This window comes from Furipterus horrens, unplaced genomic scaffold (assembly GCF_987537825.1).
Source record: "Furipterus horrens unplaced genomic scaffold, mFurHor1.1.pri manual_scaffold_10, whole genome shotgun sequence".
NCBI classification, from domain to species: Eukaryota; Metazoa; Chordata; class Mammalia; order Chiroptera; family Furipteridae; genus Furipterus; species Furipterus horrens.
The window spans coordinates 84,503,416-84,575,504 of NW_028327180.1; positions in this window are offsets into that span (position 1 = coordinate 84,503,416).

Here is a 72,089-nt window from a genome sequence, read left to right on the forward strand (position 1 = left end):
TGATGCGTGGGCGACCCTTCATCTTGGAGTGGTGCAACCTCTTCGGCATTATGCGCACCTTGCTTACCACGAGGGCATGGTCCGTGTCGCAGTCTGCACTGTGGTAGCTGCGGGTGAGGAGGGTGCTGCCAATATCCGTTCTTCTGGTGATGACGAGGTCAAGCTGGTGCCAATGACGGGAGCGGGGGTGCCTCCATGACACCTGGTGGATCTCTTTGCACTTGAAGAATGTGTTTGTCACACACAGGCCGTGGTGACACAAAAGCTCAAGCAGTCGCTGACCATTCTCATTGATCTTTCCTCTCCCAAAGTTTCCAAGGCAGGTGGGCCAGGCCATGTGGTCGGCTCCTACTCTTGCGTTGAAGTCTCCAAGGAGATAGAGAGCGTTACTTCTGGGAATCTTGGATAACGCTTTGTCCAGTGCATGGTAGAACTGTTCTTTCTCTTCGGTGGTGGCGCAGAGGGTTGGGGCGTACGCGCTAAGAATGCTGACTGGGCCGAAAGTTGTTGACAATCGGAGGGTAAGTAATCTCTCTGTGCCTCCTGTGGGTGGCTCTATGGAGTTAACAAGCGTGTTCTTCACAGCGAACCCAACACCGTGCTGTCTTGGTTGGTCCGGAGACTTCCCTTGCCAGTAGAAGGTGTAGTTGGTTTCTCTGATAGTTCCGTTGTCGGCCAACCGGGTCTCCTGTAGAGCCGCAATGTCGATGTTTAGTCGTGCCAGTTCCCTATCGATGACAGCGGTTTTCCTGGCACCCTTGATCCACGGAAGGTCTGCAGTAAGTCCGGGGCACATGGTCCTGATGTTCCAGCTAGCGAGGCGAAGAGCCGGAGGCTTCTTTCTTGTTGTTTGCTTGGAATTAACTGGTGCGGGTGTTTTGTGGCCCACTTTTCGAGAGGCGCCTCTCTGATCCCCACGCACCCAGTGGGGCAGGCGAGCCATGGCGAGACGGTAGCTGTCCAGTGAGGTGCGATGACCTCTCCCACCGTCAGAGGAGACCCCTGGCGCTCGTTTCCTTCGCCAATCGGATGAGCTTATAACCGGTATCTGTCTCCTCCCGTGTTGAGTCGACATCTTGCGATGACGCTGGAGTGTCCTCTCCAGTGAAACTGAAGCTACAGAGCCTGGGCAGGGTGATATGGAGGGTCTGCTGTTGCCCATGCAGCAGACCCCCCCTCTCTTCGCAGCTGAAGGGTCCAAGGGAAAGACAAAGTCAATACAGCTTGGCTTCAGGTGCGCCGCAGGAGTTGCCGGTGTTGACTACAATGTCAAACCGCCTTAGGGACTCCGGCTCCGGATTTTCTGTCGGGGTTTACTCCCTTAGCCTTTCCCCTGAAGAGGTATGCCGCAAGGCAGCGGAGGTTTTTTGGAGTCAGAGTTTTCCTTCTCTGATTTTAGAGATGTCCTTCCTCTTTCCTCCTTTACAGTCTTGAGGGCAGCATTTACAGGCTAAAATAGAAAACTGGCAGTGTAACCTTCTAAGCAGATACTACCAATACCCTGCTTGGGTATACTCACCCAACAATAAACATCTCTTAAGATGTTTAAGAGATGGAAGGAGAATACTCAATAGAATATTTCTTGTACTGGTTGGTAGATGAAATTTTTCACCTTAAGTTTTTTATTTTCTATATCTTATAATTTTCTGTAAGTTGTATTCTCATGTTAAAATATTTTTTAAATAAACATGGAATGAAAGATAATATTAAAATACTTCCAAGTTGTCCTCTCCTACCCAAAGCTATGGGCTGAAGCTCCCACACATTGTCTTTTTTTCCAGAGTGACACTTGCACAACCAATGTCACAGGCAGTGGAAGGGGGTTGTTTTTATCAACTGTGACCTAGGCTCCAATTTGTTTAGCTTATCTTTTCACTGTAATGGAATACAAGTGCCTGGAGGAACAGCAAATTGTGGGCACCAAAATTAATCCTCCCCAGAGTGCCTCATCACACACACACACACACACACACACACACACACACACACACACACACACACACACACACCATCACCATCATCATTATCATCATCATCATCATTTCCTGACAGTAGATAATGTATAAGTTTGTCTGCAGAGCCCGTTTTACTTTTTGTAGGAGTTGGCACATTAATCTAGGTATAAAGGACATGGAGCAATGCTGTGCTTCGTGCTTTGTGGCCCGAAGTGCCGTCAGGAGCAGCAGCAACATGTCACCCCCAGGGCTTGTTAGGTAGAAACACAGAATTTCGGGCCTCACCGCAGACTTCCTGAATCAGAATCATCACTAACCAGGTCCACAGGGGGAGGTTATGTATATGTATATTCAAGTGTGAGCAGCACTGATGTAGCAGACACAATGTCTTCAGCCCTGGTTCTACAATAGCGTGGGGACAATGGTCAGTCATGGGTCGGAGCTATTTCTTAATGGAGAACACATCAGTGAGGCTGTCTTTCATGGTTCCGATACCACACACCCAGACAGGGTCATTTCATACAGGTAAGTGTTGAAGGAATGGATCTAGAGAGAAAGAGAATTAAGTGAAGGTGGAAGAGACCTTAAATACTTGAAGGAGCCTCTCATATGGAATAGGAAGTCCAAGCAGCCTGTCATAAAGAAGGGCATGCCTAATACTGGTTGCTCGAAATCGAAGTCCAAGAACTAGTTCCCATTTATTGTCAGAGAGCTAAGACCACCGCTGCTCCGCACACCACCATCTCTACCAGTAGAAACTATTCACAGCATCCTTTATTTGTTCAGTTTTTGTTTTAAGGTACTTTACTTTATATCACTAAGTTTTTCAACCTTCTTTCAACTCACATCAAACTCAGAGATATTAGGTAGTATGTCTAGGGTCACCTGGTTAACCAGTGGCAGAGCTAGCCTTTAACTAGAGATCCTGAAGAGGGTCTTCATGCCTCAGAAGAACTAGGGGCCACCTCATACTTCCCTCACCTTCCTGGCTGAGTATCGGAGCCACCCCGAGTGCATTCGTACAACTGGAGATCCTAGAAGCCTCATTTGTGAAGAGTCTGTGATAGTTAGCCTGGGAGACAAGGGGATGCTTGGAAAAATATGCCTATGTGGAAAGGGTTTTTGATAGTAAGGATAGTCTCTTATCCTGTCTGCTTTAACACAGGTGTGGCACTAGGCATGGATGCACTGCACGGTTGGGAGTCCCCTCCCATTACCCATCTTTGGTCCATTCCTCACAGGAGGACGAGTATCCAAGGTTGAGCTGTGGGTTTCCCACAATCCCAAAATAGAGTAGTGGAACTTCAGAAGGGCCCCAGATTCTAGATTTTCTGTGAAACTGGCCATCAACCCAGGACACCTAGTAACCCACTCTGTGCTTCTTTATATGAAAAATGAGAGTAATTATGCCTTGCAATTCCCTAGGGATATGATGAGGAACTTTCAGAACATGAAACAGTTTTATCTTCCCATAGAGAAGCAGGAGGTGTTTTGAATAATGATGGAAACAAAAATAAAAAATAAAAATAAATGCGCAGGGCCAAACAAGTTCTCTAAGGAAACAGGTTCTTAAATGTATCAGCTGTACAAAAAGGAAACCGAGTGGCTTTCATTTTTCTAGTTTTCTTTATTCTCATAAAGCTCATTTACCAGAAATTATGCAACAAATACACACAAAAAATAGCTACAGCCTTTGAATTCTGTCTGACTGCTGAGATGTCTCAACATACTAATGAAGATAAAATGAAAATTCATATGAATTTGAAAATATAGTCAGTTTGAAGCCATAAGAGAACAAATCAGTTCAGTGTACTATGCCAAAACAGTTCCTGAGGGAGAAAGTACATCTAATACATTTTAAAAAATGAATAATGATTTAATATTCCAAATAATCATCACCTCTGACTAGTTTCATTTTCTTCTCAAAGGAAGCTTGTATCTCTCTAGATCAGTGTTATCTTTTTCTTTTTCTTTTTTTTTTTTTTTTTTTGTCTTAATGGTTCAGAATCAACATCATCCCCACACTGAATAACTTTGTACTGAAGATAGGTACAATGGAAAGAGTATAATAGTAAAAAAAAAAAAAACCTCTGTTAAATCTCAGTTCCATCACCTATTAACTATTTAAATTTGGACACATCTCTGGAAAGATAATAGGCCTTCAAATAAATTTTTTAGGCCTCATAGATAAGATAATTTATGTAAAATATTTGGCATAGCATTTGGTACATCATAACCATTCAGCAAATGTTGCTTTTCTAATTCTTCCTTTGATTATATTGGTAGAAGAATGGGAAGAAGTCTCATGTTTGGAAGTCAGACCCTCCGAATAAATGCAACTTTGTAAAGAGGCTTCCTGCCTTGGGTCTTCAGACTGGTCCTGTAGTCTTTGAAATATAAGCAAGATGCTGCCGATGACAGTTTGAATTGAGCTATTAATGCTATTTGAACTACAAGTGTGCTTGGAGAATTGCAGAAGACTTGGACCTATGAGATCTAAAATTCATGCCTTCCCTTGACAGGAGGCATGGGCACACCTTTTAGCTTCATACAAGAAAAGGTTTGGCCCTCCAGCATCCTGACAGAGCATCCGTCTGTGCTAAAGCACCAAATGGAACTTATGGACAGGACTGCCAACTTTGCCATGGCTGGATGAGGGCTCAGTACCCCATGGACCTGAGTTTTGTGAAATGATGCCTTGTCCCTCCACCTCCTGCTCAATGAACATCCTGCTCCCTTGGGAGTGGCAAGGACAAGGCCCGCCCTCATCTGAGCTCAGTGCCCATCCCTCTTCCTCACTGGGTCTGCAACTGGCTGGGAGCATCATTCCACTCTTCCCTCTGTGCTCCCTAACTCTTAGCAATCTTCTATGTTTTCTATCATTGTGTCTCTCCCTGCTGCATGCTGGGTCATTTCTTTTCATGCATCTATCAAGAATTCACTTTGCTGCTGCATTTAACCTGCTGTCAGTCCTACCCATTGGGTTTTTAGTTTCAGATACAGTTTCTCTTTTTAGCTTTTACTTATTTAATTTAAAAAAGTCTACAATGACACTAGTTATAGTTTCTTCCTCTTTTTAGATACTTTAAAGCTTTTTCTTGTTTTCATTAACTATACTAAGTCCAGTATTTTATAATTTGTATCTGGTCATTTTACCACCTTAAGTCATGGAGCATCAGTCTCTACAGTTATTCTTTCTGTTGGTTTCTATGCTTGGTGGCTTGCTGTTTGGGGTGTTTGTTTATTTGGGACTATGGGCTGATTATTGGCTTTGGAGAATTATTTTCAGATATTTCTTAGGACCCAGAATGAAGGAAAATTTCTGCAGAGAACATTTTCATGTCCTTTTGTCTGGAACCTGGAGATGGATAATGTCAAACCACTTAAAAACAAATACTAGGTTTGTGGGGGTGTGTAGTCATATTTATAATATAAAATTGGACTGAAATTTCACTAGAGAATGAGAACATAGTGTCCTACCCACCGGAGATGGGTTGTCTTCCTGCTCAAACCCATGCTGAATTTACTCAGCCAAGGCAATGGTCACCAGGCCCACGCAGGGAGGTGGAGCAGAATAGTTTAGTGCTTTCCCTCACCTAGATTCATGTGCACGCAGTGTTTATCAGGCCAACCATGTCAGGCTGGGCTTTGAGTTTCCCTTGCTTGCCCCTGGAGGTGTCAAATGCAAGGTCCTTTTCCTTAGCTCTGCTATTTCTTCCTGAGGACCATATGCCCTCAATGTAAAACGAGCTCACAGCACTTTAGCATTTTCTTACTATTCTAAGCTCCTGCCATTTCCTGGATCTTGGTCTGGTAATTCCTCACTATATCACAGCTCTAAGGAGAATTTAAAATACATTTTGTCCAGTATTTTTAGTTATCCTCCGGTGAGAGATGTGGTCTGAAGAATTTAGCCTAATTACTACTAGAAGGATACTGGAAGGACAATGGAAACAGAGAAGATTTTTTTCCATCCTCCTCAAAAGGCTCATTATTACAAACAAAGACAGTAAGCAGAATAACCACAGAGAGCATTTGTACTAGCATTAGTTCCATGTTAGGGATGTGGCCCTTGAGGCACAGGGAGCTTATGCCAAGTTCATAGCAGAACAAGAACTGGAGACCCAAGTAGACTGTCTACTGAGTCCATGTTCTGAACCATGACAAGACCATGATATTTTTGGTCCCCCATTCAGGCAGAGATATGGAAATTGCTTTATTGCGCAGAATGTCTTTATTATCTGGTTCTTAAGTTACTTTTTAGTCTTATCTTTAAATATTCCCTTGACAAACCCCCTCTAACATTCTCCTTGCAATGCTGCCATTGTCTGAATTGGTGTCTGCCTTTGTTTCTTCCACTTATAAATCCAAATTTTCTAATTTTCTAAGTATCAGTGGAAACACCACCTCCCTCAGCCATTCAACATATGAAGCATCAGACACTTGGCTAATTTCAGCCATCAGGTTAGTGTTATTATTTTCCACTAAAGGAACTCTGATGAGTTAAACCATTTGGTTATCTCAAAACTGGTATATGGTCCAGACAAGATGGGATTCCTAATCTGTTTGCCTCTAAAGCCTGTGTCCCTAACCACTATACCATATTTGTCTCCCCTCTCTGAATATAAATGAACTTTCTATCAACTTCCTGAGGCTCTTTTCACTTTATATCTTGCAGGAGCATTATTTTGGGACTGGTCTTATCCTTCCCATTTTACCTTAAACACCTCAGGACACAGGATTCTCCCCATATAATTGTTCTGATGTTTACACAAAATAGGTGCACAGTCTGTCTTCTGATGGCTGGACAGACTGCTGGATGAAGACAGGGAGGACGATTTTTCCAAGGACTTAAATTTGGCTTTTTTTTTTTTAAAGAGTCTTTATCAATGTTAAATATTGCCCATGCTTAAGTACTTTATATTCTTTATTGCTATTGGTGAGATGTTCAATATTAGTGTGATGTCAGTTGATTTCTAAAAGGACCTTCAGTGGTGTTTTAATTACTGATTGTGGGATAAGCCCTGATCAGTAAACAATGATCTAAACATTGCAAAGACATTGTAAATGGTGATTGGGCACTTGGAAAGAGCCAATGAAGCTTTTTTTTTTTTTTTTAAATGTTGGTGTTTAATGCATAATGGAAAAACAATTTAAAAAGTCATCCTTTCAGACATCAGTTATAAATTTAAAGTCTTAAAAAATGTTTAATAACTGGCCACATCCCCTGCTTTTGTGATGGGAGAAGTCACATAGCTAACAAGCAGATTGGGAAAGAATGTAGGTAAGAACCTAGACTGGGAGACTTGCAAAAAGATCATTATGATCTGCTGCTCCCTTGTTATACTGTATACATCATTATGTTAAACCTGCTGGTAGTTCTCCTCATAAATAGCTGAAACTAATTTCTCAGTAGGGAAACATAGAGCACTGGCCTCTAAATGTATTTGTAAAACCTTAGGAGGCATCCTTCGAAACAGGAACTTGGTGTCTAATTAACACATGATAGTGATGTCCCTACTAAATTGGAAATACAACCACTTGGAGAGACATTTAGATGAACACACTGCCTCTTACCTTGGATGTAAAGGTAACCACCACCTTTAACTTTTAACCCCCTCAGTGAGACTCTGCAGGAGTGAAAGGTTTATGTGCCCTCTCAGGTTACCCTGCAGAGTAATGGGCCTCCAGCAACGCGCCCTGAGCATCACTACCCATTCTTCTGTGCAGGGGAGTGTGCTCTTCTCTATTCTGGCTTACCTCATTGTAAAAAAAAAAAAAAAAAAAAAAATTCAGACCCAATCATCTCTAAGTTTCACTCCAGTTCTAAAATTTGTAACAGGATTCTTCATGGCACATTTTCATCAGCAGGCTGTTCTTCGGTTGCTCTACTTCTAATAAACTTCAGACCCTTTTTGTGACCAAGCAAATGGCCTTGAGGCAGAGCTGGAAACGTGGAGAGAATAACGTATATGTGAAAAATGTAATATGACAAGGCTAACTGCTGAGGACTGTGGTGCAATTATAAGTGATATGCTTAAGGGAGGAAGGGGAGGAGGGGGAGAAGAAGAGGAGGAGGAGGAGGAGGGAGGTGAGACAGAAGAGGAGGAGGAAGAGAAAGATGACCCGGTTAACATTTGCTGAATGTTGACTATGCTCTAGCTACTGCTGGCAGCATTCTGGAGATATGATTTTAATTAATTTCCTAGACAACCCTAAGGGGCTAGCACTACAACCACCTTCATAATGCAGCTGAGGGAACCAGAGCAGAGACAAACTGGGTCGTCGTCGGCAGCCGTCCGTCTCGAGAGACAATGGTGTAGCTTCTTAAGAGTCTATCTGCACCGCCGAGAATGGCTGTGCAGTCCGACTCGGGAGTGACATAGTATCTGTCTCCTCCCGTGTTGAATCGACATCTTGCGATGACGCTGAAGCTACAGAGCCTGGGCAGGGTAATATGGAGGGTCTGCTGTTGCCCATGCAGCAGACCCCCCCTCTCTTCGCAGCTGAAGGGTCCAAGGGAAAGACGGAGTCGATACAGCTTGGCTTCAGGTGCGCCGCAGGAGTTGCCGGTGTTGACTACAACATCAAACCGCCTTAGGGACTCCGGCTCCGGATTTTCTGTTGGGGTTTACTCCCTTAGCCTTTCCTCTGAAGAGGTATGCCGCAAGGCAGTGGAGGTTTTTTGGAGTCAGAGTTTTCCTTCTCTGATGTGCCCTGACTGGAAGATCGAACCAGCGACACTTAGCTCGCAGGCCGACGCTCAATCCACTGAGCTAAACCAGCCAGGGCAGTTACCCAGAGACAAACTGGGTAACTGTCTAAAAATCATACAGCTGCAGAGTGGCAGAGCCTGGATGAGAATCCAGGAAGTCTAACTTCAAACACAACTCTCTGCACCAGGTCGATTTTCTGCCCCTTCAAAGGTGGGCAGTGTTTAAAATAATGTGAGGGCTTTGTAGGTTAAGGGGATACTATGGAGCACAGTTACCACTTGCACAGAGTCCCTGAGAGAGAGGGATACAGGGACATCAGCAAATGGACTGCACACCCCCCTGTGTTGTAGTGACCTTGGAAACCTACCCACGATGATGTACGGGGCTGGAACACACGCACTGAGGCTGAGGTCGGAGGACCTCCCACGACTCCTAAACTGCACCCTGTGGACCTACCACCTCAGGTTCCCAAGCTCAGCTCACGCAGAGAAAGGCTCAAGACAACAGAGAAAGGGCTCCTGGAAAGCCAGTTGGGGCACTTCCAGGAGAGCAGACCTAATCCCATTCACGCCTCTTCCTGCAAGAATAGAAGACAGTATAGAAAGAGGCGGGCATATCTGGACATGTGCCTTTAGAAGTCAAGTGATTCCTCCCTCAGCAAATTTGCCCAATACATCTCCTAGAATTCGGCCAATCAGATTTATGTATTTTCTTGCAATAGTGTACTGGGTGGAAGAATGAGAGGTGGAGAAAAATGAGTAATTTCCTTTTCTTCCTAGAGACTTGGAGGTGCCAATGCATGGGGAAAATGCAGAAAGGCTTCTGTAGAGACAGAATTGGAAGTGAGCCAGGATTTGAGCAGGCAGAGATGAGAGACAGATATTCCAGAGAGAAAAGACAACAGGCAAAGCCCAAGAAGCTGTAGGGCAAAGGAGAGGAGTCGAGAGTACATACAGGGTAGTATTACAGGGTAATACAGGAAGAAAAAGGACGGGATGAAGAAATGACTACGTAAGATCTAGCTCTACAAAGCCAATGGCACATTTACAAAGAAAGGAGAGCTTGCGATTCGGAGAGCAGAGCCACAGCTCTGTCAGAGCTTCCCTGTTTCACTGTGTTTGACCAGCTACTGGAGGTAGTTAACATGGAATCAACCCGGCTGCTTCCAGGCAGCCCTGTGGCTGGTTCTAAATGTTGTGCTCCCGTCCCCTGCTGTCTTTCTCCTTTTAGGCTGCTCTTTGTCATGGTGAGAGGACATCCCCGAGAGGTCAACCACAGTTGGCATCCTTCCCTCACCTTCCTTGATCATAAACTGCTCTAGTAAAGAGCTGTTCATTGACTGCTTGCCTCCTTTCCTTAGGCTTGAATAATCAATTGCTGCCTCAGGGTGGTTCAGAAAGCAGCCTCCAAAGCACCCAGCATTTATCACCAGCAAGTGAGAGCCAGGGAAAAAAAAACAAAACCCTAAGATTGTTAATAGGCTCAACTCTAACAAGCAGTAGGAGCAGTGTTTGCACGGGAGGGAGCAGTTAAACAGAATGGGTGGTAAGACATTTCAGAAGTCAGATAGATGGAAGGCTTGGAGGGTGTCCATGATCAGTCAGCAGACATAAATTTAGGGAGAGGACGGAATTCCCAATGAAGGCAATACAGTTATTACATGGACAAGGGACAGGGACGAGGAACAGGTTTTACCTTCCATGATTGGCTTTTCCTTACTGCAACCTCCCAATGATCTATAGATACCAGTCTTTGCAATGGCCAGAGTTAGGGGTGAGAGGGACATCTTTTGGTTCTTTCAACCCTAGAGAGTTAGAGAGGTCAATAAGTTCATGATATTAAAGCCAGGTATCACGGAAAGAGCCTGGGAACCAGAGGTAAGTCTCTTGGGCTAGACTTTAGAATCCACTGCTTAGCAGAAATTCAGGAGTCTCAAACTGGCAACTTACAGGCCAAGTGCAGCCTGAAGATATTGCACTGTATATGCTTAAGTCACAAAGAATGTTGTAAAAATTTGCATTAGGTGCCAACAGTTAAATATTGGGAAAAATCACATACTAATCTAGTTTTCCAGCTTCTTTTGGCAGCAATTGTCCGGATAAGAATGCAATCTTTCAAATCCTCTTTCATGGTCCTCATCACTCTTTATTGTTCTCCAACAAGTCAAGTTCACTTACATTCACTGTGCTTACAATGGGCTTTTTTGCCCTTCATAGTTGAAAAACAAGAAAAACTATTTTCTTCTTATTTTTAATACAACGTAGGAAAATGAAAGATAGACCAAAAGAGCTTCATTTTTTAAATACCTGACTCATGTCTATGTTCTGCCTGGACTGGGTAGACACTGGAGTTTATTTTTCCCTATGGCAGTAGCTTGCATTACTGAACACTCTGTGTTCTAGGGATTCTTCTAGTCTCTCTATATTAATTCACTCAACAAATAACCTAGCAACTTTACACCACTACTATTGTACCCATTTTATAGGGAAGAAACCAAGGTGCTAAGACATTGAGTAATGACCAAGATCAGACAGCTATTGCAAGCTGGGGCTCAAGACGAGATACTCTGGCACCAGAATCCAGTCAGAACCTCTCTAATATACTGTTTCTATCACAGCAACCCGATGGGACAGAAAGAGAAGCCACCACCATGAACACTGGGCCTACCCCTGCCATTAGAAAGCAGTGTGGCTCATTCTCATGATGGACACTTGTTTACGGTGAGGTGCTTTTAGCACAAACAGGCATGTGACAGAAGGAAGATGCAGGGGACCAAGTACATTTTTCCTGAGCTCTAAGGTTATAGCTCATTTGTATCCTATTATTTTTGATCAATTTCCCAAATTTTGTGTAATCAATTTTTACTCTTATCATCAGACAAAATAAGAAGTTACACTCAAAAAATATTGTTTATACTGTATCTCAAAAGATTAATTCCTCCATGTCTCCCCATCTGAGTTTGCTGGAGATGAACTGCAAGTGGGATGAAGGTAGCTACCCACGGGCCTCTGAAAAAGTTGCTCAGATCCCTGGATTCTATTGTTTTCTCGTTTCGGTAGCAAATAGTTTGAAGGATAATGAACTGCAGGTAAGACCAGTATCAGTAATACAGAGGGCTAAGATCCAGAATTATGATAATGACTGGTTGAAAAATGCATGTATCCCTGGGTATGCAATGATCCCTGACCTCTTTCTCCAGCACAAATAATTGTGACCACTTAGTCTACAACTGAATAAAGGAAAGGCCTTTCTTTAGGTATTTTAGACCAAGTACTTATTTACAGATCTGCTTGCTGAGAAATGGCTTCTCTATCCAGAAAATTGCCTTGTAGGTCCCATTCTCAGAAACTCCTCCAGCAAGTCAGAAATGACCATACTGATCTTTCCCATCCTTTACCCTTTGCTCCACCTCCCCACACCACCAAATTTTGTCCCATAATAATATAATACACGTTCCAAGTCTGATTCCTTAGTGCTACACCTTGTATCTATTAAATATGTGATAAACAAACATGTGTGAAGGACAACAAATGGAAAATGTTGATTGTGCTTTGCAAGATGAGAAAACACCTTCCCTATATGCCTTTGCCTTTAATGAGAGTAATGTAATTTTGGGGTGGTAACTAGAAAAGCGACTAGAAGATTCTGGGTTCTAATATAGCTACAAATCTTAGACAGTGTTTAATTATTGAAAGTGCTTGGAATTGACATTTTCTAATGCAAATAAAATCATGTGGCCATATGGGAAGTTGTTAGAGGAAATACGAACCAGAATGACCAAATGGGATATATGGGCACACCTGATACTGAATTAGGGCCAGTTAAAACATACCCTCTAATCTTAAAGATGAGTCTAAAGAAAAGACAACAAGAAATGAGTTAAAAGCAATCTGGATATATTTAGATTGATAAAAGTGCATAGTAAAAAATAAAAACAAAGCAGAAGGAAGAATACCACACCTCCCACCTTTGAAGATGAGCAACGTGTGACCTGAGACTTCCTCAGTGAAGCCTTCCCAGACAACACATTTAGATTTTGTCTGTCTCCTGTGTCACCGAGCTTTGGTAACTCTGCCATAGGAACTATGTTGTGCACTTATCTATCCTTACCATTAGCTTGTAAGCTCTTTGATTCTATTATAAAATGTGTATCTTCAGAAGTGACATATGCCACAAACAAGAGATTTAAAGAAAGATTGAAGAGCTGAGCGTGTGCTTTTGAGAACTGCAGGGATGAAGGAAAGAGCAATATTATCTATCCAGTCCATATGTCCAAGCAGCTTTGAAATGCTCGCTTGGTCCGGAAACGTAGATGGAAAGCCATGCACAGGAAGAGGGCTGCTCTGGAGGACGCTGGTCCTCAACTGCGCATCGGCTCTCTGACAGCTGTGTCTTGCTCTGCTAGCAGGATGTTTGTTTGCAGGAGGCTGTTGATTACCATGCCAACCTCACCACGCATTACTTTCCCCTCACGTGTCAGGCTCCATGAACCTGGCCTTCTGTCTGCTTCTCTAACACTCCAAGTTTTTTGCCTTTGTGCACTTCAACTTGCAGTTCTCTTCGCCTGCAGAGCATGTTCCCAGACCTTTGCACCTTAGGCTTCATGTCTTATGTGTTTCAACTTCAGCGTCACGTCCTCCAAGGCACCCCGCTTTACATCATTGTTTTTATCTCTGTAACACTCATCACTACCATGAATTATACTATTTGTATTCTTGTCTATTTTCTGTTTCCCCCACTCCATATAAACTTCAAGAGAGCCTGCTACCTCTGTTCCTGGCCAGTGTCCAAACTAGTGCCTAGAACAAGAAGGCACTCAATAAATGTCTACGTAACAATGAGTGGAAATGGGAAAATGCTTATTGAGTACCACGTGGTCGGCGCTCTGCTGAGTGCTGTCAAGTACATGATTCCATTTGATTCTTACCATGAGGTTTGAAAGAGGCCTGACTGATTCACAATTTGCAAGTGAGGAGAAAGCCTCAGGTGGGTGGAGTAGCTTGTCCAAGATTACAAAGCAAGTGCTCAATAAATATTTATGGAAAGAAGGTAGGCAAGCAGACAAGCAGGCCAGCAGGCAGCTAAGACGTGGCAGCTCCATCAAGTCAATATAGCTTCCAAGCTCATGTTCATTTCATTTCATCATAGTTTTAATGTACATCAGCTTCTGTTTGACAAGGAGAGCAGTCTATTCTGTGACTCTCAAGTCTGACCTTACTGACAGCTGGAATCAATACTTTTGTGTGTCAAGCTGTAATTTTCACCACCGATCTGGCATACTATTGCCATGTAATGCTTCCCCCTTTGATCCAAGCCACTGACTGTCATTTTTTATTTGGGAGAGAATAGAATTCAAAGCAAAGATTGTTTCCATTAATTCCCTACTGCAGTCTGGAGTTTGCTGTCTAGATTTGGAGAGGACTCATACTTTCAGTTAGAATTGTTTTAAAATGCAAAAAGCAGCTTCCTCTCTTTTGGCAATCAGACATTTCCAAAGTCGTCTTCTCATGATCATGTCACAGTTGGATGCTGTTCTCCGTCTTGATTCTGGATGGAAACTCACATTGCTTCGCATGGCCTCCAAGGTCCAGCCCGATCTGGTCCCCACCTACTTCTCCAGCTGTGCTTCCTGCCACTGCTTCTTCTCGTGTCACATCTCAGCAGTTCATTCGTATTCTGTTTTTAGTTAATGCTACATGATCTCTAACATCTTCCTGCTTTTGAAAATACTATCCAACTACTTCTTTATCTGGATTAATTTCACTTTATTTTTTAAGGAGTCTTTCCTAAATGTGGCTTTCTCTGATCATCCATATTATCTTGGCCAACTTTGATATCTCTTCATCTATGGTATGTACTCGTCGGCAGCCGTCCGTCTCGAGAGACGATGGTGTAGCTTCTTAAGAGTCTATCTGCACCGCCGAGAATGGCTGTGCAGTCCGACTCGGGAGTGACATGGTATCTGTCTCCTCCCGTGTTGAATCAACATCTTGCGATGACGCTGGAGTGTCCTCTCCAGTGAAGCTGAAGCTACAGAGCCTGGGCAGGGTGATATGGAGGGTCTGCTGTTGCCCATGCAGCAGACCCCCCCTCTCTTCGCAGCTGAAGGGTCCAAGGGAAAGACAGAGTCAATACAGCTTGGCTTCAGGTGCGCCGCAGGAGTTGCCAGTGTTGACTACAACATCAAACCGCCTTAGGGACTCCGGCTCCGGATTTTCTGTCGGGGTTTACTCCCTTAGCCTTTCCCCTGAAGAGGTATGCCGCAAGGCAGCGGAGGTTTTTTTGGAGTCAGAGTTTTCCTTCTCTGATGTGCCCTGACTGGAAGATCGAACCAGTGACACTTAGCTCGCAGGCCAACGCTCAATCCACTGAGCCAAACCAGCCAGGGTTTATGGTATGTACTATCTCTAAAATAATTATACTGCATTTTGATGAATACTTGTGGATTCTTCTCTCTACTAGATTACCAGAAATTTGAGGCACAAATCAGTCTTATGATAGAATTATGAGCACAAAGAATTGACATTTATGTAGTGCTTGCAAAGTGCTAGGCACTGGATCCAACACTTTACATATATTATCTCATTTAATTCAAACAATGGTACTATTAGTGTATATTGAACATATTTGCTCAATTGAGTATATTATATTGGAGGTATCATTCACAACTTCAAATTCTCATGAAACTATGTAATATGAATCATTCACATTCCACAGATGAAAAACCAAAGTCCACAGATGTTAAATCATTCACTCAAGGCACAGAACTATCAAACAGAGCCACAGTTCAAACCCAAACGTGATGCTCTCTCTATTGGGCAGGCTATATGCACATGGAAACACCTCTGTTTCTTTTGTCATTGTCTACAGAACAGATGAGTTTATTTCTTTTTACTGAGGGTGGTATCTGAGGCCATTCCTAAGCCAGTGTCCTCACCTATTCAATCTCATCTACCTGAAGACCCTCTGAGGAAACCAAACTAATCTTTGCATACTCCAGCTCATGCTGTTTACTCCTGACACATATCTCACATGGCTCACCCGACCTGAAATCTTGGTGCTCTTCATTCTTTGCCTATACAAATGTTCCCCATAATCTCAAATTCATATTTTAGAACCTCAAGTTCAAAAACTATAGCCGACTTTTTCTAACCTGAGATTCACTACCTATATGTCAAATCTTGGCACACGTTTAACATAGACTCAAGCGATAGATTATAAAGGAAGACATTAAATACCAGGCCTACTTTCACTGGCTATGTGACTTTGGACCAGTACTTAACCCTCAGTTTCCTGATCTGTAAAATGAGAAGAGCAGTAGTACCTAAACTCATACAGTAGCTGTGAGAATCAAACCAGGGAATTCGCTCATATCATTAATGTGGTTTCTGCTTCATATTAAGGGATTGCAATATAATACCTCATATCATTATCTAATAAAACAAGAGACTGCCAGTACTAAAAAAGGAACTAAGTTCTGGAGTTTACAAATGAAACAATTTAAGAAAGAGAAAGTTGCTGATTCAAAGTCACACAACACAACTAGGAACCACATCCAAGTCTCTATGTCTTCCACCTTCAAGCAATTGTCTATGTAGCCATTTATATTTGACAAGTATGTGCAAATTCAAGGTATGAACGTTTACTTAATTTTCTTTTACATTCTTCATTATTCCCAACCAAGAGTTTATGAAAATTTTGCCAAGCATTGGATTACAGTTTCTAGAAGAACATTATTTAGCTAAGTCTTAACATTTAGGGGTATTTTTCTCCACCATGGAGTTAGCTTCCTTTGAGATGGAGAATAGGGCTAATAAGTAGCAGCAGTATATTCAGAAAGGAAGAGAAAGAAACAAGTAGGAAATGAGAAAATGTTATGAATAATCCTAGAAATAGAATCACCAGGCTTGCAAATTCCAAGCATCTGGGGAAGGAATCAGACTTGTTACAGGAACTGGCTATTTACTGAGAGATGAAGGGACTTTATTTCCCTAATCCAGGTCCTGATAAGCCTTATGTTTCTAAGTTTCAAAGAAAATGCAAATCGAGGAAAGAACAAAATAAATTTTCTTTTTCAAAGTATCTCTTATTTACCACAAGACAAACTTTCTCCAGACTTACAGGCCATGATAAATGGTTTCCTTTTTAAAGTCCAAAGACACAGGGTATGATGAATCTGTCAGTATTGTGTGGCCCAATTGACAACTCACACTTCTTTTGTGGGACTGTCATTAGCAGAGTTATTCTGTATTTAGACATCATTTCGTCTTTCCGGCATCTCGGTCATTCATTTATCATCCCCATCAGGGCTCTCAAGCCATATCCACTCTGTGGTTGTCCAGAGCCTTCACGACAGGGCAATATCTCTCACCAATCAGTTTCCTAGAGGCCAATGTTCACTATCTTCCCTCAAAATTCTATTCTCTTCATGTGGGAACCATAATCCTACTGGAAGCTTCCTGACACTAGAGCCTTGTCTTATGCATGTATCTCTCCTAGCACAAAGAGGATACACAGTAGAAAGTCAATATACATTTGGTAGATGTGCAGATGAATGGGAAAATAAAGAAGAAATTCACTAAATGTGAGAAAGGAAAATGTACACACAATAACTTGTGTCGTAGCTAATATAGTAGCTCTTCCATCTGTTTTTTCATTTTAGGAAAGTATTGATCCCCCCCACCCCAATGCAGTATTTCTAGGGAAGGTATGTGGACTGTCTTTCTTTAAAACCTCCAGTAACCCTCCGCGGACAGCCAAAGACTGCATATATTAGGGAGGACTGAATGTGTGATCTGTAAGTATCTAACTGTTTCCTTCTTATATATAAATTGGGAGTGGGTATTGGGATCCATTTTGATTTTGATGAGCTCAAGCTATCCTCCTGCCACACCTAATGAATCAGAAGAACAATAACAACAATAATAAAATAAATCTGAATATTAGGGATAGAGGAAAAGTAGATATCTTGATAAGTTTGAAAACTTGAGTTTGAAATATCTGATACAGAACAGGCTTTGTCTGTAACCAACTGATTATGCTCATTCTACAAGAAATTAGAATTAAAAACTTTGTGTGGGGGGGTGGGTGGGGCTAAGATATACCTTAGGATTGTAAAGGGAGGCTGAATACTAATAAAAAGAAACTTTCAGCGTCGGCCTGCGAGCCAAGTGTCGCTGGTTCGATTCCCAGTCAGGGCACATTACTAGGTTGCATGCCAGGTCCCCAGTTGGGAGCACGAGTGAGAGGCAACCACATAGTAATGTTTCTCTCCCTCTCTTTCTCCTTTCCCCTCTCTCTAAAAATAAAATAAATAAATAAACAAATAAATAAATAAATAAATTATTTTTTAAAAAAAGAAAGAAAGAAACTTTGCATCCTAAATGTGAAGACTTGAGTTTGAATTCCATTTCACCAAATAATTTCCTTCTAGGGCCCAGGGTCATTCATTTCAGCCCTCTGAATCATTTATCTTGCCTACAAAATAAGAAAGTCAGCTGAGACTGATTTAGACTTCTGGTCAAGATGGAGGTGTAGACAGACACGCTGCATCTCCCTCCAAAACTAAGAAGGAACACAACTACCTCAAAACTAGAAACAACCAGAAGTTCCAGAAAATCAAACTGCATGGAAGTCCAACAAACAAAGATATAAAGAAGAAATACTCACCCAGACAGGTAGGAGGGGCGGAACAGGGGCAGAGAGAATGCAGTGCGGTGGCAGCAATAGCGGTGGCAGGGGCAGGCTGGCAGGAAGTGCAGTCACACATTTTAAGAAGTCAGGAGGGACACCTGGGGAGCGTTCTCAGCTCCTCACTGGACCTCACAACTCACGATCCCAGCAATGGGGAAAATAAAGTCTCATTGTTTCTGATTGTGCAGACCAGTGGGGGTTGGGGTGGAGGCAGAAACTGCCAGCCTCTCAGCAGAGTCTGTTTGTTTAAAGGGACCCCATGGTCCTAGAACATCCGCAGACCCACCCACTCTGTGAACGACGGCCAGGGCAGCAGCTACAGGGGCGCCAGTCCAGTGCAGAAGTGGAAGAGGTGCCTGGTAAAGGGGCGAGTGCTGGACAGGCAGCATTGTTCCCTCTTGGACCCCTCCCCCACATACAGCGCCACAACGTGATTAAACAGGTTGCCCTGCACTGATGAATCCGTAAGGCTCTGCCCCTTACAACATAACAGGAGCGACAGCTCTACCTGGGACGTGGAGGCAAACAAACACAGGAGCCTATCAGAATGAGGAGACAGAGAAGTATGGCCCAAAAAGGGGAACTGATCAAGGTTCCAGTGGGAGAACTAAATGATGACGACGACGAGATAGCCAACCTAACAGATGAGGAGATAGGCAACCTAACAGACTTGGAGTTCAAAACACTGGTGATAGAGATACTCACAGGCTTGACAGATATGCTTGAGTACGGCAAATGCATAAGAGAAGAAGTGAAGACTACGCTAAGTGAAACGAAGGAAAATCCACATAAAACAAATGGTGAAGAGAAGGAAACCGGGGTTCAAATCAATGTTTTGGAACATAAGGAAGAAAAAAAAACAGTCAACCAGTGCAGAATGAGAAAGCAAGAATTGAAAAAAAAAAAAAAAAAAAAGAGGAAAAATTTCCAAATTTTGTGAAGGAGATGGACATACAGATCTGGGAAGCATGGAGGGTCCCGGGAAAGCTGGACCCAGAGGGGACCACACTAGGATGCATCATGATTGAGATGCCAAAGGTGAAAGATAAAGACAGAGTTCTGTGGGCAGCAAGAGAGAGGTGGAGCGTTGCCTACATGGGGGTGCCTATAGGACTCTCAGCTGATTTCTCAGAGGACACTTTGAAGGCAGTAAGGGACTGGCAAACAGTATTCAATGTGATGAAAAGCAACCCACAACCAAGATTACTCTATCCAGCAAAGCTATCATTTGGAATGGAAGGGCAGATAAAGTGCTTCCCAGACAAGGTGAAGCTAAAGGAGCTCATCATCACCAAGCCATTATTATATGAAATGTCAAAGAGACTTACTTAAGAAGATCAAAACTATGAATGCTAAAATGACAACAAACTCACAACTATCAACAACTGAATCTAAAAAATAAAAACAAAATCCAGCTAAGCAAACCAGAATAGGAACAGAATCATAGGTGTGTGGATCATCTGGAGGGTTATCAGGTAGGAGGGAGGAGGGGGAGAAATGGGGAAATGGTGCAGGGATTAAAAAGCATAATCAGTTGGTACAAAATAGAAAGGGGAAAATTAAGAATAATATAGGAAAGGGTGAAGCCAAAGAACTTATATGCACAACCCATGGACATGAACTAAGGGGGGTGGGATTGCTGGAGGGAAGGGGGGTACTGGCAGAGGAGAGCAAAGGGGAAAAAATTGGGACTACTGTAACAACATAATCAATAAAATATACTAAAAAATAAAAGAGAAAGAAAGTTAACTGAGAAGGGCTGCAATTGTACCTTTTAGTGGGAAGGAAGCCGTATCCCACTAAAGAATGTTATCACTAGGGCAGATAATGAGAACCCAGTGTGAACAGCCATTCTCTTTCCCCGGCTCCCACAGCGGGAAGAACTAGGGAGCCAGATGCAGTGCCCTCCTCATAGCTCAGGCCAAGCGCTCTCTCATCAATTCTCTGCTGCCTTTGGGATTTTGCGGTATCCAATGATCTGAGGGGACCAGTGATTCACCCTCTTTCTGCAGGCAGCCGAGAGTTCACACAGTGACTGTGGCTTTGTGGTGACAGGAGCAGTTGTTCAAAGTCAGAATCATCCCAATTTACCCCTTCCTTATTCATTTAAGCTCTTTTCCAAAGGGGCTATAAACTATTCTGGTTGAAGGCAGCTCCTTTCATCAAGTGTCCTTCAGATGAAAGAGGTGGCAAACATCAGCCAGCAGGACAATGGTATTTGGTGCTCTGCTCTCTTTCTTTTTGCAAGAGAATGATGAAATTCTACCTAAAGACCATCCAATAGAACATCCAGGCTAGTCTTGTATGGTCTTAATATTTATGTTGTAAAAATTTCCTGAGCAGTGCTGCCCTATAGAAAAATAATGTGGGCCACATATGTTATTTTAAATTTCCTAGTAGCCACGTTAAAAAGTAAAAAGAGACTGGCAATGCTAATTACACTGGAGAATGATTTTTAACATAATTCCTGTTGAGTTCGATTTTTCAGCTGTTTCAGACTTAAATAGGAATGCTGATTTTAAAACTGGAATTAGTTTTCTTCTATCACATCAAGTTTTTTTCTGCACAGCTTATCTTAATGCAACCACTCTAGGCTAGATTGTGCTTGGATCAAGGGAAGCACTAGTGCTCTCCTATTGGCTGAGAGCACACCCCCCTCGAGTGGGGAGGCGTGGGGAACAGTCTTGGAGACCAGCGACAGGTTCATACTTGTCTAGGCTATTCAGTTACACATGAGACAGTGTGCTGAGAGGTTGTGTGCCACTCTCTATAATGGTATTCCGAAGCGTAGTCCAAGCTCTTGTTTGTATACAAGGAGTTAGCAGAATTTAATTTTTTATTTACATGTGTACTTATTTCCTTTCCTTCAGACCATGTCTGCCTCTGCTATTTCTCATCGTAAGTGCCTAAACAACCCTGATTCATTTTGTTCTATCTGTGGCAGTTTCACCATTCCCAGTCAAAGGACAAACATCAGCGCATTTGTCAGGCAAGCCTATTTTGCATATTTTAAAGTAAAACTTGGTGATCATGATAAGTCTTGGACCCATCATAAGGTGTGCAAGCAGAGTTTCAAGAGTTTACAGATGTGGACGAAGGGAACACATGATAAGTTGCCATTTGGTATACCATACCTATGGTTTGGTGAGAGCCCAGAGATCATCCAAGTGACTGTTACCTTTGTATAGTGAAAACGCCAGGAAATAACAAGAAAAATAAATGTAAAATAGAACATCCTAGTCTACCATCAGCTATATGCCCAGTGCCTCATTCAGCTGAAATCCCAGTTCCAGTTTTCATTGAACTACCCTCTTCCGAAAAACAGGAGTATAATGAAGAACTAAGTGACAGCAATGATGAAGATTTTGAAATTGAAGATGACTCAGTTCATAAGGTATTTGATCAGCATGAGTTGAATGATTTGGCATAAGATTTGGGAGTATCCCTGTTTTCTGTGTATGTGGGACAGCAGAGCTCATGAGAAGCATTGGGTGGAGTCAAATTGGCCTCCAAGATCTGACCTCAAACCTGGTGATCCAAACATACTACATGAGCCACTTGTTGACAGAAGGAACATTCTATTCCCACCTCTGCACATAAAACTGGGTCTCATGAAGAAATCTGTTAAAGCTTTGCCAACTGAAGGAGACTGTTTCAAGTATCACATTTTGGCATTTCCTAGCCTGTCATTTGAAAAGATAAAGGCCGGTGTGTTTGATGGTCCACAGATTTGGCAGCTCATTAAAGATGAAGATTTCTTTGGGACAATGTCAGAACTCCAAAAGAATGCTTAGTTGTCAATCAAAAACTTTGTCAAGGACTTTCTTGGAAATGCACGAGCACAGAATTACACCAAAATTGTCCAGAAACTCTTGGAGGGCTTCAAAATACTTGGTTGCAACATGAGCATCAAGGTGCATTTTCTGCATAGCCATCATGCTGACTTCCTGAAAAATCTTGGTGCAGTCAGTGATGAGCAAGGTGAACGATTACACTAAGATTTAAAGGTCATGGAGGCACAGTATCAGGTAGATGGGATGTACATACGATGGCTGACTACTGTTGAAGCATCAGGCGAGATTGTCCACAGACTGAACACTCCAGGAAAAGCTATAAGCATAAATTTTTACCTTAATATGTATGTTTGGTAGCAGAACTTTACTACTTGTACACAATTTGACTTACAGTAACAATATATAGCCTTTATATGAATAATATAACTCTAAACAGTATATTCAGGTAATTTTTCCTTTATTTTCTTTTGTTATGTACATTTTGTACGATTTGGGGGACAAAGGGAAGGTATCCTGTACCTTAAAAAGTTGATGTGATAGAGAAAAACTGGGGTCATTTTTGGATTCAGATGCCAAAAGTTAGTCAAAAACAAGTGTCAGATCTAACTCAACGAAAATTGTGTTCCCCAGTGTTATATTTCATCCAATATATCCATAATATTATCATTTCAAGATGCAATCAATAAAAAATTATTTGTGAGGTATTTTTATGAGTCTACAAAATCAATGTATATTTCACACCTACACCACATGTCAATTTAGTCTATTATTCATGGCTGCACATATGTGTTCAATATATATTTCATAGTAGGGTTAACAGAAAGAAGCTTAACCCAGCAGAAATAAAAATTAACAGAGAATAGGCTATCAATCAATGCTTACTGCTATGGATTTTTAAAAGCATGTTAATTACTTACTGTATATAAATGTTAATAGTTTCTAAATCACTTTTGGGGGTGCAAATGATTTAAGTCTAAAAGGCCACTGTCCTACCAAGGAATAAAGAGTCCATGACAGAAATGACTGTTTAAATGGAAATAATAATGTTTTAAGAATTTATATTCTAATAGGGAAGACCGAACAAATGTTTTCAAAGATCTTTAAAAGTCAGTAAAAATCTGTAAATATCTAAATCCCCAAATAAAACAAACAACCCATATTTTTTTTTTACAGAAATTGAAGTGACACTTTCTACCTGTCAGATCATGGAATACTGTAAAGATTGCTAATATGCATGGCTGGAGAGGAGGGAAAAGAAGCCTATATTCCCATATGCTACTGAAGTAAAAATGACATTTAAGGAAAAAAATTTTTTTCAAATAGCATTGCATCTTTCAACAGAGCCATTTCAATTCTGTATTGTGAGGGAATTACTAGATAAAGACATAAAATGAACTTTATAAAGAATGCCTACTTTACTGACATGGGACTACTGAAAATTAAATTTAAAAATGTAGGTTTTGGAACAATATATAAAAGACAACATTTAAAACACATAGCAGTGGGGGTATTTAAATTCTGCTTTGTGCCTTCTGGAAATAACATTACTTTAATTATCATACAATGTTTTAAATCAGAACTAACAAAAAGTGCTACCTTTTGAAAAAGAATTACACTTGGAAACTTCCAGAACAACAAAAAGAAAAAAAGTAAATGAAGAAAAGATTATGGCCTGTAATGGTTAGGGAAAATTCCTTCAAAGAAACACTGACATAAGAGAATATAAGGAGAATATTTTTCATCAAAAGTACTGCATTTCCCTATGACTCATTTATCTTGAAAGTAACTTAGTTGCAAGCCCTTGATCTTCTTTAACTTGAGATGTAGAAGAAATGATTTCTTATTTGACAATCTTAAAGGCTATGTAGCCTTTACCTGGACATGCACTCAACTCTATGTGGGGGCAGAATATAAGTGCTGAACTGGTAAATAAAATTTTAGCAAAGCAAGTAGAACATAAACTAAGTTCTAAGAAAGGTCAGCTGAGAATGCGTAAACAGGGCAAAGCACAGAAGGGCCTTTCGGCAGGAGAAAAACAGAACACAGATTATTTCTAGGCTGAGAAAAATAAAATTTTACTGCTCCTTCCTCTATAGCAGGCACTGTGCTCCATATCTCGAATACAACCCTTAAGCTGTATGTATAAAATTTCTACTTGGTCTTCTGAATTATCCTAACCATTTGCGGAGGTCAACTCTACCTCTAGATTTGGTCAGAAATTAGCATCTGTATCTTTCATTTGGCAACTATGAACTACTCTGTGTGTGTCCTGACATTCAGGAAGTGCTTTGCCCCATAATTCTGTGTTCCCAGAGATAAGAGTACAATGCTCAACAAATTTTTGTTGCTTAATCCATACACAAATTGGGCAATCTGTTTCAGCCAAATATCATCTGGGAAGCAGAAAGCAGTCAAATCTGGAAAACACAATTTCAGTGATGGATGGATTGACTGGATAGAGACTATAAAGTCTCTCCAGTGATGCTCAGTGAACCACTTCTTGGTAATAGGGGAAGGATTGCTTTGGTAATTGCCCAGATCCTTTCAAATAAATGAATGCTATGGTTACAAAAGGGCTTTGCTTATCATAATTTCCTACTGAACCTACAAAAAAACCAACCAACCAACCAAACAAACAAACAAAAAAACTTAGTTCTGGGGCCAGTTTGTAATCTTAAATTTTTCTAGCTCCGTTGCTTAATAAGAGAGAAGTTCTCAATATTGGTGCTTTCAATGAAGACAGGTTCTTTTTCTGAGAAATAGACACATCAATTTTATCTTGTACAGATCAGCTATAGGTAGTGTTTAGTAGTTCTCATTTGTATCTCATGCATTAACTATTGGCTTTCACTAAACTTCTACTCTGCTCATTCACCCGATAACTAAGATTTAAGATTTAACTATAATCTTATTTTGACCAGTCTTGGAATAGGTCCTCACAAGTCTAGGAAAAAGAAACCCAGGTTAAGATACAGAAGCAGAAAGTGGTTAAATGATTATCCTTGGTCATAGTTAGCAAGAGGCAGCTCTAAAATTCAGTCTTACCCTTAATTAGTATCTCCATTCCATTACATTGCCAAAAGAACTGTCTTCCCTTCAGGCCCTGGAGGCTACTAAGCTACTCGTACCAACATTAACCAGGAATTTTCTGAAATATCAAATATTTGCCTCAAATTCAGGGTGGTTCTACTTCAGGGTCAAATTTGGCCAGTACCTGTTTTTGTAATTAAAGCTATATTGGTACACAGCCATGACCACGTCTTTGTATATTGTCAATAGCTGCTTTACATGGGAAAGTATTAGATTAGTTGCAACAGAGACCATATGGCTGCATAACCTAAAATATTTATCATATGGCTCTTTACAGAAAAATTTTGTAGATGCCTGTCTTCTTAAATGAGTAAATTGCAAATAATACCAAAGGATGATAATCTGCCTTACAGACCCTCAAGCCCTATCTGATAGATCAACGGATAGACGGACAGATAATAGGTGAATGAATGAATCAGTGACTGACTAAACTCCTTGGAGGATTAATTTAGAATATACAGGTCTGGAGCAGTTGAGACTGGCCTCACCAAGGTCAAAGAGATGGACATTTAATCCAGGAACCTGGATTTTTCTTAAAGTAGTTCTTCTAATCTCTAGGCTGTTAGTTCGTTGCTGCTTTTTAATTAAAAGTGAAGACTCTGCATACTGACTATTTTGTCTACTCATCTTTGGTTCTCTCTATACCTTAATGGGAAGGTGTGACCTCAGCACCACCACCAACGCCTGAGGGCTTGGTGAGTCACGTGGATTCAGGGCCTGTGCAGAGATGTGGCACCTGTCTCTCACCAGAGACTCTTGCCACCAAGTCCCACTACCTCTACTCTTTTAACATCTCTAATTCTTCCTTAAACTTCCCTTCCTCCAAACAGTCATGGCCTTAGGCTATTTTCATTTCCCACTAGAATTGCTGGAAGAGTCTGCTAATTAGTCTATCTTTAGTCCTACCTGCCTCAAACCAGCTGTTTAATTGTTAGGAAAATGAAGTATCTCAAATACACACAACTAAAAGCATGGCTCTTCCTTTCTTACATTTTCTTCTACGGCCTCCCAAGCTTTTAGGAAACAGTTCATATATCTATGCCTGGTAGACAGACCCCATACAATCTGGCCCCTGTTTTCCTTTCCCACTTTACCTAATTCAGTAATTGCCCTTCTCCCTTCACCCTCTGCTCCTGGTATAGTGAACTACACAGCCTCAGGAAGCTCACTCATGTCTGTGTTCCCCTCCTCTCATCATACCACAGTATGTGATTATAGTTGTATGTGATGACTTAAAAAAGGCCAATCTCCCCACTACACTGTAAGCCTCATGAGGGGCAGGCCACACCTATTTGAACCTAGTATCTAACATTATCTGGCCTTATATAAGTACTCTTAAAATTTTTATTACACAGATGAATAAAATATATGGCAGTGTTAAGGCTTCATGTCTAAAAATATGTTATTCTCTCGCCTCATATTACTTCCTCTCTCTAACTTTTTGCTTCTTCCTAGTAAATCATTCAAGTTCTAGCTGAAGTGTTCTGAGCATATTTCTTCCTTGCTTGCGTTCCATTTTTTTTCTTTTTAAAGAAACCCCCAAGTCATATCATATCTCTTGATATGACTGAAGCAAAACATACCGGTCCTACTTCTTGTTCTCTTTACACATTTCTCAAATTGCACTTATCACATTATATTCAATTGTTGACCAGAATGTCTCTCTCTGCTTAAGACACAATGATACACCAAAGAGTGGGGACTGTACTTCATTCAATTATGAATTGTCAATATATAGATTAGCAGGTGACATAGAACAGTTGCTCAGTAAATGTTAGTGGATGAATGAGCACACAGTATGGACTGCTAAGGTTTGAATGCAAGCCACTGCAGCAGCTGGAAAGAGCCACTGACTGGTTCAGTAGTGCCTAGGTTCATACAAATGAAAGATAAACAATCAAATCAAACAAATATTTTTTTAAACTATCCATTTCCCAAGCACCCAGAGATAATTTGCGAAGTGTAGCACTGTGACTGGAATAAATAGTAGGATCTACAGGGACTGTGCATTTCAAACCATGTCCTGGGTCAAAGCTTTAGGGGGTAAAGTTAAAGCTGAGTGTTGAGACTCAGTTGGCAGACGTCTGTACCTGTGACTGCTCCACTGACCTAAGACACACCTTAAGGGCTTCTCACTCCCTCACTTGTCTCTTCTGTTCTCAGGGCTTGTGTTTCTTTTACCTCACTTAGAGCTCACTGTTGTGTTAGGAGCCCTACCCACAGGTATTTTTAAAAAAAGTCAGTTGCAACTGTTTAACATTGCAACGGCCTGAGGTGGCCTTACCAATATGTTTAATAAGAGAATGCCTAAAAAGCTTAAGCATAAAACTGAGCAATAAAATGTTTACAGGGGACTCTGCAAAGCCCTGACATACTGTTCCTAAGGCAGCCCAGGAACTGGACTTACTAGACTTTAAATCAGCTATTTTAGAGACGTTCAAAAAACTTAAGGAAACAGTCTTAAAAGAATTAGAACAAAATATGAGAATAGTGTCTCAGCACATATTTAATATCAATAAGGAGCTAAATTGTTATACAAAGATCTGAAACTGAAAAGAAAAATAAGTGAAATAAAAAATTTACTTGAGGTACCTAACAGCATATCTGAAGTGTTAGGAGAAAGAATCAGTGAAATAGAAGACAGGTAAACTGAAGTTATCCAGTCTGAGGGAAAGAAAGAAAAAGGAGTAAAGAAGAATAAATAGATATAGATCCTGGCATAATGGGAGAACCAGAGGAAAGGAGAGAAAAGGACAGAAAGAATAATGGAAAATATCATGCTCGACATTTTTCCAAATTTTATTTAAAATATTAATGTACATGTTTAAAAATCTTAATGAAATCTAAGAGGGATAAATTCAAAGGGATCCACCCTATGGACATCAATCAAATTGCTGAAAGTGAAAAGCAAGGAGAATCTTGAAGTCAGCAAGTGAAACAGGACTCATCACCTATAAGGGATCTTCAATATGAGGAACAGCTGATTTCTCATCAAAACCCACTAATACCAGAAGGCAGTAAATGACACACTGAAAATACTGAAAGAAAACAATACCAATCAAAAATTCTATATACAGCCCAACTATCTTTTCACAATGAAGGCAGAATTATGACATTCTCAAGAAAAACAAAATCTTGAGAGAAGTTATTGCTAATAGAACTGTCCCACGACACATAGTAAAGTAGTCCTTCAGACTAAAATGTTAAGAACACTAGGCAGCTGAAACCTCTCAAGTAAATAATGAGCACTGGTAAAGGTAAATGCATAGGTCAATATAAGAGAGAGTACAAATATATGTTGTTGATAACTTTTTTCCCATCTGATTTATAAGAAAATGGTATGAAGCAATAATTATAAAACTGTGCTGTTGAGCTTATATTATACCAAGGATGGAGGAGGAAATAAAGAAATGTTTTCCAGTACAATTAAAATTACTTTGGTATTAATTCAAATAAAGTTGAAGATAACAGGTTAACTGCTCCAGGGTGAACACTAAAGAAATAACAAATGTATTTATAGTTAAAAAAAATTAAAATGGTATGCTACAAAATATCAATTTAACACAATAGAAAGCAGTAATGGAGGAATACTGGGGAAAAAATATAAGACATATAAAAAACAGCAAAATGGCAAACAATTGTAACAATTTTATTAAATTTAAACTGATAAACACTCCATTTGAAATCTAAAATTTGGCAAAATCAACTTAAAGAAAAACATTACTCACCTTTATGATGTCACAAAGAGACACTTCAAATTCAAAGACACAAGTTAAAAGCCAAAATATTTAAAAAGATATAATATGCAAGCAGGACCCAAAAGAGAGCAGGAGTAGCTATACTAATATCAGAAGTAACATATTTTTAAGACAAAAGTGTTTTTAGAGACAAATATAGTAGTTTAAAATGATAAACCATCAATGTAGGAGGATGACTTAACCATTATAACATGACCTTTTAAACCAAGTAGACCTATCAGAAATCTATAGAATAGGATCCCCAACGATAGCAAAATACACATTCTTCTACAGAGCATGTGGAATATTCTCCAGGTTAATCATGTCAGGCCATAAAGAAAATTTCAATACATATTAAAATATCAAAACTATATTTACAGTGTGCATATGTTCCTTAATGAAATGAATTAAAATTACAAATAACAGAAGGAAATTTGGTTAAGTCACAAATGAATGAGAATTAAACAACAAACTTCTAAATAACCAATATGTCAATGAAAAATCACAAAATAAAACTTTTAGGTGAATAAAAATGAAAATACAACTTACCTAGGTTCATGCAATGTAGCTAAAGCAGTGGGTAGCGGAAAATTTATAGCTGTCAATGCCTATAATAAAAAAGAAAAAAATTAAATTAATAACCTAATCATCACCTTAATTAAAAAAAAGAAACTAAATGCAAAGCAAGCAGAAAGAAGAAAATAAGCTGAGGGGAAAATAAATAAAACAGAAAAGCAATAGAGAAAATAAGAAAACCAAAAGTTATGTTTTTTGAAAAAACTAAACAAAATTGACCAGCTTTACCTAAACTGACCAAGTGGATGAGAGAGAGAGGGAAAGAAGACTCAATTCACTAAAATCAGAAATTAAACAAGAGGATATTACTATCAACTCTTCAAATACTAAATATTGTATGCCAGAAAATTGAATAACTTAAATGAAAAGGATAATTTCCTAGAGACAAACTACTGGAACTGAATCAAAAAACAGAAACTATAAATAGACCAATACATAAAGTAATAAAGTAATACAAGCCAACAAATTTACTGAATGAATAAAATTTGAATTAGTTAAAAAAAAAAAAAAATCCTGTCCATAAAGTCCAGGACTATGTGTCTTCATGGGTGAATTCTACCAAATGCTTAAAGAAAAAAAGCTCAAATCTTACACAAATCTTCCAAAACTTAGAAGACTGATTACTTTTCAAGTCATTCCTTGAGACAGTTTAACTCTGATACCAAAACCAAAGGTAGGACAAAAAATAACAACTGTAGACTAATATTTCTTATGAATCTAGATGCACAAAATCGTCAGCATAATAGTATCAAACTTTTTCCAATCAAATATAGAAAATAGTATATGGTATAACTAGGTGGAATTAATATTAGGAATGCAAGATTGCTTTAACACTCCAAAATTAATTAATTTAATATATATTAATAAAATAAGAGACAGTGAAATCACATGATCATCTCAATTGTTGCAGAAACAGCATTTGACATATTCAACTTCCTTTCATAAAACAAAACAAAAACCTCAACAATCTAGGAATAGAAAGCAGCTTCCTCAACATGATAAAGGACATTGTAGTAGGTTGGATGGTAGCACCCCAAAAGACATATTCACATGCTAATCCACCCGAACCTGTACGTTTTACTTTAGATGGCAAAGGAGTAAATATTACTTTATATTACAAAATCTGGAATTAAGTTAACAATGTTGACAAGAGGAGTTTATTCTGGATTATTCATGTAGGCCCTCATACAATAACATGTATCCTTAGAAAACACAGACACACAGCAAGGAAGGCGACATGCCGATGAAGACAGAGATTAGAGTGATGTGGCCACAAGCCTAGGGGTGCTGGGCAATCACCAGGCACTGGAAAAGGCAAGGAAGAGATTTTTCATTCAAGTCCCCCAAAGGGGATCAATGCTAGCAGATTCTGAACTTTTAGCACACCAGTCTGTGAGAAAATATTCTTCCATCATTCAAAGCCACCAAGTTTGTGATAACAGTAGTTTGTGGTTACAAACACAGGCATCTACAAAAATCCCACAACTAAAATCATACTTAAGGAAAATTAAGAACTCATTGCTAAGATCAGGAACAAGACAGGAATATCCCCTCTTGCCACTTTAATTTACAACCTGATGGAGGTTCTACACAGGAAATTGTAGGAGGGAGGAGAAATAACAGTATCCTGGTTAGAAAACAGAAGTATAACTATATGTCTATCTGCAGATGGCATGATTTTGTATATAGAAAATTTTAAGGAATCAATAAGAAATATTAGTGCTAATATACAAGTTCAGCAAGGTTTTAGAATATACAAAATCAATTGTATTTCTATACAATAACAAGGTACAATCTGAAAATGAAGCTAAGAAATTAATTCTACTCATAATGACAACCAAAAAATACAATATTCAGGAATAAAATTAACAGGAAATGTAAGACTTTTACACTGAAACTATGGACCATCACTGTATGAATTTTAAAACTGCTGGGTTTTTTGTTTTTGCATAAATTGACAAGCTGATTATAAAACATATGGAAATGTAAGGGACCCTAAAGAGTCAAAATTTACTACAAAACAAATGTAACCAAGACAGTGTGGTACTGGCATAAGAAATTACATACAGATCAATGTAACAGAATTGAGAGTTCAGAAATACAACCTTGCATTCTGGTTGATTTTTAACAAAAATACCAAATAATTCAATGGTAAAAAAAATAGTCTTTTCTACTAGTAATGCTGGCACAACTTGATAACAGATGAAAAAAAAAAATTGAAGGTGGGCTCTTTTCTTATCCCATGCACAAAAACTAACACAAAATAAATCATAGACCTAAATGTCACTGCTAAAACTAAAACTGTTAGAAGAAAATAGAGGTAAATCTTCATGGCATTGGATAAGCCAGCTGTTTCTTAGATATAATACTTATAACACAAATAACAACAACAAAAGAAATATAAATTGAGCTTTACCAAAATCTTTAAAAAAACTTTTTTGTTTCAAAGGATATTATCAATGAAGTAAAAAGACTACACACAGGATGGGAGAAAATATACACAAATCATATATCTAATGAGGAATTTTTATCTAGAATATAAAAAGAATTTTTACAATTTAACAATGAAAAGATAAACAACATAATTTAACAATAAGCAAAGTATTTAAATAAACATCTGATTCAAAGACATACAATGTCCATAAAGCACACAGAAGATACTCAATGTCATAAGTTATTAGGGAAATGCCAATCAAAATCACAATACAACACTTTATACCTACTTGAAAAGCTATAATAAAACAAACAAAATAAGAAATGTTCGTGAATATTGGGAGAAATTACAACCCTCATACATTGCTAGTGGGAATGTAAAATGGTGTAGCCCTTTGGAAAAAAATTTGGCATGTCTCAAAAAAATTCAACGTAGTTACCATATGACCTAGAATTCCATTTCTTGGTACGTATCCAAGAGGACTGAAAACATGTCCACCCCAAATCTTGTACAAGTATATTCAAACTAGCATTATACATAACAGCCAAAAATGGGAACAACCCAAATGTCTGTCAGCTGATGAATAAACAAAAATACAGTGTGTTCATGTAAATATTATTCTGTTGTATGAAGGAAAGATATACACTAACATATTCTTCAAAATAGATGGACCTTGAAAATTCCAGTGGAAGAATCCAGACACAAGAGAACACATAATTTACTTTTCCAGTTACATGCAATGTCCAGAATAGACAAGTGACAGATTAGTGGTTCTCAGGAGGAGGACTCGAGGAGATGAATGAAGAGTGGCCACTAATGAGGAAGGGTTGCTTTTCTGAGATGATGAAAATAATCTGAACATTGATGGTGGTGATGGACGCATATCTTTGCGTGTTTTAAACACCACTGAATAGTACTGTACACTTTTTAAAAGTGAAGTTATGGTATATGAGTTTTATCTCAAGTAAGCTCTTACTTGAGAAAATAATAAGTAGAACCACTGGATCATATGGTAGTTCTTTTCTAAGGCGGGGGAGGTGGAGGGAGGGCAAAATGAATGAAGAGGGTTAACTAGATGATGAAAGATGGAAACTAAGACTCCCGAGGGTGAATGTGATATAGTACATGCAGATGGTGAATTATGTCATCCACCTAAAACTTACAAAATGTTATAAATCAATGTTCCTTCAATAAAAAAGAATGATACTCTCTCAAGAACATGTAACTGGTAGTAAATATTCATCTTGGATTTGAAATAAGTTTACATGACTGAAAATCTTGTGACTATTATACCGTAGTCTTCCCAGGTTTGTTAGCTCTGCCTAGGAGACTTGGGTAGGATACAGGATCAATATTACCATTCCATTCCACGCTGTCAGCCCCTGTGCACTTCTAAAGGAAATGGTGCATTCTGAAGGAAAGGAGCTGTAGAGAATTTTAAGAGATGCTCAGAAATTCCAAGTCATGAGTCCCGGAAACACAAAGCTGAAGAGAGAGGACAGGCTCATCGAAGGGTACACTTTCCTGCTGAGAAGTCAAGAAACTTCGGCATGGAGACCACAGTCAGGCTTGGTTGTGGAAATCAGAGTTCAGACAATTAGGAAAGAACAGGAAGATACTCTGTTCAAGTGTGGAAGGTCAAGTTATGCCCTCACATTATCTGACGACAAGGAAGAAAAAAAGGAAGCTTTAGGCTGAAAGCCCGGTGACTGGGAACAGAGTATCTGAGCGTTTCCTACTTGCTCTCTTAAATTGGAGCGTTTTCATTGAAAAAGCAAGAACATTAGCCATTGTTGATTTTTCTAAAGGCAGGTGAGCAGTTTGACAGCTCAGGGTAGGAAGAATAAGAGAATCACTGATTACCGCTATTTGGAGACAAAGGCGTGTGCGCGCGCGCACACTTGTGTGCGTTTGCCATTCTCTGGTTTCAGTTCATTATTTAATTTCTTTCTTCCTGCCCACAGAGGAGGCAGCTTTCTCCTGTGAGGCTGGCAAAGGGAAGTTAAAATACAGAAAAGACATCTATGTTCACTGTGCAGTAGAAATTGACCCACTAAAGAGAAGATCTAGTTTCCAAAGTGAAAAAAAATGATTTATTTTTTCCAAGAGCAGTATTTATTTTGCTTTAGGTACCTATTCAGGATCCCCCCACCCCAAGCCTATATTCTCTGTCTGTTCATGGTCTCCCATATAGGTGGTACATCTATAAATGTTTTAAAACCATAAATGAGCTTCTAGTTTTAGATGTTGTGTGGGTGGAGTTATGTTTACAACATGGTCATGAACCAGAGAAAAAAGAGGAGGCAAAGTCAGAGAGAAGCAGAGAAGCATGGCCAAACACCACTACAGTTAACAGATTTCCTCACAGGAAAATACATCACTCTAGGTTATGCTTACACTTAGTTTAGATACAATTATACCACTTCCGGCATAGTAGTCATGTAGCAGTGAAAGGGATGATACTAGGAGACAATGTGAAACTTTCCCGAGTCTTTATAGCATGGAGCTGAATTATATTTTTATCATGTATTGGCTGTGTGGTCTTAGGAATGTTTATCTTAAACTCCCTGAGACTCAGTTTTCTCAAATATGCCAGGTGTTCCAACCTCACAAGAAACACTATGTTAGCATGGGAGGAGGAAAGTCCTTGAAATTCTATGTTTCCTTTCCACTGTCTGGGAAAGAAAGCCTTTGAAACTGTGCTTTCATCCCAAGGCCGGAAAGGCGGGAGAGGCGCCCACAGGGAACAGCCCATGAATAACTCTGGGTAACTCCCCTGACTTTAATTTACTGCCTCCCCTCACTTCCGTGTTTTACAACAAGGTGGACAAATAGAGTCTGCAGCAAGGTAAGGATTCAGGTAAAGAGCCCCCCACACATACCTAAGTATGGGCAGTCATGCTTGCTGCCCCCCCCCGCACCCCCTCCCCCGCAAGGAGAGCTGGCTCCACCTTTATGAGCCAATCAAAATGTAACTTCCTCACCCCCATCCCACCGACTGTGTATGTGCTCAGAACAAAGGAATCTTGGCCCCCATGGTGCTCTTGGCCCTCTGGCTGCAGGGCCTCTGTGGCCACCCTAGGGCGAGCTTGCCACCCCGCCTTTGGTCAACCTTTCTCTCGCTCTCCCGTTCACTAAGAACTTGTGCGTGCATGCAAACAGGCACACTCATCTGTCATTCTTCCCTGCATTGGCGAGAAGAAGCAGGGTTTCCCTGGTGACAATACCATTATCAAATAAGAGAAACCAGGGTGCCCTGGCAAGTACCATTTCTTAGTCAAATGTCCTTGTCCTGAGGTTTGTTTACTTTTCATTTGAAAATAAAGATCAGTGGGGGCTTGAGGGGGTTAAAGATAACTTAGCACCAAACTGAGAGCTTCTTTTTGTAGTAATTAAAAATACTAAAGTAGACTTGAAAAGGAAGTCACACTGTGAACATGTGAGTCTATGTGACTTCACCTTGATGCCCTTGCTACTTAGAAACATTGTGTATATTATGACGTCTCCTGTGCTGTGAGGACCATCGGGCTAAAGCAGCTCCAGCAAATGGAGTGAGTACGAGGGCCTTTTAAAAGATCCCAGAATTAGAAACTTCATCATTTTGTTCATAAAGCTTCACAATGTTCGCCAAGGTGTGCACATCCCAGTTCAAGCCCAGCCCAGCTTTACACTGTTGTTGTAGCACAGTCATTCACCACAGTTCCTTTTTCACTCCAATTACACTCCAATGTGTCCTGACTGGGGACAGTCCCCTGTATGGTCACAGGGTTGATGGTTCACCTGTCCACCATTTTCTGAGCACCTACTCTGACCTGGCTTTCTGATAATGATGAGAAATACAAAGGTGAGCAGCGTAGTTCTCAGCCAAGAAGTCGGGAATGGAAGATCAGGGCAAGGCGGGCAAGGGAACCACGTAATGACAATAAAAAGCGATGAGAGTCACACGTAGGTCTATGCCATATGCTGCTGGGATCTCAGGGAAGGGGGACAGATGAATCAGAGGACCGAGGCAGGTTCCTCAGTGCCCAGGGTAAGAAGGTCAGCTGATCAGTCATGGATGAACAGTGAATCAGCTCTGCAGAGGCAGGGAGGGCTTTCCCTTTTATAACATTCGATTAATTTGTGTTCTTAATGTGTTCAGGGAACTGGGGTGGTAAGGATTAAAGTGATAAAGACACATACAGCTTACGACTCATATTTGTTCAGCAGTTATAGGAAAACCTGCCCTGCTTGGTGAATCATATTATATGTAGATAATCTTGTAGTATGTAGACATCAATAAAAATGTATGCAGAAAAACCATATTCACCATAATTGACTGACTTTAAAACATAAATTGGGTCATATTACTTCCTTGCCTAATAGGCATCATGGCTGATCACTGTTCTCAGAGCAAAGCCCACGCCCTTCCCGCGGCCCACGAGCGCTGTCCTTCGTCTGCGGCCACGTCTCCTGCTGCTCTCACTCCAGCTCACTGAGCTTTGGTGGCCTTGAGCTCGGCTGCGTCCTCAGCCTGGAGCGCTCTTCCTCCAGTGCTTCACAGGTCAGACTGTATAAAGGGAAAGCCCCCCGGACAATGACACCAGCCCAGAGGGAAGCAAGCAAAGCCAGCAGGTCGGGACAGGTGGCTCCTGCTGATGTCACAGAGCACCCAGGCTACCAGCCAGCTGCCCGACAGCAGAGACCGCTGCCTGCTTCGCCCCCTGCTGGGCCCTGGCGTCAGGAACCTGCCCAGCATGCCCAGACCCTGCCCCTGGTCCATGCTGACCCAGGGGCCTTTGCCCATAAAACCACATTCCTAACTGTTGGGAGTTCCCGTGGCAAAGCCCACGTATGTACCACATCACTGCCCGCTTCTCAAACACCGTGTGCTCAGCCCCAATCTGTGTAGAGAGGATGAGAAACAAAGACTCCAAAACATTTTTCTGGATCCAATCATCAAGTTTATTACAAAATCTGCAAAAACCAAGAACTGTATGAAGAACCACCACAAACATGGGAGCAAAGGGGAGCAGGGGAGGGGACAAGGGCCCCAGGAGAACACAGTCCATGAGATGCGGGATCCCCTCCTGGTGGGGGTCCCGTGCGGAGAATGCTGCGGCAGCTCGCACTCGGCGTCGCCCACCGGGCCGGGCCCTGTCACCTGCACGCGCGCACGGTGTCACGGTGTCACGGTGTCACGGTGTGCGCTTCCGGCGCCGCTCTCACCGCAGCTGTGTGTCCTCCTCCGGGTGCCGTGGGCCGCCCACAACTTCAGAACTTATGTTGGCGCGACTCTTTTCCTTCTGTGCCGCTGCTTGCGCGTGGACGGCCCACAGCACACACACTTTAAGAACCTCCGGAAGATCCTGCGAACCGCCCCCCGCCAGCCCCGACTGGGGGCAGAGGGAGAGCCCGGGCTCCCGCCGTCGGGCTGTGCAGTCGGGACACGGTTCTCCTCGGCGGGTCCTTCCGGGGCTCCTGCGCTGTTGCGGGTGCTGTCGTGGCGGGGGGCGGTGGGGGAGCCACGGGGGTCACACTGGAGGGCGGGGCTGGGGGTGGCCGTCCTGGCCTGGGGGCCGGGTAGGGAAGTGCCGGTCCCGGACGCCAGGCTGGCTTCCGCTGGGGGAACATCCGTCCTTGACCGCGGGCGGCTTGAGGGACCAGCAGGCCCCGCTGTGTTCTCCCCGCCGCTGGAGACGGGGGAGGGGCAGGGCCTAACCCGGATGGTGCGGACCCTCATCCTGGCGGTGGTTTTCAGAATCAGGTAGGTTCCCATGACCCTGTCATATGTCCTTTGGGTCAATGACCTCTGGATCTGCCCCTTTCCGAACCCCATCTCCTCCATTCTGCCTGTCACCTCGGGGTCAAGGTCACCCCAGCGCGGCTCGATGTACGGCCTCAGTTCTTCCCCCCAGCCCATGTTGACCCATGGGTCTCGCATCACATCTACCAGGGAGGGCCTTTCCCTGGGGTTGAGGGTCAATAAGTTTTGTAAAAGATTTCGACCTTCTTCGGATAGAGACAGTGGTACCCGGAACTCGCCACTCAGGATCTTACTCTCCACCTCCTCAACCGTGACCCCATCAAATGGCAAAACCCCCACTATCATCCGATACAGAACTACCCCCAGGGCCCAGACATCCACCTTTGGGCCGTCATAGCTGACACGCCGGAAGATCTCCGGGGCCATATAGCGCGGGGAGCCACAAAAGCTGCTTAGTGTGTAGTCCCGACAGTCCCTAGCAAATCCAAAGTCTATTATTTTGACGTTCCTCTCACCGTCCATCAGGATGTTTGCTGGCTTCAGGTCCCGGTGGACGATTTTCTTCAGGTGACAGTACTGAAGTGCCGATACGAGCTGCCGGAAGATGGGTCGGGCTGCTGACTCGGTCATGGGGCCGCAGTTGTCTAAGTATTCGAGTAAGTCCCCTCCGCTGACGTGCTCCATGAAGAGGTACCTTTTCTTCTTGGTGGTAATCAGCTCAAATAGCTGTGCGATATTTGGGTGCTTTAGTTGCTTATGACAATCAACTTCTTCAAAATAATCATTCTCAAAGCACTGAGTAATGATTTTGACAGCCACCTCTGTGTCCGTTGGCAAGTGCGTGGCCAACCACACCTTGCCATAGGACCCACTGCCAATGGTGCGCAGGAGCATGTAATCGCCAATGATGCGCTCCTGAAGGTCAGCGGTGGCTGCTGTAGCCATGGTGGCTACAAGATGAGAACAAAAACAAAACAAAAACAAAAGATTAAAAAAAAAAAAAAAGAACGAAAAAATAAATAATAAAAAATAAAGAAAAACAAATAAGAAAAATTAAAAGAAAGAAAAATAATAAAGAAAAAGAAAAAAATGCAAAATAAATGATACAAAACCAAACCAAACCAAACCAGTAAGCAAAAGAAAACAAACTCTCAAAGGAACGGCAAGAGGCAAGAACAAAGCTCGCAAGTCCTAGTCCAACAGGTCACCACAATCAGCTCCCTGGGCTCTAACGGACAAAATCTCAGCCCCGCCACGGCAGAATATATAGGGTGGGCTTTGCAGTTGCATCACAGTGGCACCTATGAGGTCAGAGCAGGGCGTGGACCAGGAGTGCGTGGCTGGGGGTAAATTACAGTGGTTTTCTCACATTTTGGTCTCACAACCCTTTGGCTCTGGAATAAAGAAAAAGGGATTCCACCTCCCCACCCCTGCCCAATGAGCTTCTTGTTTATGTTGGATATTAAAGATTGATATTTACTTTATTAGACATAAAAGTAGGTAAGTTGCAACAATAAAATAAAATAGAATAAAATAAAATGAAAAGTCTTAGTCTCACTCTCCAGGTCATAGTTCAAATATCATCTGCTTAGAGAAAAACTTTCCTGACCCACCCATTCCTACCTGCCTCACCCAGCCCACCACATCTGTCATCTTCGCAGCACTGACCACAGGCACCTGGTTCTCGTTCACTGTCTGCCCTTCCCACGAAGGCAGGAGCATGACCGTGGTCTTCCCTGTGTCTAGCACGATGAGTGGCAATAAGACAAGTGGTTAATAAATAGATGAGTTTGGGGTAACAAAGACTATGCGGCCAACTACTTATTTAATCAAAGTGATTCATTAAAAAATCTCTTAAAAATTCATGTTCTGTCTTCACTCAGCTTTGGAACAAATAATATAGGAAAAAGGAGAGCTGAAATCTGGGTTTCAAATATGTGGGCGCTTGGTGAGGTTGAGGAAAGGCCAACTGGAAGGAGCCTTGCTCTAAAGACTCAGGAAGATGATCTGTCCCTCCCTCCTGTGGTACTTGCTAGGGGTTTGGATCTTCAGTGAGGCTGCAACGTCACTTTATACTCTGAACATCCATTTCCAGATTACACAAAGGACATCCCAGGTGGCCCTGAGTAGGACATTGAGGTAAATTTCTGCGTTACTTAAATGAACCATCTCTGTGGAGAGAAGTGATGATGAGGTTGGTTAATTTCCATTTGTACACACACTTGGAAACCTCTGGGTGGAATGACTTCTCCAGAGGTACAGAGGGTGAGGTCACATGTTGCCTCCAATTCTACCCTTTTATGGTGGCACAGAGGGAGCAGGCAGTCTTGAGGACACTTAGGGGCAGTCTCTGACACGTTATATTCAGACTAATCCTGCAGCAATTTCCCTACTTTCAGTATATGGAGTGTTTTAATCACATGTATAAATTTTCTAGGAATTATTTTCCTTTAATACGTCTCTGCAAAGGTCTCAGCTTTGTGGTAAAGGCACTCTTTAGAGGGATTTGCCTGTGAACTTTTTCCTCCCCAACATTTCAGTTTGTTACTTTTTACCTTACATAGGTGCTACTTGGCTCCCAAGAATGACAATCTCTGTTGCAGAGCTGACTGGGACCCAAAGGACGGTCATTTCATCAATTATAGACAGATGTTTACAAGTGACAGTCAGAGATTAGAATAAGCTCAGAAAGGAGGAAAAGGAGAAAATTTCAAAGAAAGCTGTCAGTTTACGAGTTATTTATAGCCATTTATAAAACTAGTGTTAATAGCTTCTTAAAAGATAATACAAACAGAATAGAACATTTTTTTTACATTTTATTGATTTTTTTTAGACAGAGAGGAAGAGATGAAGAAAGAGAGGGAGAGAAACATCTATTTGCAAGAGTTACATCAATTGGTTGCCTCTCACAAGCCCCCAAGTGGGGACCTGGACTGCAACCCAAGCATGTGCCCTGATTGGGAACCAAATCGGTGGTTCTTTGGTTCACAGGCCGGAGCTCAATTCACTGAGCCACACCAGCCAGGTCAAAATAGAACATTTTCTGATCTCTTTTAGCAAGGTCAATACTCACCCAAAGATGCAAAACTGTCAAGGCAAAAGCCAAGCTCTGGGTAACCCCAATTTGAGGTACCCACAGGCTGGGGTGTTCAATTAGGTGAATGAGGTACAGGTTAGGGTTTTTTTTGTTGTTGTTTTTTAATACAAAACAAATTCATGGATTGGCACCATTTAACCTTGTGACTCAGGGATTAGTTCACAATATGCAGGGTAGTCCACTCCAGTGAGGCCGGAGGGAGTCCTTGTGGGCATGGTTCACAGAAGGACCATGTGCCCAGGTTGTGGGCCGTGATGCTCGGTGCCATCTCCCAGAAGGGCACTGTGGGAAGACTGCCCTATGAGCCTGCACTAATTTCAAGAGCCTTCGTAAGTTCTTAGCAGGAAGTTAGAAGGTCTCCTTATCTAAGGCAAGTCCCCACATTCCCTGATCTAACCTCACAGGATAGCCCTTCTGGTCACAAGTTTAGAAGGGGACAACTGATATATACCAAAAAGAACTGACCTTTAATTAAGCAATACCAAGGGAAAGCCTTTAGGCTAAGGTAGATGAAAAGAGTCAACAGATTTTATCCATTGGACTGTATGCATCTGGTCAGTTTGTTCTATCAAACGAGAGGGCTGGGGGTGATGAGAACGATGAAAATGCTGCAATAGCAGCCACATTCGCACACCCGGGGTAGGATTTGTCTAGGAAAACGGGTTCCCCAATCCCTGTGGGATCTGTGGGCATTTTCCAGGTAGCAAAAGTCAGACTTTCCAGAAGTAATATAGTAACTGCTATGGCTGTAGCCCTATCCAATAGAAACCCATATGGATCATCATTAATATACTTTTATCCTTTGGGGGCAGTTGGATTGAAAGCCGGTCTCCAAACATCAGATGGGCCTACTTAGGTTTAGTTCCCCCTTTTCTAAAGACAGATTCCCTCGTTTTACTTATGCATTTAATCACTGACAGGAGGCCATTGGCGTCAATTGAACACCAAAAGCAATCTCCAGTTTGGGGTGCGGTAAAGGAGGATATGTTTTCTGTGAAACTAGCTCAATTGTGACAGAGCACGGCCATGACACACCTCAACTGTGACAGCAGGTTGTGAAGACAGGACTGTTAGGCAGCCCCAGGGTCAGGAGTTCCCAGGATGATGTGTTCTGAAGCCAGACCACTTTTCCAGTCAGACAGTGACCCCTAACTGCCTGGCCCACTCTGCCCCGCGCTGCACTGGGGTTCCCAGCTCTGCTCCAGTGAGACATCTTCAGTGTTCGAGCTCCCGCCGGGAAAAGGCAACCTCCAGCCTTTAGTGGGAAGGGAAAGTGTGCTCTCAGAGCCAGAAGGGAACTGACTTATGTAGACACAAGTCCCCATCCCAGGTCCCCGACTGCTCCATCCTCATGCCAATGAGGACTCCAAATCCTTGCAGTTTGATCGGTCCAAAAGGCACTGTCCTGGTTGGTCATAATGGAGCCACTCTGATGGATCAATAAAGGAGCTGGTGGGGAAACAGCTGTGTAGGTCTGAGTAGATGGGGAAAGCCTCAGGCCTGCTGGTTGAAACAGGACTCTGGGCGCTCCTTTAAAGGCTGGCTCGGAGGGCAGAAATACGTGGATGCGGACAGCGCAGGGCCAGCTTTTCCCAGAGTGCGGTGTGCGTGAAAGGGCCCTGTGTCCCATGGCTGCTGGGCTCGTGTGTTTGTTTGTTCGTTTGTTTGTTTTTGTTGTAGTTTTAACTTGAACCCAGTTAAGCCACCAGGAGCCCTTCCCTAGGCATCGTCTTTCTCAGGCTTCACAAAGGTCAGGTCAGACTGTCACTGAAAAGCACAGTGAGCACAAGGAAGGTATCTGTTCCCTGTGAGCCTCGTTTTCATATGTAAACTGGGAATGGTCTGACCTGTTGATTCTGTACTGTTAACACAATGTCCCACAGGAAAGACTTTGAAATCTGAAAGGTCTACAACATGAAATGCGTTCATCAACAGAGGCAAAATGTAGTCAACATAACCACCTCTTTAATGTCAAGAGAGTGGGGTTTTCTATCTCCACCTAATCTTTTTCTTCCTACCTCTACCCAATTATTTAAAAGATATTTACGAAGGGCCTAATGTGTGCCAGACACTGTATTAGGTGCTGAGAATACAGTGGAAACTAGTCAGATGAGATACCTGGTGGGGCAGGGAGCGGGGAGACACTCAATGAATGTGTAAATAAATAAACAAGCCATTTCAAGGGTGAGAAGTACCGAGACCATAATGATGATTACAGAAGAACTTTCCGAGGAGAAAGCACGAGGGCCGCAATCTGAATGATCACGTAGAGTCTCTCGCGCAGAAGAAACACAGTGGCAAGGGTATTCCAGAAGGAGACAACAGAAGCAGCAAGTTTCTAAGACCAGAATGGTCTTGGCATGTTCAAGACACAGAAATAAGGCCCCCACAGAAGCGGCACAATGACTGAAGAGGGGGGTTTACAAGGCAAGGTGGGCCGGCAGGACGTATATGGAGGGTCCTGGAGACTGTGGTGAGGAACTTAGATTTTATTCCTCATTCAGTGGAAAGCCATTGGATAGTTTTAAGTACCAAAGTGGCTGAATCTGACCTGCATGGTCAGAATCTTTGATAAGATCAAGTAAAGGGAAGAGTCTTGTTAACATTACAATACTGACTTTTTTTTTTTTTTTAAGAGAGACAGGCGATATTTAGCTTTAGAAAGGTTTTCCATAGTGGAGACTTGCAGACATCTCAAAGTCAACATGTGTAAGATTGAGATTTCTCCCCAGCAGTCTTCCTTCCTTCAGAAACGGTCACTACATGCTTCCAGTTTTCAGAACAAATCCCATGAAGCCATCCTTGACTCACCAAATTTGTCGGCAAAGCCCGAGCCCGTTTCTCACCTTCTCCATGCTACCACCACGGACCCCGTCCCACTCAGCCCCTGCCCGGGCCATCGCTAGGGCCTCCTCACCATCTCCCTGCTTCCCGCCCTGTCTCTCTTAGGTCTGCTTTCAACACAGCTGCCAGAGGGCGCCTGTTGAAATAAAAGTCAGGTGATATTATTCCTCTGTCCAAACCCTCCACTGTTCTCTTACTTCAGAGTCAAGGTCACGGTCCTCACAATCCCCTAGGAGGCTTGAAAACGTCTTTGCCACTTTCTTCCCAAAGCTCCTGCCAGTTTTCTGCTCACTTCCTCTGCTCCTTGAGCACTCTTGCCCGCTCCCACCTGAGGCCTCTGCTCATCCTGGCCCTCGTGCACGCAATGTGTTCTCCAGATACACATAGCCTCTCCCTTTCACCTCTTTTAGGATTTTACTGAAATTCATAATCTCGATTGAGGTAGGATTTTAATTATTTATATAGAACAATATTTTGTTTTGTTTTTTTAATGAATACTTAATAGATGTAGCTCGAAGTGAAATTTGGCCTACTTTTATCCTAACAACTTCTACAAAAGAGCCACTATTTATTCACTATGTGGACATAGTCGGATGATTTCTTAATGCTACCCGGAATTATATTCAGTGCCTTTTTTGCAATGCACTCCTAGGCATAAACTTACAAATCCCTCTTTGTAGTGAAGAATTCACATTAAATGACTCTTTTCTATAAACACAATGATAGGGTTCAACTAGCTGGTATGAAGCCTGATTAAGACCAGCTCTGCCCAAATGATCCCTGGGATCCAGTATCCTCATTATTACATCATCCCTGTCAACTGCTTCCCCACTGTCCTTGGGATGGAGGCCAGAATCTTGACCACGGCCCCACAGTCTGGACCCCGCATGTCTCTCAACCCCAACTGATGCCCCACTTCCTCTTTGCTCCCTGCCTTCCAGACATCCTAGACTTCTCTAATGAACATGCCTTTCTTCCTCTTGTCTTGTGACTTGTGCGCATGGTAGGCTTTTGGCCTGGAATGCTCTTACTTCCTCCCACAGGAACTGTGGTAACTCCTGCACTTCAAGTCCCACAGCAACCGTCACTTTCTTCAAGGACGTTTTCCCTGACTTCACTCAGCAGGTAAAATACTCCAACCCCTCCTTATATACTCTTATGATAACATGGTCCTTTCCTTAAAAGCACCCACCATAGTCGTGACTTTGCGTGTATTCGTTTGGTTCTTTATTTTTCATCTCACTCACGAAACTGGACGAGGACAAAAACTGTGTGCACATCGGCTCCCCGAACCCCGGTATCCTGCGCAGCGGCACATCCATTTAAGACGCTCAGTAGTTGCTTGTTAAAGTACGTAAATGGAGGAATAAATATTAAAATAAATAAATAAACAGAAGTCGCAGTTTTGGTGTCTAAGGGTCTCAGTCACCTTTGAACAGAATATCATCATCATCCATATCCAGAGCTTTTTAATCTTATTATTTCCAGGTTCCCGATACGATGACATGCCCCCCATGCAATACTAATAACGCATAATTCACATGTGAATTTTCAGCTTTCAGTGAGCTTCCACTTTCATTTCTACATTTCACTCAATTTATTGATAGAGAATCTGGGGCTCAAAATGCCACAAAGTTAACAAGACACAAAGTTAAGGCTGAAATTCTACCCACACCAAAGCTCCCACAAGATATAAAAAGGGAAAGGTGTGGAACTGGAAATTGGGTCAAATTCCAAAGGCCCAGGGGAAAATATATCTAAAAATAGAGGTGTCTTTCCACTTCAAACATAAATAAAAATTTATTTTATTAAAAGGGATTATTTCATTAAAATTGAGTGAGATTGGACCACCTTTCTATCTTACTAGGAAATATCTTTGGTATGTAAGTGTAAAAACTCAATCATTCCAATTCATGGCTTAGCAACCTTTACCAATTTCTTCTTTATGTATCTGTTTTGTGCTTTATTCGTTATACAGTATGAGCACCAATTTAACATATACTGTACTCTCCTATTTCCTATTTGTCAATAATGCAATTTAGCACAGCATTTAGTGGCTCGCAATGTGTCCTATGTATACATTTAGTCTCAAGACTACAATAGAAATAGATAAGAATTCTGTCTGAAAACACCTCAGTGCCCTCCGTGTACTCAAGTGTCTTAAGGATCATCTGAGCCGATCACCTCTTTTTACAGAATTCATTGGGCACCAGTCAACCTGAGAAGAGAAGACCGAGAAGCTGAGCAGAGATTTTGAGAACATTGAATAAGAAAGACAAAAATCAGAGTCGTGAGGACACCAGGGAAGGGGAACCCTGGAAGTTCCCCAGGCTTTGGCTTGGGTACCCAAAAAAGAGCAAAACACCATACATAAGTAAATCTTTACAATAGCAGAAGTCCTGTTTCAAATCGTCCCATCCTCAAATTTAGGTTAAGGTTATCCAGGCCCTAGCTTCCTGCTAGAAGGAGAAATATTTCCTCTCTGGAGGAAGGCCATCTTAGATCTCACTTCACCTGACATCATTTTTCAAATACAGTTCCTGGGATTCAATAAGAATTCAGCCAAGCAGAAGGAGAAATAATACAAAGGACACAAACAGAAAAACAAACACAATGTAAACAAACTCACGTGGGATGCAGATAGTAAAGTCACGAGACACAGAATGTTTACTATGATGAAAGAGGTAATGGGCATAATGAGAAGTTGGACAGGGAGCTGGAAACTATGACAAAGAACTAAGTTGAAAAATATGTATCTGAAAAATATAACGATCAAAATGAAGAACCCCAAGGTTTTTAATAAACCCAGTTAACAGAGAGAGGTAATGAACTGGAATATAGGTCTGAAGAAAGTATCCAGAATAAAACATGACCAAACAAAAGGATTTTTAAAAAATAGAGAAGAACAAAAACCACCCAATCATATTGCAAATGTACGGAGAAAAATCCTCACTGAAGAGGATGGAGGTAAAAGGTGCTGAGCTAAGTGACTATGGGAATGAACGGAGTCTGTGGGACTGAAGGCAGAAGAAACCGTGCATAAGCGCTGTTGTGTGGTTGGTAAAGTCGTGTCCCACAGGATACAGGCTAACAATTCTGAGTTTGCTGTACATGCACACGGGAACTGAGCAATTAAGTAAATGAATGGCAGACAACAGGTTTCTGACTGTTGGAGAGGAAGTTTACAGATAAGCAAGGGAAAATCTAGAACAATCCTTGTTTAACAGATTAGAGACACTAGTATGAATTCATATTTAGCTTAATATAGAAATAGCTGGTTACACTATTTTTATGGTATTTATACATATCTTGTAGATATGTATATATACACAGGTTAGTGTACATACCTATATGTTCCTGCTCGGTCAGATGAGACAAGAAGCAATGCCATGTGGTAGCAATGAGCATACCTAGCATCTGGATCTTGATTTCTAATACTGTTACAGTTGAATGAGTACCAGGGGGAAACAAAGACAGGGTCCTCACCAGTGCAGTCTAACAAAGAACTTCATACAGAAGGTTAAAAGCAAAGGGAGACATTCTCAACTGCTAACTCAGCAGTTCTGGGCCTGGTCATAATGGGACTTTACCATCCTATGAGAATTTGTGAAATTTAGAGCATATATCATCAGAGAAGGAAAACTCTGATTCCAAAAAACCTCCGCTGCCTTGCGGCATACCTCTTCAGGGGAAAGGCTAAGGGAGTAAACCCCGACAGAAAATCCGGAGCTGGAGTCCCTAAGGTGGTTTGACGTTGTAGTCAACACCGGCAACTCCTGCGGCGCACCTGAAGCCAAGCTGTATAGACTCCGTCTTTCCCTTGGATCCTTCAGCTGCGAAGAGAGGGGGGGGTCTGCTGCATGGGCAACAGCAGACCCTCCATATCACCCTGCCCAGGCTCTGTAGCTTCAGCTCCACTGGAGAGGACACTCCAGCGTCATCGCAAGATGTCGATTCAACACGGGAGGAGACAGATACCGTGTCACTCCCGAGTCGGACTGCACAACCATTCTCGGTGGTGCAGATGGACTCTTAAGAAGCTACACCATCGTCTCTCGAGACGGACGGCTGCCGACGAGAGCATATATATAGGCAGATATGTGTGTATTCACACACATACCTACGGTAGATTGAGGAACACGGAGGTATTTAATATATGAATGAATCACAGCCATTACCATTCTAATTCTGTGGCATTCACAACTTATAAAAGTTATGGAACATTTTTCTATGAAAATATTCAAGATACATAGATAACCTAGGATAGGCTGGTCCAAGTATGGCGGGAGAGAACATAAATGGCCAGGAGCCCCTCCGTGGAGCCCCCTAGGTCCCTATGTAATGTAGACCCTGAAGACTTTGAAAACCATGTGTCATCACATCCAGGCTCCTTCTCAACTGGGAAACCTGGGACTAGAGAAAGCAAGCAACCTTCTCAAGGTCATACAGTCCATTTTCTGGCAAAGCTCTTAATAAACCCCCAGTCTCACAACACATAGTACAGCCCCTTTCCCCTAGACTCCCAGCCTTCTCCAATCAATTTTCCACTTAGTTGTACAGGAGTAACTGTTTAGAAAAGAAAGTAGATTGTCAAAAATAGATACCCCAGACATAGGAATATATAAGAAGACGCAGTGAGAGAAGAGACAGGGAAACTAAAATTATGGAAGAAATTAATCTGTATTGCCACTGAAGGAAATTGAATTGAAAGAGAAATGGCTAGTCAACTGTGTGGAGTAGAAGAACACTTATTTCTTATGATAACTGGAGTCACTAGGAGGAAGTCAAAAATTGTGTGATAACTTCTCTATAAAAAGGTAGGGAAGTTTAAAATTTATTATACAAGGATTGATATCCAAAATGAAAAGGAAAACATTTTTGACTTTTAGAGGGTTTCAGTAATCTGAAAAATTCACTTTTTATCGAACACTGCATGCCTCAATTATGTTAATTTTTTAGGGAGATTATTCTATTTGTGCGGTGTATTTATTGATAACTCATTATCAAATAATTTTCATTGTTTGAAAAGACAAAAGTTGTTGAAAAGCAGATATATGAGGTCTATCCAGAAGGTATCTAGCCATGTAATATGAAAAATAAGAAATTTATTGAAAAAGATACAAGATACAAGGAACACTGTACCTAGGACAATGACACCTCAGTCCCCTTCAAAGTAGGCCCCTGGGGACCTCACACAGTTCTCCCAATCACCGTCAGCTGCCCCGTCGTATTTTCCTGAACCTCATCGATGGCCTGAAATCTATTATCTTGAAAAGGAGATTTTAGTCTTGGGAAAACCCAGAAGTCGCAGGGTGCCAAATCTGGGCTGGGCTGTAGGGGGGCTGAGTCACCTGGGTAATTTGATGTTTCCCAAAAAACTGCCTGAGATGTGATGCATGAGTGGGCACATGCTCGCAATGAAGCTGCCCATCACCACTTGCCCAGAGCTGGGGCCTTCTGAGTTATCCAAATAGTTTCCTTGGAGGAGTGTTCAAGCTTCATGCAAAATGTAATGCAGATTTGTTTGCTGTACACGCGCAGTCATTTTTAATGCGATGGCCACACAGCACACATGCTCACTGAAAGGGTATGCCACCCCCACTCACTAGTACAGTGAAGTCATCATTGTTCACACAGACACATTCTAGTCCACTCTCCTTGGCTGCCAGGTTACATCCATGTTGCACAAACTTCCTGTTATATCAACAATGGCTGGACTTTTTTTCAGAGCGATCTCATACATAGAAAGTTCTTTTAAAGGACAGATGAGCGAAAAGTCTCTCATTGCTTCTCATAATTGCCAGGTTTATATGTCTCAATAATATCTCCTGCCATCAAATGCCCTTCACCATCCCCTCAATATCTAGCCAAACAAAATAACCGCGTCCTCTGCAGGACATTCTCTAACTACTCCTAGCCCACACGGAGCTCACTTTACCTACTTTACTCATGTAGCATTGGAATGCCTTGTAACATTCCTTGAATTATTTGTCTTAGACTTTATGCAAGTTATAGATTATTAATACCTCATGTGAATGTATCTTACACATACATTTAAATTAAAAATAATTTGAATATAGATTCAATGTCAGCTATTTTATTACATCAATCAGAACACACAATGCTCAATAAATGTGATGCACCAATAAAATGAATAAATACATGAACAATTAGATAATGAATAAATTTAGGAACAGTGTTGAAAATCCTGAATGAAAGCAACTCAAGCCTAGTGAATGATTTTAAAATGTTTACATGTGAATTAAATTAATGTTACACATTTCAATCATGAGATATTAGTTTGTTCAATGAGGTCTCTGCATGGTTTAATGGAGAAAAAAGTATAATGGGATTAAAAATAAATGTTGAGTTCCTGACCAAATAAGCCACTGACTCAATATTAAGCAGATCACATCACATCAAGGCCTAAATTTCACTTCTAGGCCTAAATTTCTTCATAAATTAAGTAAGCAGACTAGATTAGGACCTCTGAGGCCACCTTCAATTTTGACAATATTTGATTTATGACATGACAGGCACTAAGGGAAATGGCTAAACATCCTCAAGCCACGTAGAAAGAAGACCTGGTTTGTTGGTTTCACTTGGAGTCTATTGCTTCTAAAACCTGATGGCTGTTCAGAGTCATTCATACAACATCCACAATACAGATGTACAGTTAGAGCTTGCAGTATCTGTAGTCCCACATTTTGAAAACTACCAGGGCTCTATTCTAAGTTCAGTAAAGTCAGAACTCACATCTCCCTTTTTTCCTCGCACTTTACAAAAAGACTAGTGTAAAAAGGTTTGCAAAAAATTTCTCTGTAGTAACGTGATACACAAAGGGACACAACCTCCCAGTACAACACAAGAGATGAAAGCATATAACCTGGTGGGAGAAAGACTTGGTCAGACAAGCAGAACTACCTAGGAACCTGTGAAAAAGAAGAGCAAGAAGAAAGGAATATTCTTAGGATATTAAAACTCTATAATTAAGATTATATTGACACACGAATAGAAATACAGAAAAAGACTATAAAATTCAGAATTACCCCTCAAACATATGAAAGTTTGGTATATGCTCAAGGAGGCATTTCTAATGAGTGGGCTCCAGATGTCGTCGTCGTCGGCGGCGGCGGCAGCCGTCCGTCTCGAGAGACGATGGTGTAGCTTCTTAAGAGTCTATCTGCACCGCCGAGAATGGCTGTGCAGTCCGACTCGGGAGTGACACGGTATCTGTCTCCTCCCGTGTTGAATCGACATCTTGCGATGATGCTGGAGTGTCCTCTCCAGTGAAGCTGAAGCTACAGAGCCTGGGCAGGGTGATATGGAGGGTCTGCTCTTGCCCATGCAGCAGACCCCCCCTCTCTTCGCAGCTGAAGGGTCCAAGGGAAAGACGGAGTCAATACAGCTTGGCTTCAGGTGCGCCGCAGGAGTTGCCGGTGTTGACTACAACGTCGAACCGCCTTAGGGACTCTGGCTCCGGATTTTCTGTCGGGGTTTACTCCCTTAGCCTTTCCCCTGAAGAGGTATGCCGCAAGGCAGCGGAGGTTTTTTGGAGTCAGAGTTTTCCTTCTCTGATGTGCCCTGACTGGAAGATCGAACCAGCGACACTTAGCTCGCAGGCCGACGCTCAATCCACTGAGCCAAACCAGCCAGGGACTCCAAGACTGCTAGGTACATACTTAGTCCATATGTCTAACCATATCTCTTAAACTTATTTAACCACTGTGCCTTTGTCTCCGTGTAAGAGTCTATTAATATGTGCAAAAGTAGTACTTTCCAGAGCACACTTTGGGAAAGACTGGGATGTGAAAATGGCAGACCTAGATGCTAGTCCCAAACTCTGTTAACTACTCTCTGCAGTATCCAAGGAAATCTGAGACCCTCTCAGTCCCTCCATGGTCTCATCTGTCAATAAGTTTGCCTCTTCCAACTCTACTTCATCACAGAGTAAAAAGCAGACAGACTAGCTAGTCTGATTTGGGAAACAGAAACGGAGGTCCAAAAAACGTATGGGACTCAGGCAGTGGTACAACAAATGCTTTTAGGATTAAGCCCCAAATTTTAAGGCTTCTCCACCATCGTCTAATATCATGTCTTACCACTGCCCTAACTCATTAAATCCCACCTTTTAGTTTCCCTGCTGCAGTACTTCCCAACCTTTTTTCACAGCACAGAGAATAATAGTATTTGTAAGGCACGGGGGCGGAGGAGATATATACAAGGCTTCCGACACAAGAGGCCTTGTATATATTTTTTATATTTATAAAAATATAAATTGGAGGAAAAGTATTTCCATTGTAAGCAGTATCTATGTAATTCCTTCTGAATGTGTCAATAGGGCCTGTCTGTTCCCAGCATTCCCCAGATTCCTCTCCCTTTCAAAACTGACCTGTCCCATTTACTTGGAGATTGTGATTTCTCCTTTCCTTACTCCATTTAAGTCATCCATTTTTAGCTTAAGTGGCAGCTAGTGGCTGGCTGAGTAACTCAGCATAGGAAAGCATTATCATTTTCATAAGTGCTTTTGGTTTCTTAACCCAGATAGGAATAGTTCAAGTGCCACAGCAAGGTCGAATGCTTTGGACCAGGAAAGACCTTTCGATGTCTTAAGTAGCATTTCATTCAGGTTTCTCTCTATACATGCTGAGAATAGGCACCAGAAGAGGTGAATTAATGAAATCGAGTTAGTGTATAGTTCTGTGAGCTTTCGTTGTCAAAATTCCAACTCTGATGTTTCCCCAAGGGCAGGACGGCACCCAGAGTGCAAGCCCGCTGAGCCAGCAGGAAGATGCTTTGGGCTGGCGTGGATCCAGCAGAGCCTGGGAGGGCACTGCTGGGGGGAAGACCGATGCCAGACCAGTTCAGAACACACAGCAGGAACATCAAGACTACTGAAGTAAAGAGGAGAAGAGGGGGGCAAGCCAGATGCCTCACAGCTGGAAGAGAAAGCTCTCTTCATTGCTGCAATGCCATAAAGCAAAGGCCACATGGCAGTGGAAATTCACCAGTCTCTAGAAAGTAAGACATGCCCTTTGCTCTACCATGGAATGAGTGTTTGGCAGTCTCAAGGGAAATGGGGTTTCAGGAATTGGAAAGAAATTTCTGCAAACATCTTATCTGAAGCAAATTATAGGGCTCAAGGAAGCCCTCAGGCCTATAGTAACTAGGGCTCCATGTGAACCCCCTACAGACACTGCCCTTAAGATTGCTTTGCAGATTGCAGAGCACAATCTACCCCAAGATCCATTCTCAGGGACTGTCCCTCAATAGCACAAGTTGGCAAACTTTTTCTATAAAACGCCAGAGAGTAAATGCATTAAGCTTTGCAGGCCACACTCTCTGTTGCAACTACTCAATGCTGCCATGTAGCATAAAAGCAGCCACATGAATGAGAATAGCTGGGTTGTGATAAAACTTTCTCTACAAAGGCCAGCAGTGAGTTGAATTTGATCCACGAGATGCAGGTTACTGAGCCCTGCTCTATAACGGTACCAGGCAAAAAAAAAGAAAGAAAGAAAAAAAAAAAAATCAGTACTCCCTTCTCATTTGCTTATCCCTAGTACTCAAGCAGGAAAGATCTCTGAAGCCCCCAAACTCATGGAGCTGGACTGCCTCCCCCAGGTCCATGAGTTCTTCCCTCCCCCAGGTCACACCTCATCTTTTTCTGCCCAATCCTTGGGTTTGAGTCGCTCAGCGCCCTAATTTCAGGATGTAAGATAACAGACCTGCTGGCACAAGGGAAAGAGCCCGGCAGGCTAACCAGTGGATTATCAATGGTTTGCATGGCTCTGCAATGACTTCCACTGGGGAAACTGGACTCAGGAGTCTCACTTCCCAGCTCCATGTCCCATTACACCAGGCGTCAATGACAAAGACGACATGATGGCAACCGAAGGAATTACCAGCAGCCTTTATTGATTAAAACATGTAAATAAAAAACACAAAACAAAAAACAGAGGAAGAGGGCAATGCCTTCGACCAGAAGTCAGAAGGCCAGAGGCCCAGGGATGGGTATGACTGATTGTCTGATATTTTCAATTAGTGATGAAGTCTCTCAGGGTAATTTTCCTCACTGTTAGACGAGGACAGCACTTTCTCTGACACATCTTGTCAGCACTCTGAATGAGATCCTTTAAAGGCTCTCCCCCAAATTTAGATAAAATCCAAATTCCTTGCTCACCCCTCTGGCCTCGCCTCTTATCACTGGTCCCTTCAGACTCCTCCCTGCAGCCATGGTGCAAGATACAACTCCCCTCCTCACAGACCTGCAGGGCTGTTCTCTCCCAGCAGCTCATTAAGGGTCTCCCGCCCTAACCTCCTCATTTCTTAGTCCTGTGTATCCATTTAGCCTCCATTTAGACACCTGTCCTTCTCACACCTTTCGCGGCCCTCTCAGACGGGGCCAAATATTCCTTTTTCACCAATCTCATATGACTACCATTATTCTTATCACACATTCCTATATGCACTTCTCCACCCTACCAGATAATGACTTTTTAAGCACTAGAATTTTGTCTTAGTCACACTTGTGTTATCAAGCCTTTTACTCTTCCTGACATACAGTAAGAGCTCAGTGTGATGAGCTAACTAATAAGATGGTATACTTTAGAAATGCTTTGAAGAAATGTAGAAGCATCTAATTCTCAGAAATTAAAATGTGAAAAAACTTATCAAAGTCTTGCTTTGATATAAATGGTTCCCTTTGATAAATAGAAAATATTTCTTTCCCCATTTCCAAATTTAAATCTATTCCCCAAACATTTTGAAACTAGAAATTTGCTTCAAAACATTCCAGGGAGGTGAGGGTAAATAAATTGAAGCAAATAAGACAAACAGACTGTGAATTAATGACTGTTGAAAGTGGGTAACAGGTACATACGGAGTTAGTATAATACTCTATAAGATGCTTTTTTATATATTTGAAATTTTCCATAAAAAGTTTTACAAAAGACAAAGATGTCTAACAGGCAAAGCCAAGCCAAGGTCTCTACCAGTTTTACCCTCCCAATGTATTCATATACTTACGTTCCATTTAAAACTGAATCCTATAGAAAGAATTACTTTGGATTTTAAAATATATTGATTCAAAAGTAGGATTTAAAAGTTACAACAACACTACATTTTAAAATTACATATCATGCTTTGTCTCACTAATTGTAATGTCTGAAATTGTGTTATCCATCATTAATCATAATTATAGAAATTATAAAAAAAATTCTATTATAACAGGTCATTTTTATGAAAAAGTGTAAATTATTTCACTCTTTCAAACATAAAAACAATTTCTGCTTTCAAAAGAATGGGAGACTTGCTTAGGAATTTGAAATGCCTTTTCCATGATCAGTGGTCTGTTGAGTGTCAGAAAGGTTCATAAAAGGCCTTTGTATAAAAGGAAGTCAGTGCTTTGTCAAAGCGACATCGATCAGTTGCTGGTGTTTACAGACTGGCACCACTTGGCGAGACCTCCACGCTGGTTCACAGTGAGGAACTATACGATGAACCACCCAGTGCTACCTAACAGTAGGGCGTGCAGGCAGACGGTTTATTCACTAACAAAACAAGCATCGGCTAGAAAACAATGGAGTTTTGTTTTCCTTAATTGCTCCTCTTGTTTGTTTTGGTATACATGGATAAAAACCAGGAATGTCCTTGAGGAGACACACTGTTAACATGTGAATGTACAGTGAGGATGCGTGCCTGAGGAAGAGTGAACCCTGGACTTGTCAGTTTCAAGAGCTAGATGCATGTCCTACCTAGTACAGTTACTCCCTGGTCTGTGCTAAGTCTCATTATGCCTGCAAGTTTCAGGTCCCTCAGGTAGAAAGCAGAGGATGGCAGCATGGACGACAACATGGATTGTATGGATGATGCACGGTGTAGTACATTCTCATTGCAGCTATGACAGTCTACCATAAACTCAGTGGCTTAAAGCAACACAGATATCTTATCTTGTGGTTCTCGAGGTCAGCAGTCCAACTGGGCTAAAATCAAGGGTTGCATTTCTTATGGATGCTTAAGCAGGGAAGAATCAATTTCCTGAGTTTTCTAGCTCCTAAAGTTTGCTTTCTGTGGCTCTTGGTCTCTTCCTCCCTCTTCAAAGCCAACAGAGATAACATCCTCATGAATATATTCATGCACTTGAATATATGAATATGAATGTATATGATATTCATATATATGAAGACACACACAAAGATGTACACACACACACACACAGAAATTTATTTCAAGGAACTAGTTTATGTAATTGTAGGGGCTAGAAGTCTAAAATCTATAGGACAGGCCTGCTGTCTGAAACTGGGGCAGGAGCTGAGTCTGTAGTCCACAGGTAGAATTTACTCTTCCTCAGGTAAACCAGTTTGAATTGAATGAGGACTCCCCAGATCAAGTATATTCTCCTTTAGTTGAAGTCAACTCACTGTAATGTTAACCACATCTACAAAATTCCTTCATAAGGATTAATGTGAATAAGTGCGTATTGTGTTCTACTGAGACAGTGTGAACCATGATTACATTTTCTTGCATATGCTTGTGTTTACTTCCTGAAGATAATAATCGCCTATTGTTTTCTTTTGCTCTCTTTCAGTGTAGTCTACTGCATTGGGTAATTATTTACTTTATCCTTTTCTAGAAAACCTGCTTCTATAGAAATTGTGTGCTCTGGGAGTGCCAAACAGTTCTTGCCCTAGGACATTTCCTTTGCTATCTTTCGGAAAAATGCTTCCTCTCTCTTCTGTGTCAGATCACCTTTTTCCAGTGTCCCATGCCTTTTCTCTTTTGATTTGTTCTATGTTTTGTAGAATACGCCCTCCATAGCTTCCTTAGAAGGATGTTTATAGGTAAGTTCTTTGTGCAACTTTGCATCTGTACCTTCTGACTTGCTATAGAAACCTAGGTGAAACTAATTTGGCCTCAAATTTTTTTTATTAAGAGTTTGCTCGGACTGGTAGACACGCCTCCCGGGGTGAAGGCAGAAGACAGGTAAGAAAGAACAGATGAGTAGCTTGCTGGGCCTGGTAGACACACCCCCCGGGGTGAAGGCAGAAGACAGGTAACAAAGAACAGGAGAGCTGCTTGCTCGGCCTGATAGACACGCCCCGCGGGGTGAAGGCAGAAGACAGGTAATAAAAAAGAGGGGAGCCGCTTGCTCGGCTTGGTAGACATGCCCCCCGGATTTAAGGCAGAAGATAGGTAACAAAGAACAGGTGAGCAGCTTGTTCGGCCTGGTAGACACGCCCCCTGGGGTGAAGGCAGAAGACAGGTAACAAAGAACAGGTGAGCAGCTTGCTCGGCCTGGTAGACACGCCCCGCGGGGTGAAGGCAGAAGACAGGTAACAAAAAAGAGGGGAGCAGCTTGCTCAGCCTGGTAGACACGCCCCCTGGGTTGAAGGCAGAAGATAGTAACAAAGAACAGGTGAGCAGCTTTCTCGGCCTGGTAGACACACCCCCTGGGGTGAAGGCAGAAGACAGGTAACAAATGACAGGAGAGCCGCTTGTTCCGCCGGTCAGACAGGCCACCAGGGTAAAGGGAGAAAAGAGGTAACAAAGAACAGGTGAGTAGGGGGAGGAGAAGATGGCAGATGAGTGAGGGGAGGCTGCACTCTCAGACTCCTGAGACCCATCTGTAGTTTGGACTAATTGCAGATAGAACATCTCAGTGAGCAGCTGCTCACTGGCAGGAGTCGAGCCTTGGCACTGCTGGATTAGAGAAAAACCATCTGGGAGCAACCTGTTTAGTGAAGATAGTGAAAGAAGAAAAAGGGACAAAACGGGATTCCTGACTGGGGTGGCTGCCCGAGCCGCGGCTGAAAGGACACAAAGGCTTTTTGGCGACCACAGGCCTCCCCAGAGGGAAATCAGGAGGAAAGCAGATCTCTGCCAGCTGGCAGAGACAGGACTTGACCAGGTGGCATAGGTGCTGAAAGACGGGAGAGAGCGTGCTGCTGAGCAAGTGAAATCGTAATTTTTTTCTTTATATTTTTCTCTTGTGAACTATGGAGAGGAGGGGAAAGTTTGGGGGTGAAAGTACATTCTTGAGGAGCACAGGCCCAGAGGTGCGCATGCTCATTCCCCAACCCTCCCCTTGAGTTGCGGGCGCGCAAAGGGAAGTGCCATCATTCACTGGCCCAGGTGCGCAGGGCCGAGAGTCCAGGGGCCCCTCGGACACACCCCAACAGACATAAGATCAGTGCCCAAACGGGCGCAGGGAGGGACCTCTGGATACACAGAAAACTGTGCGCCGTTGCCCCTGGCCAGCTCCAGCGGGAGCCAGGCCCGAGTGCCAGGCCAGAACGCAGAGCATTCTCTCGGGCTCGGTGCATACTCGCCCAGGCAGGTGCAGGAACGGTGGGCGGCTGTGGCACCAGAACAGCAGGCAGAAGCTACTCACAGACACTTACCCGGAGCGCTGCTCTGAGGCTAGATCCCCGGCTGCCCTGGGCAAACAGGGGCACGCAAGGAACAGCAGGCAGCAGCAACTCACAGACACTCACCCGGAGCGCTGCGCTGAGGCTAGATCCCCGGCTGCCTTGGGCAAGCAGGGGTGCACAAGTGCCAAAATACCTCGCCGACATCAATAGGCACCAATTGCTCACTTCCACTGTACACGAGTGTCTGGGGCCCAGCACTGGCAGGCGAGAGACCAACTCCTGGAGCACAGTGCGGCAGACCTGAGGATAACTCCCTGACCACCTTGGGAAACTCCTGGAGCGCTACGCGACAGGCCTGAGGTGGGCTCTCGGGCCACCTTACCCGCTCACAGGCGTACCTGCAAAGACACCTTGGCTAGCTCCAACAGACACTGAAGGAACGCGCTGTGCGGGGGCCCACTGCTGCAAGGAACAGGAACCTCTGACCCACCTCATTATACCAGCTGTGGATACAGAAAAACAAGACAACACACAAAGGCTGAATTGACATCTCCACAAAAGAATTCAAGATAAAGTGGATAGAGTGACTCTCAATCAACGAGCCAGAAGGAAGATCCTAACAAAAAGCATCTGAAATATAACCAGACAGCATAAACAAACGATATAAAAGATACCCCAACAACATCAGGCTCAGGAGATCAAAGAGACTGCACCACTGAAACCCCCAGATCTACCATAAAGAATCTCATAGCACAAAGGTGGGAAGGCAAAGCAGACAAATCCAAATAACAAAAACAAATAAGAAGAATTCGACATGGTAAGACGCAGAAACAACCTCTCAATGAAAAGAAAAGAGGAATCCCCAGAAAGAGAGGTAGATGGAATAGACATAGCCCAAATGTCAGACATGGAATTCAAAACTATGGTGGTGAAGAAGCTCAATATGCTCGAAAACCTCAAAAACAACTATGACAACCTCCAAGGAAGTTACCAGCAGCTCCAAGAAAATTACAGGGGACTTGCAGAGAACTACACCAGCATTAAAAAAGACATAGAAACTATCAACAAGAACCGGAAGAAATGAAGAATGCAATCTCTGAACTGAAAAACACAGTAGAATCAGTCAAAAGCAGACTAAATGAAGCAGAGGATCGTATTAGTGAGTTAGAGGATAATGTAGGAAATATTTCTCAAACGATAGAGCAAAATGAAAAAAGATTGAAAAAATATGAACAAGATGTAAGGGAATTACAGGATAGCATTGGAAAAATAATATCAGGATCATCGGAATCAGAGAGGGAGAAGAAAAGGAGCATGGAATTGAAAAACTGATAGGAGAAATAGTGACAAAAAATTTTCCGAACCTGATGAGAGAAAAAGTTATGCAAGTCCAAGAAGCACTGAGAGTTCCAATAAAGAGGAACCCCCAAAAACCCACTCCAAGGCACATCATAGTTAAAATGGCAACATTCCAAGACAAAGAGAGAATCCTAAAAGCAGCAAGAGAAAAACAGCAAATAACTTACAAGGGAGCTCCAATAAGGCTATCGACCTATTTCTCAACAGAAACATTACAAGCCAGAAGGGAATGGTCAAAAATATTTCAAGCAATGAAAAACAAAGGCCTACAACCAAGAATACTCTATCCAGCAAGGCTCTCATTCAAAATAGAAGGTGAAATAAGGAGTTTCTCAGACAAAGGAAGACTAAAAGAATACATCTCCACCAAACCAGCACTGCAAAAGATGCTAAAGGGAATATTCTAAGAAAAAGAAAGAGAAAAAATAAAAAAAGAGTAGAGGAACAGAGATACAAAGGGAAATGAATAAATACCTGTCAATAATAACCTTAAATGTAAATGGATTAAATGCTCCAATTAAAAGACATAGGGTAATGGAATGGATAAGAAAACAGGACCCACATATTTGCTGTCTACAAGAAACACACCTCAGAACAAAAGATTTACACAGACTGAAAGTAAAGGGATATAAAAAAATATTCCAAGCAAATGGATCTGAAAAAAAAGCTGGGGTAGCAGTCCTCATATCAGACAAAATAGATTTCAAAGCAAGGGCAATAAAAAGAGACAAAGAAGGACATTTCATAATACTTAAAGGAACAATCCATCAAGAAGATATAACACTGATAAACATATATGCACCCAACATAGGAGCACCCAAATACATAAAGCAAATACTAGAAGACCACAGGAAGGATATTAACAACAACACACTCATAGTAGGGGACTTCAACACTCCATTATCAACAATAGACAGATCATCTAAGCAAAGAAACACCAAAGATATACAGGCATTGAACAACACACTAAACCACATGGACTTAAATGATATATATATAGAACTTTTCACCCCAAAGAAGCAAAATATACATTCTTTTCAAAGGCACATGGGACATTTTCAAAGATAGACCACATAATAGGACACAAAACAAGCCTCAACAAATTCAAGAACATTGAAATCATATCAAGCATCTTTTCAGACCACAATGCCTTGAAACTAAAAATCAACCTCAGGGAAAAAAATCAAAGACACCCAAACTCATGGAGAATGAATAATATGCTATTAAATAATGAATGGGTTAACAATGACATCAAAGAATAAATCAAGAAATTTCTAGAAACTAATGACAATGAACACACAACAGCTCAAAACCTATGGGACACAGCAAAAGCAGTCCTAAGAGGGAAGTTCATAGCAATACAGGCATATCTGAAAAGACTAGAAGAATCTCAAATAAAAAATCTAACCCTAAAGCTACAAGAACTAGAACAACAACAACAAACAAAGCCTAGGGCAAAAAGAGGAAAGGAAATCATCAAGATCAAAGCAGAATTAAATGACATAGAAACTAAATGAACAATCCAAAAAATCAACAAAACTAGGAGCTGGTTCTTTGAAAAAATAAACAAAATCAACAAGCCTCTAGCCAGGCTCATCAAGAAAAAAAGAGAGAAGACACAAATAAACAAAATCAGAAATGAAAGAGGAGAAATCACAAATGATACATCAGAAATACAAACAATTATGAGAAATTACTACAAACAACTATATGGCAAGAAATTTGACAACCTAGTAGAAATGGACAGATTTCTAGAAACATAAAACCTTCCAAAACTGAATCAAGAAGAAGTAGAAAGTCTCAACAGACCAATAACAAAGAAGGAAATTGAAACAGTAATCAAAAATCTCCCTGCACACAAAAGCCCTGGACTGGATGGCTTCACAGGCAAATTTTACAAAACATTTAGGGAAGAACTAACTCCTACCCTCCTCAAACTATTCCAAAAAATCCAAGAAGAAGGAAAAATCTCAAACTCTTTCTATGAAGCCAGTATTACCCTAATCCCAAAACCAGGTCAAGACACAGCAAAGAAAGAAAACTACAGGCCAATATCACTGATGAACATAGATGCTAAAATCCTCAATAAAATGTTGGCAAACAGGATCCAGCAATATATCAAAAAGATCATACACCATGATCAAGTGGGATTCATCCCAGGGATGCAAGGATGGTTTAATATTCGCAAATCAATAAATATAATACATCACCTAAACAAAATGAAAGACAAAAATCACATGATCATATCTATAGATGCAGAAAAAGCATTTGATAAAGTACAACACCCATTTATGATGAAAACACTCAGCAAAATGGGAATAGAGGGAGCATACCTTAACATAATTAAGGCTATATATGAGAAGCCTGAAGCCAACATCATACTCAATGGACAAAAACTGAAAGCATTCCCCCTGAAATCAGGAACTAGACAAGGCTGTCCACTCTCCCCACTTCTATTCAACATAGTGTTGGAAGTTCTAGCCACAGCAATCAGACAAGACAAAGAAATAAAAGGTATCCAAATTGGGAAAGAAGAAGTAAAACTATCACTATTTGCAGATGACATGATAGTATACCTAGAAAACCCTATAAACTCCACTAAAAGACTACTCGATATAATAAGTGAATTTGGCAAAATCGCAGGGTACAAAATAAATATACAGAAATCTAAGGCATTTCTGTACACCAACAATAAAATATCAGAGACAGAGGCAAAAAAGAAAATACCATTTACTATAGCAACAAGAAAAATAAAGTACCTAGGAGTAAACTTAACCAAAGAGATAAAAGACCTGTACACTGAAAATTATGCAACATTTAAGAAAGAAATTAAGGAAGATACAAATAAATGGAAGCAAATACCATGTTCTTGGATGGGAAGAATCAACATCATCAAAATGGCCATACTACCCAAAGCAATTTACAGATTCAATGCAATCCCTATTAAAATACCAATGACATATTTCACAGACCTAGAACAAATACTCCAAAAATTCATATGGAACCAAAAAAGACCCTGAATAGCAAAAGCAATCTTGAAACAGAAGAACATAGCAGGAGGAATCACGATACCAGACATCAAACCATACTACAAAGCCACTGTGATCAAAACAGTCTGGTAGTGGCATAAGAACAGACATATAAATCAGTGGAACAGAATAGAGAGCCCAGAAATAAACCCAGGCCTCTATGGTCAACTAATATTTGATAAAGGAGGAAGGAACATAAAATGGAGTGAGACGAGCCTCTTCAACAAATGGTGCTGGGAGAACTGGACAGGGACGTGCAAAAAAAATGAAACTAGACCACCAACTTACACCACACACGAGAATAAACTCAAGATGGATTAAAGACTTAAATGTAAGCTGTGACACCATAAAAGTCCTAGAGGAAAACATAGGCAGGAAAATTTCAGATATCCCACGTAACAATATCTTCACAGATACATCTCCTAAGGCAAGAGAAATAAAGGAAAAAATAAACAAACGGGACTACATCAAACTAAAGAGTTTCTGCTCAGCAAAAGAAAACATCAGCAAGATGAAAAGGAAACCAACCATATGGGAAAACATATTTGCCAATGATATCACAGACAGGGGACTGATCTCCAAAATATATAAAGAGCTGATACGACTCAACATCAAGAAAACAAACAACCCAATTAAAAAATGGGCAAAGGACCTGAACAAACACGTCTCCAAAGAGGACATACAGAAGGTCCATAGGCACATGAAAAAATGCTCAACATCATTGGCCATCAGAGAGATGCAAGTAAAAACCACAATGAGATACCACTTTACACCAGTCAGAATGGCCGTCGTCAACAAATCAACAAACAACAAGTGCTGGCGAGGATGTGGAGAAACGGGAACCCTAGTGCACTGCTGGTGGGAATGCAGACTGGTGCAGTCACTATGGAGAACAGTATGGAATTACCTCAAAAAACTAAAAATGGAACTGCCTTTTGAATCAGCGATTCCACTGCTAGGATTATACCCAAAAAATCCTAAAACCCTAATTCAAAAAAACCTATGCACCCCTATGTTCATAGCAGCCCTGTTTACAATAGCCAAGTGCTGGAAACAACCTAAGTGCCCATCTGTAGATGACTGGATCAAAAAACTGTGGTACATTTACACAATGGAATACTATGCAGCAGAGAGAAAGAAGGAACTCCTGCCATTTGCAACAACATGGGTGGAACTAGAGAGAATTATGCTTAGTGAAATAAGCCAGGCAAAGAAAGAAAAATACCATATGATATCACCTAATACAGGAAACTAAAGAGCAACACAAACAAACGAACTAAACAGGCAAAGACTAGAATAGTAGTCAGTAGGGGGGAGGGGGAGGGAGAGAAGGGGGATAAGGAAGGGAAGGGTCTAGTCAAGGAACGTGTATGAATGACTCATGGACATGGACAATGGGGAGGGATATGATTGTGGGAGAAGGGATGGGCTGGGAGGGGGGAGCAATGGGGGAAAAATGGGACAACTATAATTGAAAAACCAAAAAATAAAATTAAAAAAAATTTTTATTAAAAAAATGTTTTTGCTTTAACAATGACATAATTTTTGCAGAATTCATTTTTCTCTTTAATATGCATAGGTTTCTACAAGCATATTATTTTACTTAAAATTTTTTTCATCAAAATATAGTTGGTATGCAATATTAGTTTTATTTGTACAACATAGTGATTCAACATTTATCAATATATACCTCACTATGTGGTTACCACTCTAAGCCTAGCAACCATCTGTCACCGTGCAAAGCTATTACGTTATTATTGACTATATTCCCTAAGCTGTATACTACATTTCCGTGGCTTATTTATTTTACAACTGAAAGTTCATACCTCTTATTCCTTTACGTGCTGTTCTAATTTTAGCTAATGTCTAGTGTTATTTTAATTTCTATTTCTGAATTCCCTACTCCTTTCACCTCCCCAGAAATTATGGGTTCTTTTTACCTTATTGTTTTGGAACCTGATAATAATTATATAGATGATTTGATCAGCAGGCAACATCATCTTGATGTTGAAGCATCTTTTTTTCCATATTAATTCTTTGACATTTTTCTCCTTCATTTTGGATGTGGTGGCCATTCTGGAATGGTTAATTGTATTTGTTCTCTCATTTTCCAACTCTGTCTTTTTGTTCTACTTTATAGATTTCCTTGACTTTATCTTCCAATTGTCTACTAAGTTCCCCTACCATAATAGTAGAAAACACAGGCCACCTGGGTTCTATTTCTGAATCTCTCACTTAGTATTTGAGTGGTTTCCAGGTAGTTAACTTTCCTAGGTTGTTTCCTCTCATGGAAAGATGGGATAATAATTCTACCTAACTCTCAGGATTAAATAAATTAAGATTTATGTCACAGAACACTGCTTGACACATACTAAATGCCGCATAGTTAATTTAAATAATTATGGGCTTCTCCAGCCATAGCTACCTGATATACTGGGGAACAACATAAATTAACAAAAAGTTTCACCTTATATTAATTCTGACTTTGTCTCCCTACCATTTCATGCCCATTCGTTCCTTCTGAAACCTTAAATAAGCACTCACCTCTCCATTTTGACTCCTCTGCTCCAAGATTATAACAATTATCCCCATCACCTCACACACACCCCAAGAAAATCCCTTCAGCAATTTCTTACTTGGTCTATACCTCACTCAACATCTTGGTCACAATCCTTTAGAGGAAACACAAATCCTTTAAAGTTATTCAGAGAAGCGGGCTCTGAGTCTTGTCATTTGAAAAACTAAGCTCTTTATCACAGAGAAGAGATGACTCAAAGTCGAGCAAGTAAATGTTCTATCCTTCAATTGGTACTAACTAATTCTCCTTTGGAAAACCATGCACCCTCATTGTCAGTCTAGGTTTTTCAAGTGAGACTGACCATACCCACTTGCTATAGGAATGGAGGGGACACAAGATCTAGCCAATCAGGGTATTGAATGGCCTTTTTTCACTGACTGGATCAGGAATAGACCCAAGACTACTCAAATCAACAATGCTTTTGGGACTCTTCTGGACCTGTTGGGGAAGGTTTGCTATGAAGCCATCACTGAGGAAAAGCAAGCATAGAGAAGGACAGGGACATACAAGCAAGAAATAGCAGCACTAAATCCACTTGTACCTGGAGGTCCTCACTATAGGACTTTTCATTTATATGGGCCAATAAATTTCCACTTTTTGCAAGCCAATTTGAGTTGGGATTTTGCTTTTCTTTCAAGTAAGATTCCTGACTAACTCAGTAGACATGAAAGCTGCCTCTATGGGTATAAAGTAATAGCATAATTGAATTGAGTGTATTCACTGGGAAAATATTTATCTCATGTTCATGCTGTGCAAACAGTTTTCAAGATTTCTGAAAAAAATACTCTGGTTGTGACAGATGACTAATTTATAAACTTACCTTGGCCTACATAATAAAGGAACAGTTTATTTGGCTCAACACTTGAAAGAATATTATTTAAGGGGATAGGATTAAGTCAGGGATAATCTCTTCTGCTCACATAAATGTTTACAGACATCCATTTCTTATTATTTTCAGTAAGGTAGTTGCTATAAAATTTATATCTCCTCATGATAGGTTAAGAAACAGTTGCTTAGAAAAGGAAAAAAAAAGGACTTTTGCCAGAAACTCGAGTACAGCAAAGAAAAAGACAAGACTGTAAGGCCATAGGTCCTGAAACTGGACTTACCAGATTTTTATTTCTGGTATTAACACTTACTAGCTGTACACTCTTAAAAAATTTACATAAAACCCTAAATGTTTTAGGTTCCTCAGTTGTAAATTAGCAACAATTGTCACAATTCACAGATGGTTGTATGGATTAAGTGAGATATCATATGTAAGGAATTTAGCATGTTTCCTGGCACAGGCTATTACTGATATCATTGTTAGGTAGGAGAGATGGCAAACCAAGGCAGCGAGGAGGAGGGACACATGTCCCACCCACTGACTCAGCAGTCCTTGAAATTCCGTGTATCTTTTCCATAATGTGGGAAAGAAAGCCTTTGAAACTGTGCTTTCATCCCAAGGCCTGACAGGCCTGGAAGGGCCCAGAGGGCCGGAAGGATGAAGCCCACTAACACTGTAGGGTATTCACGCCCCTGTCCTGGAAAGTTAGCACCATCTTTACCTGTCAATCAATATATCACTTCTTCCCCCTCCCCCATTTGCCAACTACATAATCCTCAGAACAAAGGACTTGGGCCTTAGGCCACCTCGGCTCCTGCTCTTGCCACCCCTGCCCTTGCCACTTTAAGGGGCAAGGAAACTGGTGACTCCCAAACCAGTAGAAAATAATTAGCAGCAAAGGACAAGTGTAATTAGAGGGTCTCTGAGCCAGAGTTAACAGTATTAGCATATTTACAAATCAGAAAAGGGGCATTCCGCAGCTCAGCACAAATGCTTCTGAGGACAAAGGGTATCTGAGATCAAAGAGGGGGCGACAGTGATCACCAAACTCTGGGAAATGGGAAAATGTAGCCAGACAGCCCAGCAAACAAGATAGGGAAATTTCAAAGAAGAGCTGGAGACAGACCTATAACCAGATCACCCTGAGCTAATTAATCCTCACCCTCAGTTAATTTAGTTAACCGTGTTGGATTGTAACTCCGGAGTATCCAGCATGGAAAAATGGAGAAGGAGAAGGAGGGGGAGAGGGGAAGGGGGCAGGGCTTTACTCGCATTAGGATAAAAACAGCCAGCTCCATCTTTTCGGCGCGCACCTTGATTTGGCTTTCTGGAGCTGCAGATCTGTGAATAAACAACTGCCTCGGTTACTGCTGAAGTCCTGTGTCCCCATGTTTTATTGAGCGTTTTTCACACCACTTTTGCTCTTGCCTTTCTCCCCAACCTCAGCAAGACTCCTAATAAACCATGCTTGCTCTTAACTTGGTGGTTACAAGGCCTTTAACCAATAACCTTTGCAATCCTGAAAACCTCTCATCAAAAACAGGAATGAAAGGCAGTGCCCTACTAGAGGAAGACATAATCATCCATGCGATGGTGCATTTTCTGTATCCACTCGACTGGGTTGAGGTGGCTCAGAAAGCTGGCTAACCAGTGTTTCTGAGTGTTTGCGAGTGTGTTACCGGATTAAATCAGCATTTGAACAGTAAAGCTGTTGCTCCCTCCCCCCTCAATGTGGCCGGTCATCATCCAATCTTTTGAGGGCCAGAATAGAACCAAAAGGCAAAAAAAGGAAAACTTCAGTCCTTCCTGCTTGATTGAACTAAGACATGAATCTTTGCCTACCCTCCACATTCTTGGTTCCTAGTTCTTCAGACTGAATCATACCCCCCACATTTCTTGGTCTCCAGCCTGGAGAGGGAAGATCACAGGACTACTCAGCCTCCATAATTGTATAAGCCAATTTTTATATTTTTTTTAAATTGATTTTTAGAGAGAGGAGAGAGAGAGAGGAGAAGGGAAAAAAAGAGAAACATTGCTTTGTTGTTCCACTTATTTATGCATTTTCATTCATTGGTTAATTCTTATATGTACCCTGACCAGGGATCAAATCTGTAACCTTGGCATAGCAGGACGACTCTGTTACCAACTGAGCTACCTGGCCAGGGCCTGGGCCAGTTTATTATAATAAATCTCATTATCTACCTACCTACCTACCTACCTACCTTGCTATCAATCTATCTCCTGTCGGTTCTGTTTCTCTAGGGAACCCTGAATAAAACAAAAATTGATATAGATGATAGAGAGAGCTGGGTGCCACAGTGTAACAAAAGGAAAGGAATCACCAAACAACTCTGGAAAACATAAAAATGCAGATGTGGCTCTGGAACTGTGTAATTAATAGAGGCTAGAAGAATTTTGAGGTGCATGCTAGAGCAAGCCTATATTGCCATGAATGAACCTTTAAAGGCAATTCTGGTGAGAAGTCAGACGGCAATGAGGAACCTGTTACTGGGAACAGCAGGAAAGGTGATCCTTGCTATAAAGTGGCAAAGGACTTGGCTGAGTTGTGTTTGTGTACCAGTCACTAGTGTTTAGTAGCAGGTGCAATTTGCAAGTGCTGAAATCAGCTATTTAGCTGAGGAAACTTACAAGCAATGTGTTGAAGGTGCAACTTGGCTCCTCCTGACTGCTTAAATGCAAGAAGAGAAATGACTTAAAGATGAAACCGGCAATCACAGAGAAAGAACTTAGAGATTCATAAACATTTTCAGCCTATCCATATTGAAAAAAATAATGGCCAAGCAAGACATTTGATAAGAAGATTAATATGTACAGTCTTCTCAACCCATGTCAGATGCTATTCTTCAAGACAATTTGCCTTCGGATGAATCATACCTTGAGTCTCACCCATATCTGTTGTAGATGGTATTTGCATGAGACTTTGAACTTAAACTTTAAAGCTGATACTGGAACAAGTTAAGACCTTTGGAGTTATTGGGATGGAACGACTATATTTATTATTCATTACAGAAGGACATGAATTCTGGGGGCTAAGGGCAGAATACTGTAAATTAAATATTTGTGTTCCTCTAAATTCATATATGAAAAACTATTCCAAAATATAAACATATCTGGAAGTGTGGCCATGGGGAGGTGATTAGGTCATGGGGGGGGGGGGCTCATAAATGGGATTAGTGTCCTTATAAAAGAGACCCCAGGGGGCTCCCTTGCCCTTTTGCCAAGTGAGGACACAGCAAAAAGAGAGGAGGCAGGAAATAGGTCTTCAACAGACACCAACTGCGGTTCCTTGATCTTGGACTTCCCAGCCTACAGATCTATGAGAAATAAATATTGTTTAAGTTACCTAGTTACTGATTGGTATTTTGTTTTAATGGCCCAAAGAGACTAAGCCAATCCACATGGAAATAATTTTTGCCAAGAAAACTGATGCTAGAAATATTTCTGTGGAGTATTTATCCTAGAACCTCTCCAACCAGCAGAATAGGTGGCCATCCTTTTCTGGCTATAAGTAAACAATCAAAAGCTAGGGATGACTTCTGAGATGGTCACATTTGTGGGTGCAGGAGAATTAACCCACAGCAGACCAGCTGATCACAGTGTCACAAAAGTGGCCTTTCACGTGGAAAGGAAATCACCAAACAACTCTGGAAGCAATTAGCTCAAATATCAGATCTATAAGCATCACCAAATATGAGTAGCATTAGGGGTATAGCATTCCTTTCTGGGGTAATAAAGATGTTCTAAAATTGTCTACGGCAACGGTTGCACTTATCCGTGAATTTTACGCTCTGAATGTCTGACTTGTATGATCTGTGAATCATCGCTCAATAAAGCTGTTAAAAAACAAATTAATAGAACTGCCAGAGTTGGTTCTCTTGGCTCACATACATGCAACTATTATACAACCATGGACAGAACAGGATGACAAAGAGACAATACCAACTTACACTTAGGTTGATTACTTAACTACATACCAAGTAGTTTGTTAAGTATTTTATATTATTCATTTAATTATCACAAATCAGTAGGTGTTATTATTACTACTCTTTCAGAAAAGGAAATTAAAACTCAGAGTGATTAAGTAGTTTGTCCAAGGTTACAGTTAACGACACAAGTAGTATTCAAATTTATGGTTAGTTTTACCCTCTGTAAAATACATGTATCTCTCCAGTTCCTGGCACAAAAGCTCCCCAAATGCTTTCCTAAATGATAAGAGCACAGGAACATCTTTTGTTTTATTTATTTATTTTGTCTTTGATTCTGGTTTCTAATACAGATCTTGTAAATCCCTTGGAATTTCCCGGGTAATAGGTGACTCTTGGTGGGTTCCTAGATAGTTTCAGAGTGGGGCTTGATCAGCAGAAAGATCAAGCTATGATTAAAAGCTTAGAATTTTCAGCCCTACCCTGCATTCTCCAGAGAAGGGAAAGAGTCTGGAAATGGGGTTAATAATTGATCATGCCCATGTGAGGAAGTCTGCATAAAATCCCAGTAGGAATTGGAGAGCTTCCAGGTAGCTGGACACATCCACATGTCCAGGGGGACCAGAGCTCCTTCATTCAAGACCCTCCCAAACCTCACCCTATGCACCTCTTTATCTGGCTGTTCATCTGTGCCTTTTATCACATTCTTTTATAACAAACTAGGAAATGAAAGTATATATTCCCCTGAGTTCTATAAGCTCTTCCAGCAAATAATCAAATCCAAGGGGGTGAGGTCATGGGAATCTTCGATTTACAGCCAAGACAAACAGAACTTGTGGATGACCTAGAACCTAGGACTTGAGACTGGCATCTGAAGTGGTGCCGGGGAGGGCGGCCTCACGGACTGAGCCCTTAACCTCTGGGGTCTGTGCTAACTAGCTGGTATCACAGAGAACGGCTTCATAATAAGGAAAAAAAACCACACATCTGGTTCAGACATACTGTGCAATAATAGTGTGGGAGTAAAGGAAAAACACACAGGAGAAAGAATGAGGTTTTTCTGACTCAACCTCAAACCCATATTCTTTACCACCAGTTAGATTCTATTCCCCCACATAGAGGAATAGTGTATTGTCCAGTTCATATATATGAATAAAACTATCTTATACAAGTAGTATAGGCCAAATTCCCAGGATGGGCAACACCTTACTCTGGGACTATAAAACACTGATTATTACTGTGGAAAAGACAGCAAACAAACAAAAAAAATACATATATCTGTTTTGAGTTAGGAAACAGGATTTTAAAAATGCTTATAATAAAAATAATGTTCTTATTTAACTTGTTTTTGAATGTCTTAACTAAATGAAAATAACTTAAAATTATAATTGTTCTAAATTTAATCAAGTTCATTTCATCCAACAGATTATATTTCATATATCCAATTTAGCTACTCTGCTGCTGTAGGCAAATTCTATCAACTAATTTGGAAATTTATAATTTATGTTAATAAAGTGATTTGTATGTGTGAAAGCACATGAGTTTATAAAGAAAGAGATAATTCTCCAATCTATCAAATATTAAACCTAAATAAACAACTTTAAATGATTTAGTTTATTCTTATTATTTTCAGGTGAGAAAAGTGAGGCCCAGAGAGGCAAAGATATTCTTAAACTTACTACCTGAAAGGACAAAGCAAAAAGCTACATTCATCTAACTCTAGGAAAATAATAAGTTTTGGCAATGTTACGTGGAAGCAATTCTTCTGACTTTCCTTACATTTAGTGTTTCAAGTATAAATGTTTGGCATGTTGTTATTATGTTCTTCAACATTTTCATCACCAGAGACCTAATATGTAATTTTATCAGGTTTCATTTCTTATGTTATAAATAACTTTTACTTTAAAATATTTTAACATAGATATGATTTATATATACATGAGTAAATTAGCTCTAGCGTATTTTGTATGATGCTGTAATGGTGGATATATGTCATCATAGATTAATTTAAACTTATGGAATGTACGGTATAAAGAGTGAACCCTAATATAAACTATAGACTTTAGTTAATAATAATGTAATAATATTGGCTCATCAATTATAACAAATGTAACACACGAATGCAAGGGGAAACTTGTCTGTGTGGGTGAAACGGATGAGGCCATATATGGGAAATCTCTGTACTTTCTGCTCAATTTTTCTGCAAACCTAAACTATTCTAAATATAATGTTTATTAATTAAAACATTTTATAGGTATAAAAAAATTAGTTCTAGCATATAATCTGAGAACAGCAA